At 51.3% G+C, this 70048-nt stretch overlaps 2 protein-coding genes and 1 long non-coding RNA gene across 3 annotated transcripts in view; 1 reads left to right on the forward strand and 2 right to left on the reverse strand.

Annotated features, from left to right (window-relative positions):
* The first annotated feature begins 2382 nt into the window (after window positions 1-2382).
* Window positions 2383-56718, forward strand: Adcy10 (adenylate cyclase 10). Its single transcript, XM_027922876.2, has 32 exons — window positions 2383-2530; window positions 3482-3586; window positions 4539-4577; window positions 4669-4812; window positions 6008-6213; window positions 8098-8191; window positions 9509-9597; window positions 12298-12489; window positions 13814-13932; window positions 14300-14376; window positions 16195-16384; window positions 16659-16714; window positions 18926-19079; window positions 20997-21189; window positions 22006-22092; window positions 22548-22822; window positions 24312-24448; window positions 28581-28709; window positions 29995-30273; window positions 30406-30696; window positions 37208-37277; window positions 38107-38338; window positions 40135-40242; window positions 40664-40839; window positions 45017-45173; window positions 46150-46354; window positions 46434-46530; window positions 47302-47417; window positions 48214-48331; window positions 50356-50551; window positions 55467-55655; window positions 56557-56718. The coding sequence occupies exons 1-32, from the start codon at window positions 2383-2385 to the stop codon at window positions 56716-56718; spliced, it is 4830 nt and encodes a 1609-aa protein (XP_027778677.2).
* A 9989-nt stretch (window positions 56719-66707) lies between these two features.
* Mpzl1 (myelin protein zero like 1) overlaps window positions 66708-70048 on the reverse strand; it is a 48262-nt gene continuing 44921 nt past the window's right edge. Inside the window, exon 7 of the mRNA XM_027922854.2 lies at window positions 66708-69167. Within this exon, the coding sequence (XP_027778655.2) occupies window positions 69066-69167 (102 nt within the window). The 3' untranslated portion in view covers window positions 66708-69065. The remainder of the gene's footprint in view (window positions 69168-70048) is intronic.
* The window catches only part of LOC114081299 (uncharacterized), a 4410-nt gene continuing 3535 nt past the window's right edge, over window positions 69174-70048 (reverse strand). The window contains exon 3 of the long non-coding RNA XR_011704018.1: window positions 69174-70048. This exon is cut by the window's right edge and continues 2969 nt beyond it. This is a non-coding gene — a long non-coding RNA (uncharacterized lncRNA).

Consider the following 70048-nt stretch of genomic DNA (forward strand, 5'->3'; position numbering starts at 1 on the left):
TCACATGCTTTGGTCAATGTCATGAGAGAAACGTGTAACTTCTGGGAGGAGAACAAGTCTACCCACCTGCTTTCCCACTGCCTGTTCTCAAGAGAAGGTCCCCAAGTGAAGGCAGCAACTGAGGAGAGCCCCACGCAACCTACAGCAGGCAGGTAATTTGAGCAAGAAATAAACAAGAAACAAGCCCCTGAGGTTTGGGTTAGCTGTTGGTGGACATGACCTGGGTGAGCTGGCAGACACCGCGGACTTACAGGTCTGCATTTTCTGGAATCCCCTTGTAGCCTGGTCTTGTGAGATTCAGAGAGGCAGGCACGTGTCCTATCTGCACAGGGTCCCCAGTGTGTTCAGGAGGGGGAGCTTGGTGCTCCCCAGCCCTAAGGAGTCATGAGGAGAGAGCTGCTGGGTCCTCTTCCTCCTGCTGGCCCGAGTAAGGCTCAGGCAAGACCGAGCGTTGGCCAGGGAGGTGTGGGGGTCTGCAGAGGTTTTCCCTCTCGGTGGGTATCAGCTGGCCACAGATTCCCATGGTGGAGCTTTCCCTACCACACCCACACACTGATGTATGTTCCAATAAACTCCTTATTGTTTAAACCACCTTTTAAAAAGAAGAAAAAAAGAAGTTCATCAGTACGCCTTATCCTCTCTAATTCCCACGGCGGAGAACGTGAGACAGAAGCATGGAGGTTGAGCTTTGTCCTTACTCCTCGTTGATTTCTTTGCTCTCAATAAAGCCAAAGAATCCCTCTGAAGTTTTCTTAACTTACTAAGTCTGAACTGTGTCTGGACGTTCAGTTTCTCACACCTTTGTTTTTCTTTGTTCATTCTGTGGATCAAACCCAGGGCCTTGTACATGCGGAGCATGCGCTCCGTCACTGAGCTACGTACCTGGCCCCCAAATTTCCCTTTTAAAGTTTACCGAATATCTAACATGTACTACTCATTTTTAGAGGTTTCCATAATTCTAAAGCTTATCTGTTAAAAATACTAACATTTTCCTTAACATTAAAAGAAATTGCTCAACTCAGGAGGCTGAGATAGGAGGATCACAAGTTCAAGGCCAGTCTCTGCAACTTAGTGAGGCCCTAAACAACTCATTGAGACCCCGTCTAAAAAAAAAAAAAAAAAGGGATGGAGATTGTATCTCAGTGGTAAAGCCCCCCTCGGTTAACTGTCTAGTACTCCCATCCCCCCAAAAAAGAAATTGCTTCCCTTAAGTCTAAGGAGCTTATGTGGCGGGCTTACTCTTTCCTTTGAATACTCCTGCATCCCAATATGACCTGATTCTGGTTGAAATTACCAACCGGTTCCTTCCTGCTGGCCAGAACGAAAACAAAAGTGACCACTTTTCTTTCCTTTTCTGTAGTAAATTCTCTTGTTTCAGAAATTGGTTTGCTCTGGAAAACCTGGAGCACTGTTATCGTCTGGCTGGCAGAGTTGGGCCTGAGCATCTGATCTCCCCAGAGTGAAGGAGGCCCCGGGAACCCTGCTCTCCTCCGATCCCACGGGCGGGGGCTGAGACTCCAGCTCTGCCGACCTCCAGGCTGCCTTTCCCAGAGCCTCGCCCGCTCAGGCCTCCCGGGGCCCCCGAGCTCCCACTCTGTAGTGGACACTGACCTTGACTCATGCGACTTCTTGCCTGTGCATTAAATACTCCACATTCATCTACAAAGAAGAAAACTCACCTTCACTGTGGTTGTTTGTGGTGCTGGGGATCGAACCCGGCCTCGCACACGCGAGGCAGGCGCTCTGTCTGCTGAGCCCCTCACACCTGTACTTTTATCTAATTTTTCAAAAAAGGAAAGATATAAGACAGGAAAAAGGGGGAAGGGACGGATGCAGGACGACAGGAGAGGGTCTGGCCAGGGGAACCGTCTCCCAGGCTCGCGAGGGGCTGTCCCGGCGTGGAAGTGACGGCCTTGCTGCCCTGGCAGGCGTGTGTTTGGGCAACGGCTGCTTGGGGTTGGAGGGCCTCAAGGTCTGTGAGGGCTTTCCTGCTGCACTCAAGGGGGTCCTTTTGAGGTGCCACTCACCCACTCTGCCACTGTCACCTCCCAGCCCTCTAGATAAGCAAGGCCAGGTCGGAACAAAGCCGCTGAAGAGCAATGGGCCAGGTGCGGGTCGCATGCCTGAGGCAGGAGGATCCCAAGTCTGAAGCAGCAACTTAGCAAGGCCCTAAGCAACCTAGGGAGTCCCTGGGATGGGGCTCAGTGGGCAAGCACCCCTGGGTCCAGTCCCCAATACCAAAAAAAAAAAAAAAAGGAGAATGAGAAATAGGAAATTGAGCCACGAATGTGTCAGACTCTGCCATCCCCAACTTTTCTTCCTAGAAGGCCTATTTGAGGACCGTCTCCTGTCACCAGGAAGTCCTGAGCACTTGTCCTGAGCATGGGCACGGGGCGAGAAGAACTGCAGGACCGGACCATCGTCAGGATCGCGGCTCACCTCCCCGACCTCATCGTCTACGGAGACTACTCTCAGGAGCGACCCTCTGTGGACTACTTCGATGGAGTCCTGATGTTCGTGGACATTTCAGGCAAGTGCTGAAGGGGCCCTGTCCAGTGGGCCTGAGCCTCTGGGCTGGCTCTCTGGTCCTCACCACCTCAACTGCCAGTCGTGGGCAGAGCTTCAAGAGGCCCACGTCCCACACCAGGGAGGGGACTCCAGGCTCCAGCGTCCCTGCTCCTGTCTCACTGACTCATGCCCCAACCCCACTCCCGCTCCTATCAAAGCAAACTCAGAAATGATGGCCCGCGAACTTGCCACTTCTTCAAAGGAGTTGAAATGTGTGTTTTTATTCTCCTGGAATGAAAGTTCTATTCCCAGTTACAGGAATTGCAGCCATCACTGTACAAGTTGAGAGTCTGGAAAAAAAGAGCCATCTGGAACCTCTCCTTGGCCCCTAAGATAATGAACACAGATAGAGGAGGCTGCATGTGTGACACCTGACCAGCCAAAAGATCATTAAGAAGAAACTCTGAGCCATGTGCAGTGGTGCACCCCTGTAATCCCAGAAAGCCGGGGCCAGGCTGAGGCAGGAGCATGGCAAGTTGGAGGCCAGCCTCAGCAATTTAGTGAATCTCTCTCTCTCTCTCTCTCTCTCTCTCTCTCTCTCTCTCTCTCTCTCTCTCTCTCTCGGTACTGGAGATTGGCATTTACCATTGAGCCACATCCCCAATGCTTTTTTGTATTTTATTTAGAGACAGGGCCTCACTAAGTTGCTGAGTCTGGCTTTGAATTTGCAATCCTCCTGTCTCAGCCTCCAGAGCCACTGGGATTACAGGTGTGTGCCACCGCACCTGGTGTGGCCCTTTCAGGGGATGTAGCTCAGTGGCCGAGTGTTCTGGGTTTAACCCCAGTACCAGAAAAAACAAAAAGGAAAAGAAACAAACAAGTCCCCTGCTCTCGAGCGCAGCCATGGTCCGCATCTTCTAGCTCAGCTCGCGCCTCCGAGTAGCCAAGAAAGCCAGCTGCACATTTGTTGCAGGTTTCACTGCGATGACAGAGAAGTTCAGCACAGCCATGTACATGGACCGCGGGGCCGAGCAGTTGGTGGAGATCCTCAACTACTACATTAGCGCCATCGTGGAGAGTGAGTGTCCCCACGGCCCCGGCTGGAGGAGGTGTTGACGCCTGCTCCTTCCCTACGTGTTGTTTGTGGCCAAGTGCAGTCACCCAGCTGACTTCCTTCCCCAGTGCGTCGGAAGCAGGTCTTTCCCTGCATGGGCTGTGGCACACTGAAGGAGGTGGACAAGCCTCAGGGCACAGACGGCCCGAGGGAAAGGTGCTGTGCACCCAGCATGCTCAGCTCTTCTGAAATCTGGCCTCCATGCAGCCCAGACTAAGGGAGAGTGTGAGCAGATCCCAGTGGCAAATAATGAAGCCAGGGCCAGGGTCTCCCAACCGTGTGTCCTGAAGCCCTCCCAGCGGGGTCAGGTCCCCTTTCCACCTCTGCCGGCCTCTGGTTTGCAATGATAATTTGAACTGTTCATGAAGAGAAGGGTTTGCGGGTGGGGTGATCTCTGTGCCCACAGGGCCATCAGCTCTGAGTTCCCTGGCAGTGCCGTAAGGTCACCCTCTAGGCAGCGCTTCAGGCTCACAGAAGCAGACATGGCCGATTCCTTCTGCACCCTGCTCAGCACGGTAGCTCTCAGCAAGTCCATGCAGATGCGCAGCTCAGAGAAGAAAATGTCTCTTTACAGCGCAGTGGAGACAAACAGCACAAACCCGCAATGACCCCGTGGACTGCGATCTCCCCACTTCCTGCCTCCTGTGCTGGTGGGGTCCTGTCACATGGGCACACACATGTGCACACACACTCACACAAGCCCACCTTGTCCCCGGAGGAGGGCAGCCATCCCCACAGGCACAGAGTGGAGCCCTGAGGCCTGGCCCAGCGTGCTCCTGACAGCCTGGAGGCACCGCTGGGCCTGGTGGGAGGTGTCTTGAGACCAAGCCTGTCCCCCGAGCTGCTGCACCTGTGGCAAGGACCCCTTGGCCAGTGGCGGAGGCAGAGCGAGCTGACCCCCTTTGTCTCTCCTCAGAAGTGCTGATGTTCGGGGGAGACATCCTGAAGTTTGCAGGTATGGAGGACGCACGGGGGGCTGGCTGAGAGTGCACCTCACAAAAGCTGCCCTCCACCCAGGCCCCAAGTCCCGCGTGTCTCTCCCAAAGGTGACGCGCTGCTGGCCCTGTGGAAGGTGGAGCGGAAGCAGCTGAAGAACATCATCACCGTGGTGATCAAGTGCAGCCTGGAGATCCACGGGCTGTTCGAGGCCCAGGAGGTTGAAGAAGGGCTGGACGTCCGCGTGAAGATAGGTGAGCCGGAGAGGGTGGCTCTGGAGACGGGCGGAGCGCCGTGCGCCACCTGAGAGAATCTGGGCCGGCCGTGACGCCTGCCCAGTGGACTACCACAAAAGCAGCGTGGCTTCTTTAGTAGCTGGCACACGGGCACCACCGAGCAGAGGGTCCTTGTTAGAGCCGTGGCTGGCATTACCCTATCTCGCTGTTTCTCGAGATCGTGTGGCATCAGCACAACCGAGGGTAGCTTGCCATTGGGTAGATTCAGCGAGGACATCAGATGGGCCACCTGTCCCCCTTGTAGGAATGATGTGCAACAAAAGCCCGTCCACGGCTCCCGCTGTCTGCAGCACTCCCTAAGGTCAGGCGGAGTGCGGCTCCTGCCACTGTGTTCCCACAGTGCTGCGGACACTACGCAGCCAGCTCTTCCCCTTGACCACTGTCCCAGGGTGCAGGCATCGTGGTGCCCATTTCACAGGTGAGGAATAGGATCCTGCAGTGCAAACCATGAGTCACATAGCAACGTAGCGGATGTTGGTGTCAGTGTCCGCTCGGCTAAACCCTTTACCCCAGGAGCCTCTGTCAGAGCCGATGGGAACGTCAGAGGTCATCCAATTAACTGTTCCTCGCCTCCTTTAACCTCTGCCCCCTTTTGCTGTTATTTTAAATTTTCAAATAAATTACATGTTCTGTTGGGGAAAAAGAAAGCCCTCTTTTTGTTTTCCAAGCAAACACCTAGAGAGACAGACCTATAACCCTTCTTGAGAATGACGGGAGCCCCAACCCTCAAGACTCGTTTCCCCTCCCCTCTGGCCATGTCTAAACGCGGGACTCTAAGGTTTCATTTTAGTCGAAGCCTCAATCTCTTATAAAATGAAAATCCTCCCCAAATCAGGATTATTAGAGTTTTTTCTATTGCCATTATGTACAAATAAACCAAAGACCAGGTAAAATAACTTTGGGCACTGGTAGGGACATCTGGGGACAGAATTGTCACAGAAAGGCTGATACTAGTAGCTGAAATTTCTAGCTTCAACAAATGGGGCATTTCAGAAGACCCGAGCCTGGAAGGGACATTCTCTGATCCTTATGTAAAACGTTGGAAAGGGGATTTGCCTTGAGGTAGAGGAGTCAAGATTCTGACTCCTCCAACAGCTTGTGCTGCTGGGAATCCCCAGGACTTGTGCCCACCTGTGGCTCCCCTGCTTGCCAGGGCTGGCTGCTGGCCACATCTCCATGCTGGTCTTTGGAGATGACACACGCAACTACTTCCTGGTGATTGGACAGGCGGTGGATGATGTGCGCCTTGCACAGAACATGGCCCGAATGAACGATGTCATTCTGTCACCCAACTGCTGGCAGCTCTGCGATCGGAACATGATTGAAATTGAGAGGATTCCGGATCAGAGAGCAGTTAAGGTAGGTGTGACTTGCTGCCTACAGAACGTCCTGCCAGCTTGTGCCAGAGGTTGGTTCCCCAACATTCCTGGGCTGCAGACAGGGTGGAGCCAGTCTGGGCTAGACTAAGTGGGCTTTGGCTTAGGAGCCATGTTGGTGGGCTGAGGAAGAAAGGAGGCTTACTGTGGGTGCCTAAGGATGTGGAATTGAGGTATTGAGGTCCTGGCAGGGGCAGGGGCGGGGACGGTTAGTGACCTTGCTTAAGGAAGGACCTGCTGGCTGTTACCTGGGAGCAGAGTGAGTTGTTTTGGGGGCAGCCATTGGCCCTGATTATCCCTACCCAGCACCCTCCTACCCAGGGCTAATGCTCACTAGCATGAGGACTGGAGGCAAGGGATGACAGCCAGGCCACTGGAGGGAGGTCAGGCCTCTTTCTTGCCTAGAACTGTCCTTGCAAAATGGCTAGTTAGAGAATCAGTGCCTTGAAGACAGATATGGTGGTTCACACCTGTAATCCCAGCAACTCTGGAGGCCGAGGCAGGAGGATTGAAAGTTCAAAGCCAGCCTCAGCAAATTAGCAAGGCCCTTTCTCAAAATAAAATATAAAAGAGGGCTGGGGTGTGTCTCCGTGGTTAAACGCCCCTGGGTTCAGTCCCCGGTACCCTATGCTTTGAGAGTGTGAAAAGGGAGGAGAGCTGAGCGGGCAGGGAGGGGCTGGCACCACGGAGATGAGGCCCAGGTGGGAGGCACTCCTGCCCGGGACATCCTTCCACCACCCTCCCACCACCGACACCCCCCCCCCCACTCCCACTCCTCCTCAGTCCACACCCAAGCCAGGAGCCAGCTGGCTAGGGCAGCCATGTCCCCACCTGCCGTCATTTTCACACCTTTCAAAACGGTTTTAATTTTGAACTGATTTTAGACTTTTGGAAAAGGTATAAAAATACAGTTTGCACATATTCTCACTCTCAAAGAAAGTTTATGTGTTTGGGGGCAGAGAAGGCAGAATACTCCAGAGGCTGGGCATGGGGTGGGGTGCACCCTGCCCTCCCAGCTCAGGAGGCTGAGGCAGGAGGACAAGGCCAGCCTCATCAACCTCAGTAACTTAGTGAGAACTTGTCTCAAAATGTAAAAAGGACTGGGATCTAGCTCAGGGGTAAAGTTTAATCCTCAGTACCAAAAATAAATAAATAAATAAAATCTTTTAAAAAAGAAAGAAGGAAGGAAGATTTCAATGCTCAGTATATATACCCAGATACACAGAGGGCCCTTCCAGAGGACTAACCTTAATATCTTTGGCCAAGTTTCCCTTGATGAAAGAGCATCGTGTGGATCTGTTTGTGTTCGTTCTTGTGCCCCCATTTCTTGACGCACCCACAATGCACCTTGGCTATGGTTCTCCCACTCTTCTTCTTTTTTTAGGGGCGGGGGATACTGGGGATTGAACCCAGGGGTGCTTTACCACTGAACTACATCACCAGTCCTTTTTATTTTTTATTGGGAGACAGGGTCTTGCTCAGCTGCTGAGGCCGGCCTCAAACTCTGATTCTCCTGCCTCAGCCTTCCCAGTTGCTGGGATTACAGGCAAGTGCTATAGTGCCTAGGTGAACATTGAAATCTTAATGAATAGTTGGAGAAACTTTTAAATTTTTCTCGTTGGAGCTGAAGATGGAACTCAGCCTCCCACATGGTAAGCACATGCTCTCTCTGAGCCCTAACCCCAACCTCTAAAATTTTTACTTAAATTTTCAGTTTTATAAATTAAAGATCTTTTGTGTTGAAGAACACCAATCACTGTTTACCTAGACATGCAAGAGCATATTCCCGAATTTCTACTGGAAATTCACACTAAAGGACCAGATAACCCTCAGAACAAGTGAAAACTTCCCTTTTTCTTTTATTTAGGTTAACTTCTTAAAACCACCCCCTTCTTTTAACTTTGAGGAATTTTTCACGAAGTGTATGACCTTCATGGATTATTATCCTGGTGAACACAAAAGTAAGTACCCTCCATGTAGGTGACCCCTTGCTCCTCAACACAACCCCCGGTCCTACCAGCAACCCAGGGACTGCTTCTCGTCCCCTAGAAGAGCAGTTCTCAGTAGCACCCTCTCCCTGGACACTGGTCCCCGTCCTCATCTTCCAAGCTTTGGATGAGTTTCCCTTTGATGAAAGAAAAAGTGAAGCCTCTTTGAATCCGACTCAAGACTCAGAATTCTCTGAAGAGCATCGTGCGGGTCTGTTTGTGCTTGTTCTTGTGCCCCATTTCTTGACGCACCCACAGTGCACCTTGGCTATGGTTCTGCACTCTTCAGTCTTCTATCTCTTCTTTTTCTTAATTGTTTGGAGGCTGGGTTGGGCTGGGGGCCTGGCTCATCACAGCTGGGCTGCAGCCATCCTCCTGCTTCAGCCTCCTGAGCAGCCAGGTCGGGCGTGCCAGGCTGAGCCACTGACACCTTGTCCCTGCTCTCAAGCTTCTGCCCTCTTCCCTGTCTGGGGCTGCTTCTCAGCCACCAGTAAGCCCAGCTCAATGGCTTCCTCTCCAGCCTCGCCCGAGGCAGAGGACAAAATTACGACAATTTAGAGATCACCATTGGCTGTGGTTGGTGAGTCCAGAATCAAGCAACACCTGGGTCCATAACGGAGAGCAAGGGTTCCGAGGAGGGGCGCAGACCGAGTTGGTTTTGTAAAGAGAAAAGGGCTGTGGAAGCAGGATCAAAGCAGAACAAGTGACTGGTCATTTCAAAGTGACTTTCTTGGGAAGCAGGGCCAAGGAGACAGACAGAAAAATACCTGGTAGCATCCATCGGCCTCGAGCCCCTTTTCATGTGTCAGTTGTGCCAGTTGACACTGTTCTGTTGGGAGAGTTTGCTGATCCCTCTTGTCCTGATTCTCCCAGAAGGTCAGAGACGCAGCTGGGTTTCATCTGGGGACCTGGAGCTTCATGACAAGTGGCTCCCTTTTGACCTAACCCGGTCAGGCCCCTGTAGGAGCTTAGTCCAAAACAAAGGCCTCCTGCGGTTTCCTTCAGAAGTCACCACCCTCCTGCTGTCCTTGCCTGTCATTCCTGCCCTTCTGACTGCATCCTCCTCTAGGGTCATGCGCTCTGTCCACTCCCATTCCTTTGGCTGTAGCTTTAGATGAAGCCCAGAGGCATCACCTCCCCAAGTTCCAAAGCACGATGAAAGTGAGATCGAGGTTTAGAGCTACATGCAGCTCAATTTTGGGAAACCCAAGCCTGGAAGACCGTGGATGTCCCTTGGCCAAGGGACCAGAGCCTCCCTTGCTAAGTCCACCCCTCCTCCTGCCCTCCTAGACTTCCTGAGGCTTGCCTGCATCCTGGATTCTGATCCTAAACTGGAGATGTCCCTACAAAAGTATGTGATGGAAAACATTTTGAAGCAGGTATGTTCATAATTGAATTTTTGGCTTTTACTAATGGCTAGTAAAATTGTCTAGTGAAATTAGGACATTCTGTATATGTAGATGACAAACTTGAAATTCGTTATTCAAACCAGGATACTACCTAGGTTGGGATATTGGGCATAGCTCAGTGGCAGACAGCTTGCATAGCATGTGCGAGGCCTTGGGTTCAGTCCCAGCACAAAAAAAGATGAAAGTGGCCTTATTTGTAGATCCACTGTGACAACAAGCATCAACCAGAGGCCAGGCGCCGTGGGGCCCACCTCTAATCCCAGCGGCTTGGAATGCTGAGGCAGGAGGATCTCATGTTCAAAGCCAGCGTCTGCAGGAAGGCCCTAAGCAACACAGTGAGACCCTGTCTCTAAATAAAAAATAAAAAGGGCTGGGGGTGTGGCTCAGTAGTTAAGCCCCTGGATTCAATCCCCAGTACAGTACAAAAAAAAAAAAAAAAGAAAGAAAAAGAAAAGAAGAAGAAGAAGTAGCAGCAGCAGCAGCAGCAGCAAAGCAAAGCAAAGCATCAGTCAGGCTGTGTTGCCTTATGCGACTGGACAGGCAGGAGGAGCTGCAAGCAGGTGATGCAGGAGCACCCGTTCTGGGTGCCACAGGGCACACTGGAATACGTGAGTGTCGGGGCAGCGTCTCTCCAAGGCCCTTGCATTAGTTTTGAGACTTAACAATATAGATAATTAGAACACTTTAAACTACCCTCACCTCCCCAAAGCTTCCCTTTCCATTCCCTTAGATCTGGACTTTCAAATCCACGAAGCTACGGGAATCCCAACTAGCTCTCAGCACTCGCCACACTCCGGTCACTCTGCTATTGCATTTACTTATTTATTTAGGCACCAGGGACCAAACCTAGGAGCACTTTACCTCTGAGCTACATCCTTTTTATTTTTTTATTTTAAGGCAGGGTCTCGCTAAGCTGTAGAGGCTAGCCTCGGACAAGCTGCCCCAGTCCCCCGAGTAGCTGGGATTGCAGGCTGTACTGTCATGCCCAGCATAACCCTGTTTCACATGTGAGAAAACTAGTACTCCTGTGGTATAAGAGGTGCTGCTGGGATTTCGACCCTGGTCTGAATGAATACTATAGTTTGGGCGTGGGCTATCCACTGTTCTGACGTACATCTGTTTTAATCCTATCAAAATGCAGTTGTGTCCTCCAGGACATTTTTGTACGACCAGCTTGACCTGTGATTAGAGGCCTTCATGGTGTGTGGGGATTGAAAAGGTATTAGAACACACCTTCCACGGTCAGCCCAGTGTGGAAACTGCCTGCAGTGTCAGGGGCTGGGGCTGGGGGGCAGAACCACTCAGCAAGCAGGAGACCCACCAAGGCCGAAGAGCCGGTCATTGTCTGCAGCCAGGGCAGGAGCAGGAGCACTGGGACCATCCCATCTCCCCCAGGCAGGGTGCTGGCCAGCAGGGGTTTGGGTTGGGAAAACGCCCACATACTCACATCACACACGGAGGAGGGCACCTTCCTGAGACCAGGTCATGGTCACCTGTCCAAGAACCCAGGCGGGGACACCTGGGGGGAGAATTCATTATTATAGAGTCCTTTCTGGGTCCTGTAGAAGGAGTGAGCCAGCGACCCTGACTCCGTGATCAGGGCTGGTTCCTTGCAAGCTTCTCTGCAGGGCTGCGTCTGCCCCAAACAAAACACCAAACATCTTCAAAGGAGCACAGCTGCTACGCAGGGGTGGTTGCCCCTAAAGTCACCTGCCTAGCGGCAAATGCTGGTGTTGCTATTGTCCTACCCTGGAGAAAATCACTTCCTACACCCGTTCCCACCGCCCCAAGGGACATAACAAATTATGCTTTGGTTGGGGCAACCAGGTGGGAGCAAGGTCTGCAGGAGGGATATGGAATCAGGGTGACTCCCAGGGAAAAGGATCACTCTCGGGTGATAACGAAGGAACACCTGGTAAGAGGTCCAAGTATATGCTCGCTCCTGACTTCCGCGCCACCTGTGGATGACTTGCAGCAGAGAGGGGATCTAGATGAACTACCAGAGAGGCAGGAGCTGGTGCCATGTGCACTGCTGGAGTAGGGTCTGCAGAGTTGGATTCTAGTCTGCGGCTCTCTCCTCACAGGACCTTGGGGGAATTGTGACACTTCTCCATGTATTATCTGATCTGTAAAATGGGAAAAATAAAACTGATTTTATTTTGCCTGAAGAGAGAGTGAATGTAATGTGAAAATCTTCCAGAAGCCACAGGGTTATGAAAAGGCTGAATTACATAGTACACTTTTGTTTGCTTCTGGAGGTGTTGGGAAGGCATCCAGGGCTCTTTGCATGCTAGTCAGGAGTTCTACCAGGGCTGCAACCCCAAGCCCTAGCTTGACAGTCTAATCCTACTGTCAGAAAAAGAGAGGCCATGAGAACAGCAGCTCTTCCCCCTGTCCTGAGGCCTCACAGTGGCATGTGGGAGCTGGTCCTTGGGGAGATGGAGTGGTTGCTGGCTGAACATCCCAAGGGGTAGACCCCACTCCAGGCCACTCCCATCAGCTCAGCTCCGGGAGGCTAGCTCTGCGACGACCTCACACACCCTGACAGCTTCAGCTTCCTGGCCTCTCCAGGCTGCTTTCCTCCCAGGGACAATCTGGGTGTGGGGCAGGGGTGGCGTAGCCAGGAAGGGTCCACCACAAGGGCCGAAAAAGCTGCTTTGTATCCCGCAGATCGACGACAAACAACTTGGGGGTTATTTGTCTGAGCTTCGCCCGGTGACGATTGTGTTCGTGAACCTGATGTTTAAAGAGCAAGACAAAGCAGAGGTCATAGGCACGGCCATCCAGGATGCCTGTGTGCACATCACTTCTGTCCTGAAGGTCTTCCGAGGTCAGATCAATAAAGTCTTCATGTTCGACAAGGTAAACATGAGCTAAGGGGTGGGACCTGCCAGCAGTTGAGGTCAGTGTCCACGGCCAAGCTTGTTGGCCCGTGGAGGGGACTGACAGGTGGAAATCTGACCTAGAGGTGTCAGTCTCTATGCGTGGCACCCACTGGGTGCCAGGCACTGCCCCGGTACTTTGCACACATGCACTCCTTTCCTTCTCACGACTGCTCCAAGCAATAGGTGCTGCTGTCGTTGTCCCCATTCTGGAGGCCTGGATCCTGAGACAAGTGGGGACAGGGCTCAGACCTGGGCGGCCTGCCTTCCTGGTCTGCTCCCCAGGCTCAGCTCCCTCTCTCTGCTCCTACGGCTCCAGCCCACTGTGTAAGGCGATTCCCAGGGATTTAGGGCCGAGCCTAGGAAGTGCATGCCCAGGAGCTGGTTCCTGTGGCGCCTGCCACATCAGGGGCTGCCTGCCACATCAGAGCCCGCCTGCCACATCAGGGGCCCCACCTGCCACATCAGGGGCCCCGCCTGCCACATCAGGGGCCCCACCTGCCACATCAGGGGCCCCGCCTGCCACATCAGGGGCCCCACCTGCCACATCAGGGCCGCCTGCCACATCGGCATTTTCATCTGTGGCTCATCTCTGCCTCTCAAGTGCCTGTTCACTGTTCTCAGTCCGGGTCTTAGTTCTGTTCTGTGAGGGACGAGTGACCTGAGAAGTGGTGGTGAGAACTGACTCCCTGTCTCTTAAGAGCAGGGCACGTGATCTGCTTGCTCCTCCAGCAGGCATTCAGTGGGCATTTCACAGAGGCTGCAGCCACTGAGTGCCCTCTGCCAGCTCAGCTGGGCGGGGCCATGGACTGTGAGAACTGCAGGAATTCCAAGGAGTGCTCACTTCCAGCCTGAGCCCTGGGTGCCCACTTCACCGTCCGTCCCTTCAGGAGGGTCCCAAGAGCACAGGGTCTCAGAGAACAGTCTGTGAAGTCTCTCAGGCAAGGCTCCCAGGGTACTGTGTGACCCCAGCGAGTCACTGAGCATCTCTGAGCCTTGGCTCATTACCTACCGCTCCTCTTTTGTTTGTTTATTGATTGATTGATTGAGAAGGGTCTGGCCGTGCTGCCCAGCAGGATGGTCTCCTCCTGAGACATGCAGAGTGCAGAATTCCTAATTGCCAACCTGGCGCCTTCTGCTCTGTGCTCTCTGACTAACTTAGAACCCGTAAGACATGGGCTACAGGAGAGCAGACAGGAGGGGGTGCCCAAAGGAACGGGCACTAGAGGAAGTCCCACTCAGAGACTGGAAGTGGCTCCAGGGCTGGGAGTCCAGTGCCACTGGCCTCGCTGACTCTCCTGCAGGGCTGCTCCTTCCTCTGCGTCTTTGGCTTCCCGGGGGAGAAGGCCCCTGACGAGTTCTCCCACGCCTTGGAGAGTGCTGTGAATATCTTCGACTTCTGCTCTCAGGTCCACAAGATCCAGTGAGTGTTGACCCTGACCCCACCCGGGGGCCCCTGACCCTTTGAAAATATATGGGGGTGCTGGGAATACAGCCCATTTGGTGGAGTGCTGTCCCGCCTGCACAAGGCCCCGGGTTCAATCCCCAGCACCACACACAAAAAAGATATGGGGGTGGGGCCCAGGACAGAGAAGGAGGAGGAAAAGAATTAAGGGCCCAGTTCTGGGCCTCGTCCCTCCCGCTCCTCTCCAGGCCCCGTGCAGTTGCCCTACGCGGATCCCGCCTGGGAGAACCACCGCTGGGTCCCCCTTCACCATCCCCCCTCCCAGGCCTCTTCGCTCCTGTCATTCTGCAAGTGCTCATTATCTATCCCTCCCCCACCACGCCAGCACCGTGTCCATCGGCGTTGCCAGTGGGATCGTCTTCTGTGGCATCGTGGGGCACACCGTGAGGCACGAGTACACGGGTGAGCCCCAGCAGCCCGAGCACCCGCCCTGGGCGGAGCAGCAGGGAGCCCAGCAGGAGCACTGTCACTGAGAGCTCTGTGCGGGGCAAGGCGCTGGAGGGAGGAGCCGGAGGCCCTACCCATGGAGTGGCGCTTTTGTAATAATGCCCTCGCTCTTGGAATAGGTCAGGACCCCTTCTTAAAATGATGACTATTGGCATTTCTGAAAATAACACGACCTTCACGGAAGAGTAGGGACGAGTAGCTGAGATCCCTACTCCCCTTCCTCCCGCGAGGTTCAGCAATAAGGCATCTAAAATACTGGACACCCCCCGAGCTCCCCAGACACTTACGTCCAAGTGACACCATAAGATTTCCTTCAAAGTAGTCCTCGGTGGGCAGTGGACAGGCGAGGGTGGGGCAGGGTGGGCCGCGGGCATTGTTGATCTGGGCTTGGATGCGAGGTGAAGCTCCCCACAACAGATTTTGTCAAAGGGCAGACTAGTTCAGAGATCATTCAGGACCGGGCAAGGCTTCATTCTGTAAAACAGAGTGGCTTCCTGAAGGGCAGAGCAGGCGGGAGACAGCAGACACAGAACAAAAAGCAGATTGGGCCCTGGGTGGTGTCCTGGGAAGGCAGGACGGGGGACGATGGGGAAGGGCCTGACTGGTCAGCTTCAGGTCAGCTCTGGCCTAAGGGCGAAGGTGGGGAGCTTCAGCGGCCTGCCCCTGGGGCTGGCCCACTGGGGAACCAGCGTTTCCTGCTCCTGATTTTCCCTCAAGTCCAGATCGCAGCTTGGTGGGAGTACACGGAGCTTTAGCATGGGGGAGTCTGTTTTGAGTTTTACTCTGGTTTCTGGGGGCCCAGTGCAAGAGCTTAGTCCAAAACAATGGCGTCCTATAACTTTCATTTAACAAGGTTTATAAAAGGATGACCTGGCTGGGGTGTAACTCGGTAGTACTGAGTTTGCCTGGCATGTGTGAGGCCTGTCTTTGGTCCCCAGCACCAGAGAAAACAAAACAAAAAAAAAAAGAAAAAAGAAAGAAAGGAATGTTTATGTTAAAATGAAATATCTAATGCTCATTTAGTAGTAATATTAAATAAGTGCTTACAAGCAGCCAGGCACCACCCAAAGATGTGAGCATATATTACTCTCTTTTTTTTTTTTTTTTTTTTGGTGCTGGGGATCAAATCCAGGGCCTTGCTTGTGGCAGGCAAGAGCCCTACCACTGGGCTGCGGCCCCGTCCCTGACTCATTAATCTCCACAAACCACCCTCTGAGATAGTAATAGTGGTGGACAGGAAGCTGAAGCCCAAGTACCTGTGCGTGGTAGTTAGACGCACTGCAGGGCGTCCCCGCTCAAGGTGTCCCTCTGCCCGTCCTCCACGCACCCCGCTTCCCGCCCCGTTGACTTCAGCAGCCACCGACTCAGGTCCACACGGTGCACACTTGGTCTGTGCCTGGTTTAGTTCAGTCCCATTGCGTGCTCTTCCCACGGTGGCAGAGGTCAGCTAGAGCCCATGGGGGAGCTGTCAGGCCTGGCCACCCGGCTTGCAGAGCCTCCCCGTGTCCCTGGTCCTCCCACCCCAAGCAGTGACCTCTGGGCCTCCCAAGTGAGGAAGACGCTTCGCTGCTGGCTAAGTGAGTTCCATGTGGGCCATGAGTTTGTAGCTGTTGACTGACTGGATACTAGAAGGCCAAATGCTTGTGTCACTCATGAGTGGCAAGGGAGGTGACAGGTGAATGCCCTTGGGATGACCCTCAAATGACATTCAGTTCAAGGGCTGTTTTTTTTTTTTTTTAACCCTGCTCTTTGACTCTCTCCTTCCTGTTGTAGTCATTGGTCAAAAAGTCAACATAGCCGCCAGGATGATGATGTACTACCCAGGAATCGTGACCTGTGACTCTGTCACCTACAACGGCAGCAACCTACCAGCCTACTTTTTTAAAGAGCTTCCAAAGAAAGCCATGAAAGGTGTTGGCGATTCTGGGCCAGTCTATCAGTGCTTGGGCCTGAATGAGAAAGTGTGAGTGTGGGTGGCCTCTCCCAGGTCCCTGTTGGATGTCTGGCCTGCCCAGGCCCTGCTTCCAGAGCAGACGCAGCAGACATTCATTGAGCATGTGCAGGACTGTGGGACTCCATCACCAAGTGGAGCTCCTCTCCCCTCCTGCGGCCCAGGGTCCCTGGACTCAGGGACAGACTCTTGCTGGAGATGGAAAGGGAGACTCCTGGGGACTAGAGCCAGACGCTCGGGCCCTCATCTTGCCCATCTTAAATCTGCCCTCTTTTCTCTCCTTCAGCATGTTTGGGATGGCATACCTCATCTGCAACAGAAATGAGGGCTACCCTTTGCTGGGTAGGTAGTAAGACTTGACTTGAAAAAAACCTGTTTTTTTTTTTGCAGTGCTGGGGACGAAGCCAAGGCCTTGTGCATGCTAGACAAGCACTCCATCACTGACTGACACCCAGCCCGAAACCACAGGACATCCAGAATAGTGCATCCATCAGAGCCTGCAGCTTATTATCACAAAATGAGAATAGAACCATACTCCAAGCCAAGAAAGAGACAAGTAGCAATACTCCAGGAACACTCACATATGCTCTCCCACTTCCTTCCCCACGGAATTCTAACACCCAGGATTACTTACACCTATTTAAAAATGTTACATAAGCCAGTGTGTTGGCGTGTGCCTGGGCTCCCAGTTTCTTGGGAGGCTGAGGCAAGAGGATGGGAGGATGGCTTGAGTCCAGGTGTGCAGGGCCAGCCTGGACAACACAGCAAGAACCTGTGTCTTTTAAAACATATATAAAAATAAATAAATAAAGCATTATAAATATATAGATAGATAGATATAGATATAGTTATAGATAGATGAGCCAGATGTGGTTTTTATCTATAATCCCAGCAATTAGGGAGGCTGAGGCAGGAGGATTACAAGTTTGAGGCCAGTCTTGGCAAGTTAGTGAGGTCCTTAGCAACTTAAAGAGACCCTGTCTCAAAATAAAAAAGCTAGGAATGATCTCAGTGGTAGAGCACCTCTCGGTTCCATCCTCAGAACCACACACACACACACAGCCATACGGTGTGCAGAGTGGTTCTTGCTAATCTATATCCAGATACTTACATTAACAAGTAAAGCACACAGCTGCTTTTCCTAAAATGTCTACACTTGGATTAATGGTCCTGGTTTTCCACAGACATTAGATAATATCTGAGTCTTTATCCATGAATTACAGATGGGTCCTCCACAATCTTTTGTCCCACAAAGAAGTGATAGTTGGCCCTTAGTCCCCAAGTATTTCTTCTGTCTTGATTGGTGCTGGGGACTGAATCCAGGGGCACTTACCCGCTGAGCCACATCTCCAGGCTGTTTTTTTTTTTAAGAGAGAATTTTAATATTTATTTTTTAGTTTTCGGCAGACACAACATCTCTGTTTGTGTGTGGTGTTGAGGATCGAACCCGGGCCGCACGCATGCCAGGCGAGCGCGCTACCGCTGGAGCCACATCCCCAGCCCCATCTCCAGGCTTTTAAATTTTTTATTTAGAGACAGGGTCTGGCTACGTTGCTTAGGACCTCACGAACATCGTCCTGCGTTAGCCTCCCAAGCTGCTGGGATTACAGGTGCTCCCCGGCACCCATCTTGTCCCCCAGTCTCTTGACAGAAATGCTCCATGTTTTGAAATCATGGTCCTTTTGCCTCTCTCCTATCACCCAAGTTTCAAGGGCTGTGAGCTGAGCTTCTGATTTGAGCTTGTATTTAAAAACACAAGAAAAATAACAGTGACAGGGTTGGAACCCAAGGTGATTTTTATTTTGCTCTTTTTTCCTTCTCCTGAGTTTCCCATATTTTCCACAGTGAGCAAGTGTTAGTTTTATAATCAGGAAAAAAAAATTTACTTTTAAAAATAATTTAGGTTGCCCTTATGGTAATAATAATGTATATGATTTCTGGAGGTGAATTGGATTTTCTTAACCCTAATAACGCTTCTTAGCAGCCCCGAGACGATGTGGTTTGCATTTATGAGGGAAGATTTCCTTCATCACAGAATTGGAAATAAAAATGTTTTCTCTATATTTGTTCAGTATTAGAGCTCTAATCTCAATAAATCTATAGTTTACTACTAGTATGATGTAGAAAGAAAAAGCAAGCTTTAGTATTAATAGACTTGGTTTAATTCCATTTAGTATGAGCAAATTAAATGGAATTATAATGAGTTTAAAATAATACTTTTACTGGGGGGCTGGCTTGTAGCTCAGTTCCAAAGCTCTTGCCTAGCGTGCAAGAGGCTCTGGGGTTCCATCCCCAGCACAGGAAAAAAAAAATCAACTTTCTTTTACAACTGTGGTACTAAAATACAACTGCAAAATCACCTTGTTAACTGGAAAATTCTGGAGAAAGATTTTAAAAAGTTTTCAGGGCCTCAGAAAAGTCTGAACCATGCCATGTAAATTCCTAGGATAGTCTTGGAGCGGGGTGTCCCTCTGTGCTTTTTTAAATATCTGGACTTCTTTGTGTTGCTGATTTTGCTCCTCTTTTTTAAAAAAAAATAAATAAAAACAATAGGGCGTGATAAAGAGATCAGATACTTTATGCGTACCATGAAGGAATTCCTGATGTCTAACTGCAGCCGAATCCTAATGTTCGAAGGATTATTTGGATATGGAAAAAGCCAGATACTTATGGAAATTGAGTACCTGGCTCAAGGTGAGAACCACAGGTGAGTCCTGGGAATTCTCTCTCCTTGCCAGAGGTCCTGCCCCCTTAGAGAGCAGCTCCATTTACTTGGCATTTCAATAGTTTTGGGGAGATATGACCCTGCACCAAATAGATGATGATGAATATTTTGGGGTGATATGACCCTGTGCCAAATTTGATGATGAATTAACAAGATTAATTCTTTTTGTTTTGGTGGTGCTGAGAATTTTACCCAGGGCTTCATGCATGCTAGGGAAGTGCTCTACCACCCAGCCACATCCCCAGCCCTGATAAATATTTTGAACTAAGGAAAAGAGAAACTTTCTGGTCTGGTTGCTGGAAATCCTGATTTGAAGCCAGGTGGGGCTTGGGTATTTTAAACTTCCTAAATAATCCCAACATGCCCACAGGTTGAGAACCACTAGCATAGACATTGTGATCAGGGCTAGATTTCGCCAGCAGAACACACACAAGTTTGTCACCCTGTGAGTGGAACAGTGACCGTCCTGGGGACTTGCTCTGGAAGGCGGAGCTAATATAATATCTTACACTGTTCCTCTATCTTCATGTGTGGGGTGTGGAAGGCCCCTTCTGGGACAGTCTGCCTGGCCCCTTGCAGAAGTGACAGTAATGATGACCACAAGGATGACTATGGTGTCCCTCTAAGGGGTGAAGGGGAAACTACTTGCTGACCCCTGTATTTCTATCACTCCTCAATGTCAAAACCCTGCCCGCTGCCAGGGCTGATCCACAGCAGGGGGGAGGCGTTCCTTCACGTAGGCACTTACCAGGTCCCACAGGGTCCGGGACCATTGAGGGCTGTGCAGGTCACCAGAGAACCACAGACGGGGTGGCTTGACAACAGGGAAGCCGGTCTCACAGTTCTGGGGGCCCAGCCAAGGGTCCAGGCAGAGCTGAGCTGCTCCCTCCCGGGTCGAGGAAGAAGAGCTCTCCCAGGCCTTTCTCCTGGCTTCTGGCAGCTGGCCGGCCCCGTCGGATGCTGTTTGGCTTGTGGAAGCGTCACCCAGACATCTGCCTTGGTTTGCACGTGGCAGCCTCCCCTGTAGTCTCTGGGTCCAAATCTCCCCTTTTCATAAGGACACCAGACAAGGGGGTTCGGGGACCCAGCCATCTCTAATAAGGTCTCATCTTAACTCATCCCTCTCTAACCATCCTGTCCTCAAATGAGAGATCCCTGGGGCCATGACTTCAGCGCAAGGACTTGGGGGGATGGATCAATGATCCCGAGCAATACCTGATCGCTGCCCTCAGGGAGAAGGGAATGTGACCCAGCCTTGGGCAGCAAGGAGGGTCTCCAGGAGCAGCCTGAGAGGCTAACAGATGAACAGCCATGAGGGGCCACGTGGGGCCACCAGCAACTCCAGGGACACTCCAGGATGCACGGATGACCTCAGCAAAGGTGGCGAGGATGCATCCACTTGCTGGCAGTGAAGGAAGGTCACTAGGCAGAGAGCAGGGCTGACGGTGAGACCTCGGGAAGTCTCATGTCACAGAAGGGAGCGTGGACGCAGGCCCTTAGGCAGTGGGAACCATGAACAGCTCCGGGTAGGCGTGATCCGGTGGGGTGGGCCGCCCCTCCCAGGACGGGGCTCAGGCCAGGGCCCTGTGCCGAGGTAAGCTCCTCCACGGAGCAACACCTTCAGCCCAGTGGGCAACCAGCCAGCTCCCTCAGGCTCCTGTGGGGCGCCGCCGTCAGATCCATGGGGCAGGGGCAGGGACAGCCGGGCCAGGTGATGGGAGCTGGGTGCACAGGGTGCACAGGGAAGGGGAACGTCGGCAGCAGAAAGCAGCAGCTGCCACGGAGCTTGGAGAGTCTGTCCTCGCGGCTGAACCAGAGGAGTCAGAGCTCCTCTTCACTTCGGTATTTCTGAAAACTGTAAGCCAAACTCTCTTCTGACTCTTGGTTTCTCATGAACAGAACCATTGCTATCGCGTTGACTAAGATCAGCTTCCATCAGAACTTTTACACCATCCAGATACTCATGGCCAACGTGCTGGGTCTGGACACTTGCAGACACTACAAGGAGCGGCAGAGCAACCTTCAAAGCAGAGTCAGGAGGCTGCTGGACGAGAAGTTCCACTGTCTCCTCAACGACATCTTCCACGTCCAGGTACCCGCTAGGACTGGGCTCTGCAGGGAAGGGCCACAGGGCAAGCACAGCCACTCCTTGAGGCTTCGTGATTGACATCTCCTTGGCTTTATTACCCTTGTCTCACTAGAGCACCAGGTGGTGAGGAAGTAGCTCCCAATCCTTCCTGAAAATCCACCATGTTCTTTTCTTAACAGTACCAAGGTCCTAAGGGTTGAAGCCAGGGCTTTGCACATACTATGTATGCACACCTCTACCTCGAGCCACATCCCAGCCCCTACATCCACATTCAGAAGACTTTCTGGAGGTATCTGGAAATACCACACTCAAGAAGTCCCAAACGGCCCCCGGTTTTGTTGGTTTGTTTGTGTGTGGTACTGGAACTTGAACCCAGGGGTGCTCTGCCACAAAGCTACCTCACTGGCCCCTTTAAAAATTTCTACATTTTATTTTGAGACAGGGTCTCACCAAGTTGCCCAGGTTGGCCTTGAACTTCTGATCCTCCTGCCTCAGCCTCCTGAGTGGCTGGGATCACAGGTGTGTGCCAGCGCGCCTGGCTAATGGCCACCTGTTGGTTTCTCTCCAGTAGAGCTGTACAGTCCCAGCCAGCCTGAGCACAGGGTCACTTTCTCCCACAACTGAATGCCCATGCAAACACTGGGTGTGTTCTCTTCTTCCCTTGGCTCAAGGACAGGCCATCAGGACTGAAAAGACATAAGGACATCCAAGGAGGATCTCCCTCGAGGCCCAGGCAGCTCAGTGGCTCTCCCAGGGTCACACAGCTGGAAGTTCCTTCACTGTTTCCTGCACTCAGTGTTCTCATAATTTTTCATACAGTTCCCTATTTCTCGGGAGATTTCCAGGATGAGCACTTTGAGAAAGCAGAAGCAGTTGGAAGCACTGTTCATGAAGATCTTGGAACAGGTAAGAGCACCTGTGTGTCAGCCACTGGCCACCCGCCCAAGGGGCTCTGGCTCCGGGAAACATTTGGAAGTACGTGAAAGCTGGGCCCAAAGGTGCTCCCCTCTCTTCCAGTCTTCCAGCTTTGAGCTCAGAATCAATTCAGAATTTAAACAGACTCAGAGGAGTCCCTCAAGCCCACTCCTGGGGCTCGCCTCTCCTGCCTGCCTGACTTCCTTCCGTTCCATCATCATTATACCCAGGTTTGCCCAAATAAGAGTCCACTGGTCGTAACTGATATGAATTGTAAGTTGTCGAAATTCAGATTCATGCAGAGTTATTGAAAAGACAAAGATTCGGCTTGGTTCTTTCCCTTCACCGTAACAGACCATCAGACAGCACGGATGCGCCGCCTGCCGCACAGCACAAAGCCCTGAAGTCCTGCAGCATTTTTCTTTCTCTTTTGTCACCTTGTCCAGACAGTGAAGGAGGAAAGAATCATTTTCATCATCGATGAGGCCCAGTTTGTGGACGTGGCCTCCTGGACCTTCATGGAGAAGCTCATCCGGACGGTCCCCATCTTTATCATCATGTCCCTGTCGCCCTTTGTGGGCTTTCCCTGTGCGGCAGCCAGTGCCATCATGAAGAACAGGAACACCACCTACATCACCCTGGGGCCCATGCAGCCCAGCGACATCCGCAACAAGGTCTGCCTTGACCTCAACGTGCGCAGCATCCCCAAAGAGCTGGAGACGTAAGTCACGCTTTCCGCCGCCCCCAGGTCATCAGACGCTCCAGGATGTGCCTGCAAATGCCTGTCCAGTGTTTTTCTGGCCCTGCCTTTAGAGGGGCCGCATGCTGTGCCTGGTGGGGCGGTGCTGCTCACCTCTTCCTGTGGCTCCACGCTGCCCCTTCCCACACCCTGCTCAGCGGGTGTTTCCCCTGCATCAAGCTGGACTTGGGTCTACCTGTTGTGGTCTACCCACGATAACAGTCACTAGGAGCACAGTCACAGAAGGTGGTGGGAAAGGCAGGCTGTGGCCTGCGACCCACCATGTCCCCCGTGGCCGGCAGGTGTGTGGTCTGTCTGTGGCAGCTGTCCAGGCTGACTCTCCGAGCTCCTCAGGGTGCCTCCACTGGGGCCTTGAGATGAGCCCCCTAACAGCATGCACTAGTTCTCTCTCTCAGGATGGAACCCAGGGTCTCGAGTACGCCAGCCAAGCACTCTAACCCTGAGCTGCATCCCGGCCCTTTCTATTTCATTTAGAGACGGTCTCGCTAAGCTGCTTCTCCCTGTCCAGTAGCTGGAATTGCAGGCAGGTGCTGACCCACCCAGACGACAGTGTCTCTCCTGGGCTGGCTGCTGACAACCCTCCTGTTCTCTGCTTTTGTTCTTTCTAACGATGTTGCCTTGCTCCTGGAAGGAAGATGGCTTGGACAAGGGGTCATTTAAAATAACTCCAACCCTATCCTGAAACAACAAGAAAAGGGCTGGGGATGCAGCTCAGGTGATAGAGCACCCCAAGGTTCAGTCCCCAGTGCTCAAAACAGAATAACTGCAGTCAGGCATTGGGCTCTCTCTCTCCCCCTCCCTGCTCTCTCTCTCTACATACCTGCATTTTCCTTTTGATCCAGCAATCCCAGTTCTAGGAGACTATCTCAAAGATGTGTTGACACAAATATGAAGTCACCTATGTGCAAAGTTTCTGTCGAACTCTATTTGTATTAATACGAGACTGGAAGCTATCCAATGTCCATCTCCAAGGGGAGCTAAGTTCAACACCCTAGGATGCATGAATCCCGGAGGACTGTAGGGCAGTAAACAGAAGTGAGGGAGACCTGTGATCGGCAGGGAGGAGCAGGATGCATGGTTGGTGCTATGCCTTTATTCAGAAAAGTGGAATAGGGGTGTGTGTGTGTGTGTATGTGTGTGTGTGTACACCCATGCACACTTTTGTTCATATATTTTAGAAAAAGTATTGGAAGGATAAACCAAAAATGCATCCGGTTGTTACCTGTATCTAAGGAAGAGAAGCAAGACTGAGGATGTACCTTTTATTTAGTTTTAACTTTGGGAAGATAAAAATGTTTCATGTAATTTAAAAAGAGAAAGAAAAAGAACCAGATGAGGGCAACCCCTGAAACTCGAGAGCAAAGTGGAGCACATGGAGAATGGGAAGGGGGTCGCCTCGAGTGGCGGCAGGCGCTCTGCAGTGAGAGCCGCCGCCTTGTCTTGCCGGCAGGTGCCTGGTGGAGGGCAGCTGCGGGGTCCCCTACTACTGCGAGGAGCTGCTGAAGAATCTGGACCGCCACCAGGTGCTCGTTTTCCAGCAAATGGAGCCTGAGGAGAAGACCAAGGTGACCTGGAACAACCTGTTCAGTAAGTCTCTCGCGGACTCTTTCTCTTGTTTCAGTACTGGGTTGAGCCCGGGGTGCTCGGCCACTGAGCTACGTCTCCAGCCCCCTGTGCTTTTTGTTTTGAGGCAGGGTCTCACTAAGTTGCCCAGGCCGCCTCAGCTCACCATCTCCCGCCTCGGGCTCCTGAGTTGCCGGCACGACAGGCGTGCACACAACGCCGGGCACTTAGTCATCTTCTGTCACTGTCCTTACGTGCAGAAAGTGTTGAGAATGGGCCTTCCACAGGCTGCTTCCTGCAGGGTCAGAGGGCTTGAGGGGGGCGAAAACCTTGGGTGTGACACCCAAACTGTAAGAGGACAAAGAGGCCAGACCCCTGAACTAGGCCAGCACACACCTGGGTCAGCCAGGAAAGCCGCCAGGGTCAGACCTGAAGAGCTCGGCGGCGCCCGAGGTGAAGTGCTAGCTCAGGAGGCTGCGCACAGGGCCCACGCTGCGGAGCGTGCCACGAGGGATGGCACGACCCAGGCCAGCTGGAAACTCAGGGAAACAATCTCCCTGCCCAGAGGAGGAGGGGCCAGAGAGCGGGCTGAGTATACAGTTCGGAGAGCAGACGGAAGCTCCTTCGCTTTGAGGCTTTTCTGAGAGGTTGTTTCTGAGCTGCCGGATTCTGCAGCTCCCAGTCTGGTAGGTGTGAGGCAGAAGAAACCCAGGAGCTCTCCGCCACGATGTTCCCTGGGTCCCCAGGTCCCCAGCTGGTCTGCTCCCCCTCTTCCTGGGTGTCTTCTTGTGTTTGAGTTGTATGTGGCAGGAGAAGAGGGAGAGAGCTTGCCTCTCTGTCTCCCTGGAAGGGGATCTTTCATTTTTGTGACTTTCAATGAGCGATGGTGATTTGACGGCTTGAACCACTCGGTCACCACTCAGTCTGCAGGGTCAGATTCTTCCTCTGGGGCTGAATTTAGTGGCACATAACAATAAATGCTGTTGAAGATGCAGGGGAACACAGGAGCTCTTACACACTGCTGATGGGAGTGTAAACTGGTACGGCCACTACGGAAATCAGGATAAACATTTCTCAAAAATCTAAAATTAGGACTTCCATACGATCCCGGGTCGTTACCCAAAGGGATTGAGGTCAGCATACTCCAAAGACACCTGCACCCATGTTTATCATGGCACAAATCACAGTAGCCAAGTCGTGGAATCAGACTAGGTGTCTGTCACCGATGGAGAGAATGTGGCAGATACATACACTGGAGTATCACAGAGGACAATCGTCATTTGCAGGAAAATGGATAGGACTGGAGAGCAGCAATCTCTGAGTAAGTCAGTGAGACTTACCAGATAGAAGAACCCGTGTCCTGTGCTCCCTCTGTGTGGAGTGGGGGAAGGGGAGCGGCGAGAGAGTAAGAGGGAGACATTATAGAGAAGAGGAGGGGATGGGGAGAGAGGACGAGAATGATCAAAGTATGAGATGGGCACGCAGGAACACACCGCAGTGAATCCCGGCATCCTGTATGATTAACAAGCACTAATAAAAGTTTAAAAGATTAAATGAGTCAAGTGTTTCCCCCCTTTAAAACTTCTCAGTGTCTTCTGTGAGACCAGGGAGCTTGTGCTTTGGGAACAGTTGAGGAGTTGACCTTTCATCTCTAACCCAAGGACACCCCAGTGGAGCGTCCAGGGAGCCACGTAAGCCACGAGATTCCATGAGAAGCAGGGATCACCGGCACTCAACTCTGACGCTGGCTCCTGATACGGAGGAGGGAATAAATGCATGCGAATGGATCTGGGGACAGACAGACAGAAGGCCTGTTGCTGGGAGGTTCCAGGAACGAGAAGAGCCAGTGGGGAAAAGAGAGGACGAGCTGGAGAAGTCCACAAGGAGCAGGGATGGCGGGCGCCAGCACATCGTGATTGCGCCAAGTGCCCTGAACTGTACCCTTTGAAGATGGTTAGTTGTAGGTTCCATGAATTTCACTTCAGTTAAAAATCTGAAATGAATACACGATCCGAGACTGGATCTCTTTTTGGAAGAAAAAGAGATGTTAAAAGACACTGTGGGGTAGCTGACAAACTGGCAGGTGGACAGAGGATTGCAGGAGCCGGTCCATGTCACCTTTTCCAAAGGCTGTAAGTGTACTGAGTTCTGTAAAGGTGTCGCTGTTCTCAGGAAACACGGAGTGAGGTGTCTGGGAGCAGAGGGCGCGGGCTGTGCAGCATGTGTTCACACCTTCCCGAAGCACCTCTCTGTGCAGGAACCCAGCGCGGAGCAGGTGGCCCTGAGTACAAGGCGCCCAGCGCTCGCTCTCTCCTCCCGTTTACACGACCGAGTCACACCATGAGGCGTCCTGTTAACTTGTTAGCTATGGTCTGTCCGTCCCCACGTGAGGCAGGAGCTTTGTAAACTCCAGAGTCCCCAATCCTGGAAGGGTGCCTTGTGCCCGGAGGCTCCCTGGGTAACCGTGGATGGAGCGATGCAGAGCGCGGCTGCTTTAGCAGTGGGTCCCCGGGGGAGAGTATGAGCAGCCCAGGGCAGCACGCTCGCTGTCCTCTTCGCCTCTCACACCCTCGCACTGCCTCTTCTCGGGTGCTCCCCTTCCTGGGCTTCCCCATCACACCCTCCTCCTGTGCCCCTTCCCTCTCCTGGGCAAACCCTCCCGTGGGGGTCCCGGGCTTCACCCTCACTCTCTGCTTCCCCCCCCCGCCCCCGACGTTTCCATTTATTCATATTTTGCTGGATTTGATGTGCGTGTGTGTGTGTGTGTGTGTGCGTGTGTGTGTGTGTGCGTGTGTGTGTGCGTGTGTGTGTGCGTGTGTGTGTGTGTGTGTGTGTGCGTGTGTGTGTGTGTGTGTGTGTGTGCGCGTGTGATCTCCAGCCCTAATCTCACTTTTAATCCCAGGTGCTATACATTGCCAGGTGTGCGTCGGCTCTCCCAGGGACCCCCTGGTGTAACACTTGTAAACTTAAGGCACTGTCCTTTCTCCACCCCGGTTCCCAGCTGAGTTAATGGAACCGGGCTCAGCATTTGCTTTCTGGTGACTCTACCCCCACTTACCTATTCCTGTCCACCATCACTCTTCTGCTTGCTTTTTTTTTTTTTTTTTTTGCCTTTTTTTGGGGGAGGGGAGGGCACTGGGGATTGAACCCAGGGATACTTTACCACTGAGCCACATCCTCAGCCTTTTTTTTATTCTTCTGTTTTGAAACGGGGGTCTCATTCAGTTGCTGAGAGTCTAGCTAAATTGCTGAGGCTGGCCTCAAGCCTGTGATCCTCCTGCCTCAGCCTCTCAGGTTGCTGGGAATACAAGTGTGCTCCATAGTACCTGGCTTAGTCTTTGCTCTTCAGTTCTTAGTCACTCTTCCTGGTGTTACCACTTGCCTATGTGTCTCGTAGCTCTTAAGCACCTCAAGGGCTGCGCACATGCAGCATTCATGTTTTAGCCCTTGCTGGAGACAATGCATTTAAAGTCCACATGCACACTGAAGAGTCAGATCGTCTGCCACTTGCTGTTTCTGCCACTCACGGGGCCCTCTTTCACGGACTGATGGTCTTGCTGTTGGCGTAGGACTCACCTCTGCAGGAGATGCGGCCTGGGCCTTGCACTGCTGTCTTCCCCTCCCCACCACAGTGTCTCCAATCTGCCAAGTGGGGGGGAACCACGGGGAGGAGCAGGCGGTGCATGTTGGGGTACCCGGAGACCCAGTTACTCGGCAAGGTCACCTTCCAGACCTCCCTGTTTAAATCTCTGGCTGCAGTCACGCCCCAATCAGAGCTGGGTCTCCCTCGCCTGTGCCTGAGCGTGGGACTGCAAGTGTGCATACTAATGTAGGTCACTGTGTGTGCTGGGAGGGATCCTAAGTCCCCGTGAACTCTATTCTTACCAAACTGTGCATACTAGGGAAGACACCGATATCGGTGCCATTTACTGTTCTGGGGTGGGAGTTGTCGGGGGAGAACAAAACCATTTTGAGTAAATTTCAATTTTCATAAATCAGTTTTTTTAAAACAAGCTATCCCAGAATATCTGGTGAGGCGGTGCTCCTCTCTTCCTGCTCTTTCTCACACAAGATCCACCTCAGAGCTTACGGGAAAGCCAGACTTTAAAGACAGGATATTAACTCTTGGCTTCCTTCCCTTCCGATCTCCCCACAGAGAATTTCGTTAAGCCAACAGAGGAATTAAAAGGGTTTTCTCTTAGAAATGAGGAGGGAAGTGAAGAAGTCTGTAACCTGGTCAGTGGTGTCAGGCTGAAAAACCTGTCGCCCCCCGCGTCACTGAAAGGTAAGGGGCATTCCACCTGGTGCCGGCTCTCTCCGGGTTCCGCCTCCACTTCCCCTGGGATCCCCCCTGCCCCAGGAGGGAGGGGCCAGGGCTCTCGGCCTGTCTGTCCTGCGTTGGTCTTGGCCTGTCTGTCCTGCGTTGCTCTTGGCCTGTCTGTCCTGCGTTGCCCTGGCAGGCTGGTTCTTCTACTTCCGATTAGGAGCCTCCCTCCCGTGATGTGTTGCAAGTCTGATTTGGACAGGTTTGTTCAACTGCACAAGAGAATGAGGAACAGCACATTTTCAGTTAAACAGAAACCAAATATGAGAGGGAAAAGTCTAGCATTGAGACACTTCTGCCGTCTACTCTTGTGAGAAAGGAATGACAAGGCACTGGATGTCACAGGGGTATTATTAATTATGCTTGGAAGAAAAATGGCTTTCGAGAAATGTTCTAGTTTGCACTCAGCCCCAACGCATGCCATCCAGAGTGACTTCAGACCTTGGAACTCTGTCTTCAGTTGGTGCCATTTGTGTGTCCTTCTCTACTGCGTCTCCTGCGGTGGGAAGGAGGACTAGCCCGGCTTCTAGTGTGTTTTGGGAACAGTTGAGGAGTTGACCTTTCATCTCTAACCCAAGGACATCCCGGTGGAGCGTCCAGGGAGCGTCCAGGGAGCCACGTAAGCCACGAGATTCCATGAGAAGCAGGGATCACCGGCACTCAACTCTGACGCTGGCTCCTGATACGGAGGAGGGAATAAATGCATGCGAATGGATCTGGGGACAGACAGACAGAAGGCCTGTTGCTGGGAGGTTCCAGGAACGAGAAGAGCCAGTGGGGAGAAAAGGGGACGAGCTGGAGAAGTCCACAAGGAGCAGGGATGGCGGGTGCCAGCCGCGGCCTGCGTGACCCCTGCTGTCTGTACACATCCCTGTCCCACTTTGACCCAAAGTCAGAGCCCTGGAGGCAGCCTCACTCTGCTCCTGTGTGTCTTTAGAGCTGCAGCTGCGTTTTCTCTTTTAAATTTGTCTTAGTTGTAGGTGGACAGATGCCTTTATTCCGTTTATTTATTTTCACGTGGTGCTGAGGATGGAACCCAGGGCCCCACACGTGCGAGGCGAGCCCTCAGGGCTGAGCCCCAGCCCAGCCCTGCAGTGTGTCTTCCTGCACAGGAGCGAGCTGCGAACCAGACTTAGCTTAGCTGGGTGTCTGCAAGAGGAGCTGTAGAGCAGGACAGGGCCTGTCCAGGATGTGGGTAGTCAGGTGGGTAACTAGTGTCCTTCTGTGTGTGGCTTTCCACCTGCAGAAATCTCTCTGGTCCAGCTGGACAGCATGAGCCTCTCCCACCAGATGTTGGTGAGGTGCGCGGCCATCACTGGCCTGACCTTCACCACGGAGCTGCTGTTTGAGGTTCTCCCTTGCTGGAACATGAAGATGATGATCAAGGCCCTGGCCACCCTCGTGGAGCTGAACGTTTTTTACTGCTTCCGGAATGGCAAGGATCTTCGACTGGCCCTGAAGCAAAATGCCACCTCCTTTGAGGTTCACCATCGCTCCTCGTCTCTGAGACCCAGCGAGGAGATGGGTGAGTCGCACCTGAAGTGACCCATATTTCCCCTTGGCCAAAGGCGCATAGACTCACGGGCTGATCTGTGCTGGGTAGCGGGTTTATCTCTTGCCCACTGCCTGGCTGGCAAGCCCTTCCTGTTCCCTCCAGCTCACAGCGAGGAGGAGGAGCTCCGAGAACTGGAGGGCAAGGTGATTGAGTGCCACATCATTCGGTTCTCCCGGCCTATAATGCAGAAGACAGCTTACGAGCTCTGGCTCAAGGACCAGAAGAAGGCCATGCATTTGAAGTGTGCCCGCTTTTTAGAGGAGAATGCCCACAGGTGCGACCACTGCAGAAGTGGCGACTTCATCCCGTATCACCACTTCATGGTGGACATCCGCCTCAACACCTTGGACATGGACACCATTAAGAAGATGACTAAGCCTCGGGGAATCCAAGGTAAACCCCCTTCATTCCTAATGAACCCCAGCTATTCCTGGGAACTCTGGAGACTAAGATCTAGAAGCAGTGAATCTGGACCCCAGGGACTTGGCTTGGGCACAGGGAGGCTGAGACCTCAGCAGCCTGTGGGGAAGGAGAAGGTGGGGACTGTCCACACAGCTCGGTCTAGCAGAACCCGCCTCACTGTGAGATTGACAGGGCCCAGGTTTGGGGATCCGGGTTCTGGCCTGACCAGAGCCTAAACTAAAATGCCTGTATGAGTTCACAGCAATGGCTGGGATCCAAGGGGGCTGGGATGGTCCAACTTGATGCAGCGGGAGCGCGGTTGTGGCTTTGTTGATCTAGTGTGAAAGAATTCCCAGTGGAAAGGAATAGGAGCAGGAGAGAATCCGGCAGGGAGGAGCAGGCAGCGCTCCAGAGAAGTGTGCTTGGTCTTCAGGCAGGGTTTCCAGAGCACAGCAAAGCAAAGGTAGAGAGGCCACACACTTGCAACAGAGCTGGGGAAACAGCAGAGGGCTCAGGGGCGCGAGGGACCAAGGACTCAGTTCCCACAGGCACGACGCCCAGCAGGGTCACAGTAGCAGCACCAAAGCCAGCCGGGAAAGGCCCAGCTCACGGGCCCTGGCGGGAGGGCCCCGGTGCGTATGGCTGGGTCCAGTGGGAAAGCAGGGCTAGACGAAGAGGGTGCTTTATCATGAGGATATCAAACCCCGGGAAGAACTGCAGCAGGTTCAAAATATTCACTCCCATTCATTCTCTATTTTGCATGTATTCTCACTGGATCGAACTTCAAAGTGGGGGGTTATTTTCCCTTTATGGACAATGAAATTGAGGCTCTGGAAGCTTCAGTAATTTAACACAGAAAAAAGTGAGGGATGTTATTTAGTCTCCTCTTCATCTGATGGCTCCCCCTATCCCAGCTTCCTACAGTGAGGGGTTGGGCTTTTAGGGTCATGCTTTACCAGAGATTGCAAGAGGCTCTGCAGAGTCAGATCCATCACTTTTTAAAAAAGAATTCTTTTGTATATATTTTTCTTTGTTGGTGGACTTTTATTTTATTCATTTATTTATATCTGATGCCGAGAATCGTTAATGTTCTGAGCCCCTGGGGCTGGGACACAGAGCAGACTTCAGCAGGAGGACATCAAGGGAACTCGATTGTGGCTGAGCCCAGAGTCCCTCAGTAGCATTTGTTAAAATTCTCCTCAGATGCTATATTTTTCCAAGGCCATCGATGCCTTTTTAATTATTGTTATAAAGGTTGTATTATGTGACGTGATATTGACGTTGACATTTGAACCAAGATACAAAGACACGATGAATGCTGAGGTCCAAGTTGGGGTCAGAGGTGGATCTGCAGAAACTGCCGAGGAAATAGCAGAGTCTGTCGTGGATAAGGAAGAGCGTCTCTGGGGAGAGGTGGGGGTCCTCTGCACCTCAGGCTGGCTGTCTCTCCACCCACCGCCCAGCACAGAATTTGGGCCGCCCGCCCGCCCAGGAAGGCTAAAGCAAGGGACCTGGGCTGCACTGGGATCAAGCTGCCCTCCCAGAGCGTGGAAAACATGTGTAGGGTTTCCCAAAGGTCAGATATAACCCGGCTTGGCGAAGAAGGCAGTCTGGGGAGTCTTGGACACGTGAGAAGACCCCCACAGAGGCCTGGGGCAGGGGGCAGGCAGTGGAGAAGGAGGAGGAAGCATTGCCTGAAGGAAGGAGGACCTCGGGCAGCCCCTGGGGAGATGGGGGAGAGGGCGTGAACCCAGTGACCCCTCCCAAGGTCTTAGTAGAGTGCCGTTTTATTTGGGGGAATAAGATAGGCTGGCAGCTAGCAGATGGGTTCTGAACAGCTGGCCTCCAACAGGTTGGCTCAGAGAAGAGGATTCCAGTTATTTTTGGATCCTGCAATAGACCTTGGCCAGCTAGCCTGTGTCACATGAGGCCACTCTGGGAAGTGCTGCTGGTGATGTTACACTGGAGTGAGGCCAGGGCCTTACCACTATGGTCAGGACCTCCTGCCTGTACAAAAGTCTGTCACCTACACAGACTTCACATAGAGCCTGTGTGAGACTCCCTGCAAGTCTGATCGCAGACGCGGGAGTCCATGACCGTCCTCTGTGCTTTCAGTGGTTCTTCTCAGGGTCTTATATTTTCTACATATTGCTGCCTCGTACTGCTTTTCAAAAAGTCAAATTGTGAAATTTATCTGTCCCCCCCGCCACCTCCTCGCCACCATGGTAGATGAAGGTTTAACTCTTATACAACTTTCCACCATCTCTTTCCCTTTCCTGTGTGTGTGTGGGGGGGGGGGGGGCAGGGGGGTCTGGCTGTGTGGCCCAGGCTGGCCGTGAGCTCCTGGGCCCTAGTGCTCCTCACGCCTCCCCATTAGCTGGGACACAGGTGTGTGCCACAGCCCCGCTGCCCCTCCTAGTATCTCGTCACTAGCACCCCAGATGAATCAGTGAGTGCTTCCATGTCGACTGTAGAGATTTCTTAGTGAATGTGTATTTGTCCTAGAGTTTCTAGGAAAATCTCTGAGGCAGTGTCTTCCTCTAGGACATCCTGCTTTGGCCTGGGGAGTACCGCAGTCCCTAAACTTCCCACAGGTGGAGTCGGTCCACTGGACCTGCTGGCCAAGGCCTTACCTGGGAGAGACTTAGGAGGCTGATGTGAGTCAGAGTGAGGAGTGGCTCCTTCTCCAAGTCTCCTTTGAGCCTCACATCCTTAAAAATGGTGTTTTCTGTGACTCGATCCATTTCAAGGGTCCACAGCTCCTCCTTCATCCCTCCCCTGGCTCAGCAGAGTCTGCCTCCCCCTTCAGCTTCCAGAAACTCAAGGGCCTTGTTGGACATTTCATTTACTCAACAGATACCACTGCGTCAGGTACATTAGTGAGCAAAGCAGCATTCTTTTGGGAAAAGTGGATGTGAAGAAGAAGTAACCATGATGATAACAAATCTAGGGCTGGGGTTGTGACTCAGAGGTAGAACGCTTGCCCAGCATGCATGAGGTACTGGGTTCGATCCTCAGCACCACATAAATGTAAAATAAACATACTGTGTCCATCTAAAACTAAAAAAAAAATAAATATTAAAAAATAACAATAATAACAAATCCCACAGACGGCAATGGAACTTTGGGCAAGGGGATTAGGAAGAGAAGGTCATTAGGGTAGCCCTCAGGAGACTCATGTAGAGACAGAGCAGGGTTTTGTCGTGTGGATGGCTAGGATATAGTGTGCCAGGCAGAGGGGACAGCCAGCACAAGGTCCTTGTCAGGAATGTGGCCCCTCCCGTTCTCCACCTGAAGAGTGTACACCTTTAAAAAACATTTTATTCTCATTTAATGGGGTAGATGTCCTGGGGCTCGGGCTGGGGAGGACCCAGAGGCAGAGTGCTTAGCCTGCTCAGTCCTTCATTCACTCTGAGCACTAGAAACAGTGTCTTGGCCTGGAGGAGCAGGAGGTACAAGGAGGAGACAGTCTGACCCTTCAACCTGAAGTCTTATTCCAGGCCTTTGAAACTATGGGGTGAGCAGGTGGTGTCTTTGGTTTCTTCTTCTCTTCTATGAGCATTTAGTATCTTTTTTCTTTTGATTTTTATAAATAGTCCTTGGAGTAGGAAGCTCAATATAATAACCTTTATAAATGAAGAAAATAGAAAACTATAAGTAATATGATCCACTCAGTGGGTAATAAAGGCAGAGAGGATATCTCGCATACCCTGTTTTCTCTAGCCAATATTCTTTTCTCTGCATCTAATTCTCGCACCATTATGTGTGCATGTGTGTGTGTATATATATATATATATATACACCCCCACCCCTTGCAAAGCATTAAACTGAGGGCCTTGCACATGCTAGACAAGAGCACTACCACTGAGCTCATCCTCAACCCCTACCATTACAATTTGAAACATTTAAAAACAATACATATAATAATATAGGACACTGAAGGAGGAGGAATAGCTTTTCATTTCTATTCATCAGTTTTTTTCAACAAACATTTATTTATGTATCAAATATTTATTGAGCCCCGATTCATGCCAGGTAGTGGTGTCCATATTGGGACCGTAATGGTAAAAATGATGGGATGGTCACATGTCCATTCACAAGTTTGAATTTCAGTGGAGGCCAGAGGACAATAAAAAGATGAATTAATAAAACCGTCCAGGGACCTTGTGGGACCAAGTGAGTTGGGACAAGTTGGAGAGGATTGCTCAGAATTACTGCTGGCTGTGTATTACAGGAGTTCGGCTAGAGGGACTTAAACTTATTATTAAGTTCATTTTGCTCTTATGTAAAATGTTCTTCTCACAAGACACTAGCACATCAGGAACCAAAATAGCTGCTGGAACTGCAGCCATCATGTTCCCATTTAGTGCCAGGAGAAAGAAGGAAGGAGGGAGAGAAGGGGAAGAAGAAAGGGATCCGCCCCCTTTGAGGAATTCTCTAGAAGTGTCCTACCCAATATTTCCTCTATATCCCATCACAGAGTTTGAACCCATGACTGTATTCAGCTGCAAGGGAGGCTGGAAAATGTAACTATTCTGAATAAAATTGAGTTTTGTTAGTAAGGAGGGACGGAGGGAAGGAGATGGAGCTAGAGATCCAGGTCAGGTTGTTAAAGACCCACTCCATCTTCTCTATAGAAACAGCCCGAACAGGACGGGCTCCGCTCCTGTCCAGAGAAAGCCTTGGCAATGCAGGAGGGCAGTGCCAAGGGAAGGAGGGCAGACAGGAAGGATTCAGGTGTGTTCCTGGGTGGGGTCCAGCGGACGTGCTGCTGGGCTGAATGAGGAAGGGTGGGGAGAGCAGGGAATCTAGCCTCTGCCTGGGTTCTTGCCTTGAGGCAATGAACCATGGCAACCAGCAATACTAAATTAGGAAAGATGTGTGTGGGTCTAGGTGTGTGGAGGAGAGAGATTCAAGAGCTCTGTGTGAACATGGTAACTTTGCAATGCCTGTTAGGCATCCAAGTGGCTCTGACCAAGGAGGATTTTGGATGTGTAGGCATGTAGCTAGAGTAGATGGTCAGGGCTTAGGCATATGAATTTGAAAGTCACTGGCACACAGATGGGATTTAAAGTCATGGGCAGATGAAATAAGGGGGAAATCAGGATGGGAAAGGAAGCCCCGTGCCCAGCTGAGCCTTAGCAGCATTTAGATGATGGCTCAGCAGGCTGTGAAGGAGGGTGGGGACCGAGGCAATCTGTGTTGTCAAAACTGGTGAAAAGAGAGAGCAGTAGCTTGTCCTGAATCCTGCTGAAAGGTGTGATCAAATGTGGGCAAATGCACAGCCCTTCCATTCGGCAATGCAGGAGCCACTGGGAACCTCGACCAGAGCAGTTTTATTTCTTCTGTATTTTTTATTGTTGCTCTATAATTATACATAATAGTGGGATTCGTTGTTACATACTCATGCAGATGACAAGATAATGTAATCTGGTCAGTATCACTCCCAGTATCTCCCCTTTCCTTCCCCTCTCCCTCCCTGGTCCCTTTCCTTCCTTCTACTGGCCTCCAAGAGAAGCTTTCCAGGACCAGGGGAGAGAAAGCCCAACGCATTCAGCCTCTACTTCCGAGGACAAGTGGGAGAAGTCCGCAAGGAGAGGGGTCTGCAGGAGGCCTAATGGCACGTGCAGGGCGGGGCGCTTGCTCCGTGGTGGAAGGGAATAAAAAAAAGACAACTCCTGAGATGCTCACAAGGCATTTCTAGAACCGCGGCCTTGGAGCTAGCCGACCCTGTAGTAGCCCTGCCTCTGCCACCAGCAAATCCGGACAGGAGACAGTTCCTCCCTGGCTCTAGGGTTTTTTCCGCTTCCTGAATGGAGTCGGCTGGATTAGACAGTCCTCCTTTGTTTTCTATTATAAGATCATCTCTGCTGACATCTGGTTCAGCAAAAGGCTTTCACTTCAAGATTCTCCAACCTTGACTCAGCATTTTGGGGCATTTCATTTAAATTTTATCTGTATTTTCCCACTTGAAACTGAGTCACTTTGTTCAGGATGGTTAAATTGCTATTTCAATTAGCGCAGGGTAGAGGAGTTAGGGTACCGTTGTCAACTATGACCAATAGGACATCTCAGAGGCTTCCTGAAACGGAGGGATGGTTTACGTCCTGCTCCTGTGATACCCTGGTAAAGCTTAACAAGTGGCCTGGCTGCAGTTAGTCTGGCACTCAGACCGCTCCTGGGTTGCTGTCCCTTAGGTCCTCAGAGTTGGTTGCTTTCCTGTGGAAGGAGAGAGTAGAGCATACACATAACCCCTCTCAGCCCAGAGGTGACATCTTCTGTGTAAGAAGTATTCTCAAGGCTTCTCATGGTGCAGCAGGGCTGGGGGATGTGGCTCCTGGCTGGGCAGCAGCCCTCTGTGGCCAGAAGGGAACCGGAGTCTTTGAGCACCACATAAAAATAAATAAAATAAAGATATTGTGTCTCATCTAGAGACCAGACCCCTCTGCTACAGGGAGCATTACAATTATCCCCACAACTCCTTTGTTTGTTTATTTTCCAGCTAAAGAAGAGATCAACTTAGCTAAATCAGAGGTTCCTAAGAGATCTGAGTTTCTTCCTGAAAATCTCAGGTACAGCTATATATAACCATTTAGGAGATAAGAATATAAATCATTATCAGTAAATTCACTGTTAGACTCTTTCATCTGGTCAGTCCTTTTGGCCTCTGAGATACAATGGGAAAATGTCCAGGCTTTGTGTGATGACTTCAACAGTTCTTGTTAGTTTTTAAAGATATTTTCATATCAAAGGAGTACACTAGCCAGGAGAGGTTGTGCATGCCTGACATCCCAGCGTTTTGGGAGTCTGAGACAGAAAGATTGTGAATCAAAGCCAGTCTCAGCAAAAGCAAGCCACTAAGCAACTCAGTGAGACCTGTCTCTAAATAAAATACAAAATAGGGCTGGGGATGTGGCTCAGTGGTTGAGCACCCCTGGATTCAATCCCCAGTTACCCCCGCCCCCCGCAAAAAAAAAAAAAAAGAGTATGCTAAGCTAGATGTGGTGGGTGCATGGCTGTAATTACAGAGAACTGAGAGGCTGAGGCAGGAAGATATCAAATTTGAGGCCAGCCTCAGCAACTCAGCCAGACCTTGACTCCAAATCAAAATCAAAGGGCTGGGGTGCTGGGGTTGTAGCTCAGTGATAGAGTGCTCTCCTCGCATGCGTGAGGCACTGGGCTCGATCTTCAGCACCACATTAAAATAAATTAAGATATTGTGTCACATCTACAACTAAAAAATATTTTTTAAAAAGGGGGTGGGGGTGGGGTGTGGCTCAGTGGTGGAGTACTTACCCAGCATCAGCAAGGCCTGGGTGCAATCCCCAGTACCCCCCCAAAAAAAAAAGCCTGCTCTGTGTATTACCTGTTTATCTCCTATTTATTTTTGCATTTAAACAGTCCTGAAGAAATAAAAGATACGATCTTGGGGTTCTTTGACCTCATTATAACCAGGCTGAGGACAGTCGAGGAAGACATCATCCCCCTGGAGTCCTGCCAGTGTGAGGAGGTCCTGGAGATCGTCATCCTGCCTCTGGCCCAGCATTTTGTGGCTCTGGGAGAAAACAACAAAGCCTTATATTACTTCCTAGAAATTGCTGCCGCTTATCTCATCCTGGGCGATAACTACATGGTAAGCTGCCGGGGAAGCTTATCGCACCATGTTCCTGATTCCTGCCATCGTCCTTTCCTCTGAAAACCACCTTGCTCAGAGGCAGTGTTCAATTGAGAAAAGAGAGTTGGAACAAACTGCAACCAGGATCAAACATCGATCAGTACACTGCTCCCTTAGAGTCTGGCATGGCCTGTCTCCCTGTGTGGGAGGTAAGTGGCCCTATTCCCAGCTCGATACAGCGAGGACTCTGGGTATCAGAGCTGTGGTCCAGCACAGCCTTCTTCAGTAATGTCCCCGGTGACGCTCACCCTCTGGTACCAGAATGCCTTCGAGCATGAAATACCTAGAGGTCTTCTGACAGGTGCAAATCTGGTTTTAATCTCATCTCCAAAAAGGCCTCCTCGGGCTGGGGTTGTGGCTCAGTGGTAGAGCGCTTGCCCGGCATGTGTGAGGCCCTGAGTCCGATTCTCAGGACCACATAAATAAATAAAATAAACATCCTTTGACCACTAAACAACATGTTAAAAAACTATTTTTAAAAGAAGGCCTCCTCCACTTTTTCTTGATGCAATTTGTGCTAAAATCATCACATATAGCTTTAGGCCCCAAAGCACAAAGGAATGTGTCTCCAGGATAATTATAAATAAGGCTCCAGGGCAATGTGACCCATAGAATGCCATTGAAATGATCCACTGCTAAGCAACTTGGGTTGAGCTGGGCTGGGCTGAGGAGGTTTTTTTACTGCAGACATTCCAGGTGCTCTGATATGCTGAGACACCTGTAGGTCTCAGGGGGATGGGCAGGGCAGGCAGGCTGGGCTGAGGAACCCAGTGTCTCTCCACCTGTCTGACCTTAGGGCCTCCTGGAGCTGCTGGCCGACTAACCCTCCCTGAAGGAATTTGAGGAAAGGTCTCTCTGGGCCTTGCTTCGTCTGCCTCCAGCAGCTGCAGAAGCTCCACACACCTGAGCGGCTGTGTCCCCAGTCCTTGGCCACAGTGCTGGTCTAGGCTGTTTTAAAGTTGCTGTCCATCACAGCAGTCCAATCAACACTCATACCTTGGATTCATATACAGTTTTAAAAACTAAACCATTAAGAATGTCTGTCAGCCCCTCAAGTGTTTAAACATGGAAGTCTCGTATGTATTTCAGGCATGTAGCTGGGGCGGCAGCGAGGAGGTGGCCAGTGGGTTCCAGGAGGCAGAGGTTTAGGTAGCCTCAGAGACCAATTCGCTGAAGCCCACACGGAGTGGTGACTGAGGAGGAAGACAGTGACTGACAGCAGGGGCCGGGTGCAAGGTCCCAGTGCGCCCTGCCAAGGAGAACCTGGCTGGCTGGCTGGACGGCAGCTGCCTCCTCACGACCCTCCTGGCCTCCCTTGGCTGCAGGAGGCTGGCTGTGCCGCCTCCCCGTGCTCCTCTCCGGGTCTGATCTTGTCTTGGTGTTTGCTCACGCCCTGGAGGCTGGCGATCAGTGAGGAGAGCTGCCTGGGGCTCACCTTCCTCTGCTGCCTCCCAGGGATGGCCTCGGCAGAGGCAGTGGGGCGGTCAAAACTTGCAGCAGCAGGAGGAAAGGCGGGATTGCTAGTGGGTCCTCTTGGCCGAGGGATCCTGCACCCAGGAGCATGCGACAGGGAGCTCTGCGCAGCAGCTGCTGCCTGGACCTCGTTGTTCTCAGTGGGGCTGGGGACAGGGGAGGCCCACAGTGGTGCCTGCCTCCTCTCCTCCGCCACGTACGGCGGGGGTTGTGGGGGGCCTTGTGTCCCTTCAGGGGTCTGTCCCGCTGGCTCAGGGCCGCTCTCCCTGTGCTGGTTGCAGGCATACGTGTACTTGAACGAGGGAGAGAAGCTGCTGAAAATCTGCAGGCAGAAAAAGTCCTGGAGAAGGACTTTTGAGTCTGCCACATTTTACAGTCTCAAAGGCCAGGTAAGAAGCCACTGGAGGCATGACTCAGTGGTCGTTGGCAGAAGTCACCCTTGAGCTTCCCAAGTCCTCCTGCCACCCACACCAGAGTCCCGCCTGAGCCCCGAGCCCCCAGCCCTCACTGCCGCTTACCGCACAAGCTCGCTGTCCCAGGCGACAGCTCTGTGAACCGTTTCAACAACCTCTAGGAATGGACGTGAGCTCATGATACACGAGCAAGACGCCAAATGCTGACCCTAGCTGAGCTTCCTTCACGCAGTTATCCAGCCAGCAGTCACAGTTACACCCCCCACGCACCCCACCCCACAGGAGGGTCGTTTCCGGGCCACAGAGGAGCTGTGTTTAAGCGTCCCGCCGTCTGTGGCTGGAACCTTCAGGCCCACCCAGACTCCGGGCTTCTCCTCTTCCCTCCGGCTGCCTCCAGGTCTGTTTTAACATGGGCCAGATGGTGCTTGCCAAGAAGATGCTGAGGAAGGCGCTGAAGCTCTTCAACCGCGTGTTCCCCTACAACATGATCTCCCTGTTCCTCCAAACCCACGTGGAGAAGAACAGACACTTCCACTACCTGAACCAGCAAGGCTCGGAGAGCTCCCCTCCAGGGTAAGGGGCAGCTGGGGGAGCGCAAGGCAGACCCCACACCACCCAGGTCAGCCCCCAAGCCCCGGCCTCTAGGGGGCGCCAGGACCCCTGTTTAGCTCTGACCAGTGGGAGGAAGAGCGTCTAGGAGGGGCTCCTAGGCCAGGTCCCGGTCCCCACAGCACCTCACAGGCAGCTTTTGTCAGAGGGAGTTCAGATGACAAAAGTATGAGGGTCCCTCTGCAGAGCGAGCTCCAGTGGCCTCCTGTGCTGTAACCTGCTCACCACCAGGCCACACTGTTGTAACCAGCACCAGCCAGCCCAGAACCTCAGTCTCAAGCCCACTTCCATTCAGTGCTGAGACACTGGGCATTGTCCCAACCCAGGGACATTGGCCAAAGAGCAAACTACTGCCCGTCCAGGTAGCCCGATGAGGACGCGGGGTGCCATGGTCAAACTGTACTGGTAAGATTTGTGCGTTTGCTCCCTCTAAAACTGGAACAAGACAGGGCTGCCCTCCTTCACCACTTCTACTCAACAGAGTCCTGGAAACTCTAGCCAGAGCAATTAGGCAGGAGAGAGAAATTAAAGGGATGGGAATAGGAAAATAACTAAAACTATCCCTGTTTGCTGAAGACATGATTCTTCGTGTCTATATTTAGAAGACCCAAAAAAACTCCACTAGAAAACTTCTAGAACTCATAAATGAATTCAGCAAAGTAGCAGGATACAAAACTAACACCCATAAATCAATGACATTCCTATACATCAGTAATGAATAAACGGAAAGAGAAATAACCCCATTCAAAATAGCCTCAAAAATACATTTGGGAATCAATCTAATAAAAGAAACATAAGACCTCCACAATGAAAACTACAGAACTCTAAAGAAAGAAACTGAAGAAGATCTTAGAAGATGGAAAGATCTCGATGTTCTTGGATAGGCAGAGGTAATATTGTCAAAATGACCACACCACCAAAATACAGACTTAATGTAATTCCTATTAAGGTTCTGATGACATTCTTCACAGAAATAGAAAAGGCACTCGAGAAATTCATTTGGAAAAATAAGAGGCCCAGAATAGCCAAAACAATCCTCAGCAAGAAAAGTGAAGCAGAGGAGGCATCACAATACCAGACCTTAAATTATACTATAGAGCTATAGTAACAAAAACAGCATGGCACTCAAACAGACATGAAGACCCACGGAACAGAATAGAAGACACAGAGACACACCCACATAAACACAGTTATTATACTAGGCAAAGGCACCATAAACATGCATTGGAGAAAAGATAGCCTCTTCAACAAATGATGCTGGGAAAACTAGAAATTCATACATAATAAATGAAGTTTGTTAGAGTCTGTAAACAAATCAGGATGGCGCCTGGCAAATGTTAGGGTCTGTAAACAAGTCTGGATGACACCTGGCATTTTGCCAGAGGGAGTGGTTTGTGAAGTAACGCCAGCGAGCCATTAAGTGTGGAGATTCCTTATTGGTTGACTGCTGTATCTAGTTTATGTTAATTAAGATAAGCTGTGTGGAATGTATATATACCCCTCCTGTCCTACAATAAACGGCTCCCACTCCTGCTGTATCAATGTACACAAGTTGCTCGTCACCCCCCGGTTATTTTGCTGCAGCCGGCCTGCGGCAGAAGTTAGACCCCTCTCACCCTGCACAAAACTCAAAGTGGATCAAGGGCCTAGGAACTAGAACAGAGACCCTGTGCCTACTAGAAGAAAACGCAGGCCCAACTTTCCATCATGTCAGCTTAGGAACCAAATTCCTCAATAAGACTCCTAAAGCACAAGAAGTAAAATCAAGAATCAATAAATGGGATGGTATCAAACTAAAAAGCTTCTTCACAACAAAGGAAGCAATCAAAAACATAAAGAGAGAGCCTTCAGAATGGGAGAAAAATCTTTGCCACCTACACCTCAACTAGAGCATTAATCTCTAGGATATATGAAGAACTCAAAAAACTTAACACCAAAAAACAAAAATAACACAATCAATTATTGGGCTAAGGAACTGAACAGACACTTCACAGAAGAAGAAGTAGGATTAGTCAACAAATATATGAAAAAATGTTCAAAATCACCAGCAATTAGAGAAATGCAAATTAAAACTACTCTGAGATTTCATCTGACTCATGTCAGAATGGCAGTTATCAAGAATAACAATAAATATCATGAGTAACAATAAATATCGGTGAGAATGTGGGGAAAAAGGTTAATTCATATATTGGTGGTGGGACTGCAAATTGGTGCAACCACTCTGGAAACTAGTTTGGCAATTCCTCAGAAAACTTGGAATGGAACCACCATTTGACCCAGATATCCCACTCCTTGGCATATACTGAAAGGACTTAAAATTAGCATACTATAGTGACATGGCCATATCAAAGGCTCAATTCACAATAGCCAAGCTATAGAGCCAACCTAGGTGTCCTTCAGCAGATGAATGGATAAAGAAAATGTGGTGTATATACACAATTTTAGCCACAAAGAATGAAATTATGGCATTTGATGGTAAATGGATGAAACTAGAGACTATTATGCTAAGTGAAATAAGCCAATCCCAAACAACCAAAAGCCAAAAAGTGTTCTCTCTGATATGCAGATGGAGACTTGCAATGGGGGTGTGGGGGGGTGGAGAACCCAATTGGACAGGGAGGAGAAGGGGACGGGAGGGGGAATGGGAATGAGAAAGACAGTGGAATGAATGGGACATCACTTCCCCATGTTCAAACATGAACACAGAACATGTTCAACCACAAGAATGGGAAGTTATGCTCCATGTATATATGATATGTGAAAATACACTCCACGGTCATAACTAAAAAGAACAAATTAAAAAAAGAAAACTGTAAGTAATTTTGAACACAGTCCACAGAAAGCAAAATGCACTATAATTTTAAACTCTTCTTTAAAAATAAAAGATTTTTGCATTTCCGTGGGTGGAAATTTTGCATTATAAAACATGATAATGGGGGAGAGAGAGAGAGTGGGTGGAAAGGTGGGTGAGGCAGGAAGGTCGACCATGGCGGAAGCTGGGTATTGAGTGCACGTAGCTCATTAGACTCTTGTCGCCAAGTACAGGCCTGACAACTTCCATAATAATAAGAGTGTCCAGCGTCTTCCACCTGTTGGCAGTTCATACAAGGAGGCTGTGCCTGGGTGGTGGCCTGGAGAGCCTACAGAGGACTTCTCTTCCATTTTGAGAGAGACCCTAGCGCTATTCTTGTACCTTCTGCCTAAGATGCAGCATGGCCGGTTGCTCCAGCTCTTTTAATTTCACCAAGAGCTGCCTTCCCAGCTTCCAGAGTGGCCCTTAGATGTGGGGTTCCCTGGGTGGCAATGAGATGAGCCAGCTCCTTTACACTGGTGGAGGTGGGCTCCTGGAGGCAGAGGGGAGGGCAGGAGCTTAACAGGGATCTCTGAGAGGCCTCAGGGCCGAGGTGGGCAGCTGCTCTTGAGTCTCTGATGACAGTGTGTGTGACATGAGCTACTCAGAGCATAGGCATTCTAACAAAACTCAAAGTACTGGGACCCTGTATTTTCCTTGGCTAAACTTAATGACCCTAGTTGGCAACCGTGTTATAAAAGGAATAAGAAATACCTGCACAAGGAGAAAAAGTAGAGAAGCGTTGGGAAGAAGGAGCTGGGGTCGCTGTTGCCTTGCCACACCCACCAGGCGACAGGGCAGGCAGGACCCTGGGTCCCCGCCTCCGCTCCTCATTACTGATGAGTGCCCCGCGTTAGCGGTAGAGGGATCGTGCCCTGTCGTCCGTCCCTGTCTAAAGGAAAGGACCCAGATTCTCCCGTCTCTACCCCTCCCCCCCCCCCCCCCCGTTCTCGTGGACGGTGAGACCCAGGGGTGCTGCAGCCCTGGCCGTCTGCGTCCCACTGCTGGACCGAGGGTGTCCCGAGCGTCCTTGGCTCCGTGGAGCAGAGCCCTGGCTCCCGGCCGCGGGGTGCGGTGGAGGCAATAGCCGGGGAGCCTGCGTGGCTGGTCCAGGGCTGGGGTCCGTCGTTCCTTCCTCTGCTAGAAGGGTGGTCATTCCAGACCCAAACGTGATGAACCCTTAACCGGCGAGCGCCCACCCAGACCCGGCTGCCCACGGGGCCCCGCGGGAGCCTGCTCGGCGCCGCGGCCTCACCCCCTTGCGCTCGCCCTGCGCCCTCCGCTGCACAGGAAGAAGAGGCTGGCCCAGCTTTACCGGCAGACCGCCTGCTTCTCCCTGCTGTGGCGGATCTACAGCTCCAACTACTTTTTCCACTACAAGTTCTACGGCCACCTGGCGGCGGTGATGCAGGTGAACTCCGCGCTGGAGACGCAGAACGACTTCCAGGTAGGGCGCCTTCCCAGCGGCTCTCAGTCAGGCGGGGGTTGGAGAAGCTCTGGCCCGGGGTGCCCCGCCCTTCTCCAACTTCACACTCTTAGAAATGATCAAGGATCCCAAGTGGCTTTTCTCTATGAGTTGTATCTGTTGACAAAAACTGCGACAATTCAAAAATACTTTAAAATAAAAGTAATAAACACATATTAACATTCTTCTTATTTCTTTCTTTTGGTACCAGGGATTAAACCCAGGGACACTCTACCACTGAGCCACAAACCAGCCCATTTTATTTTTTATTTTGAGAGGGATCTCACTAAGTTGTTTACAGTCTCCTAAGTTGCTAAGGCTGGCTTTGAACTTGGGGTCCTTCTGCCTCAGCCTCCTGAGCTGCTGGGATTTCAGGTGCGCCACTGCACCTGGCAACATTTTTTTTTTTTTTTAAAAGAACTCTGTTTCCCCAAACAAACAAACAAAATACAACGACATTGTATTAAAATTTGGCAAATAGCTTAATGTCTGGTTTCACAGAAAATACTAGATTCTGACACCTGCTTCAGGCTTTACTCTGGCGCAGCTTCACACAGGTTACCTCTGGAAACGTGCACAATACACCCAGAGAATGAGGGCAAAAGGGAGAAGCTTAACGGATGATTCTCTTGTAAAAGACATTTTCAGGCTTTCTGTTGTGCAATCATTTACTTATATTTATAAGCTATTGCTTTTATGTTTCACAAAAATTAAACATTTTACCTTTTGTTTAAGGGACGTAGGCAAGAGGGGCCATGGGGCTTGCCTCGGATGCCCCAGCAAATAGGTGTAGAAACTCAGTTTGATTTCTGGAAACCCATGGCTTTGGCCGGTGACCAGCTTTATTCCCAGGCTTGATAACCCGCGGTTCACTGGCAGGTGCCAGGTGATGTGCCTGGGCTTGGATCTGGGGACCACCTCAGGCTTTCCCCTCTCCCCTGCCCTGCTGCCATTTCAGATCATTAATGCTTACCTGGACTATTCACTCTACCACCAGCTGGCTGGCTGCCAGGGCATGTGGTTCAAGTATGAGTTGATGGCCGTGGAGCAGATCGTGAACCTCCCGCTGAAGGGCGAGGGCATTGAGATCGTGGCCCTTGTGGCTGGTCGACTGGCCCACATCAAATACATAATGGGCCACCTGGACCTGGCCATCGAGTTAGGTAAGGGCTGGTGGGTGAGAGGGAAACGAAGACACAAATAATGCCCCCCACACACACACCGGGATTGTTTTCTTCCCAGGCTCTCGAGCCCATAAGTTGTGGTCACTGCTTCGGAATCCCAACAAACACTATCTGGTCCTCTGCAGACTTTGTAAATCGCTCTTCCTGAAAAGCAGGTATTTATCTTGAAGCCTACTTATTTTCCAAAGTCAGTCATATTGCTGAATGTTCAGGGCTCATTTTTATCCTGGTCCATAGGGCAGGACGGGGAGTCCGGTTCCCAGTAAGATGGGACAGCTGGTGGCCTTCTTTTGCCTTTGGATACCTCTGTTTAACAGAATTCATTCATAAGCATCATGGTTGCTCTCATGAGACTGACCATCCCTATTTTGGAAACAGGACTTCAAGCCCGACAGGTGGTGGGAAAGGGAAATGTCTCATAGGAAGGAAAATGCCCAGACAATAGCAACCAGGACTGAAGGCCAGTTTGGCCTGACTATGGTCACCCTGGTCTCAAGATCTATGAAAAACAGGCTGGGGCTGAGGCTCAGTGGTAGAGCACTCGCCTAGCGTGTGTGAGGCCTGGGTTCGATCGTCAGCACCACAGAAAGATAAATAAATAGGGCTAGGCATAGAGCTCAGTTGGTAGAGTGCTTGCCTTGCATGCACAAGGCCCTGGGTTGGATCCCCAGCACCCCCAAACAAATAAATAAATAAATAAATAAAATAAAGAAGGAAAGTTATTGTGTCCACCTATAAATAAAAAAATGCATATATGAAAAAGAAGAATCTATGAAAAAAACAGATTGGAAAACAAAACAAAACAGATGGCAGTTTGGGTTTAAGGTTTGTTTGGTTTTGTTTTACTGGGCAGGACCAGGATTAGACCAGGGCTCACTTCTCCCCATCCACCACTTGGTGATCCTACTGCCTTCTCTGTTCCACAGATACAAGCAGCTGATCCAGGTGCTGGGGTGGCTGTGGGACCTTTCTGTGGCGGAAGAGCACATCTTCAGCAAGGCATTTTTCTATTTTGTCTGCTTGGACATCATGCTCTATGCTGGTAAGTGCAGCTCTGGAATTGAAGAGAAGGTGGGTGTGGCCCCTGTGCTGTGTGGTGAGGCAGCCACCAGGGCTGAGGCCTTGAGACTGCAAGTTTTCAGGCTGCATGGATATGACGGGGAGGGAGAGGTTGGTGGCTGTGCTGACGAGCGGTCTGACAGGTGCCAAGATTGTGGAGGAACAGCAAGAAGGAGAATCCCGTCTGGAGTCAGTTACACTCTCAGCTCAGTTTACCCTGGAGCTGACAGGCCTGTCTGGCCATGCACCGTGTGCTGGGAGGGCTTCATGTTTACTAGGGTATTCTTAGAGACTGTGCTTTAGATTAAAGGACTGGGTTGCTAATGATGAGAGTGGCAGGCACCAACAGCTGCTAGTGAACCTGACGACCTTGAATTGACTGCAAGTGGGCAGCCCTCGGTGCACAGTTCACCGGTAGGATCAGCGGGGGGCTGTTGCATTTCAGAAAGGGCTGCACATGTTGCTGCCGGTACGGAAGCCTGGCTGGGAAGGTTGGGGAGAGGCCACACTAAGGTCCTCTTTGTGCTCAGGCCAGGAAAGTTGGTTTAGACTCTGCTCTTGCCTGCTCTGGGCTGTGGAATTGCGTTGTGAACCTATAGCATTCCGTGAGAGCAGGGACTCGGCAACACAGGGGTGTAGGACTGTCGTTCTTGAAGTCCACGGGACCCTCTGGCTCATAGCAATCAGAAAGGACTGTCTCCACAGTGGGCTCTGAGGCCCGCAGGACGAGCACCCCCACCCGCCCGCCCGCCACGCTCTGCTGCTGCTTTCTCTTTTAGGCTTTATCTATAGAACGTTTGAAGAATGTGTGGAGTTCATATGCCAAAATGAAGACGACAGAATTCTCAAGTTCCAGAGTGGAATCCTCCTGGGACTTTACTCCTGTGTTGCTATCTGGTAAGTGTCTTGGATGTCACTAAGTTTCTAAGGGGAAGCGTCTCCTGGAAGAGCTCCAGGGAGTATTTCCAGAAGAAAGCAAAAGCCTGTGTAGCTTCCACCCGAGTTGGCTGGAGGGCGTCACAGAGTATCCACCCGGAGACAGGAGGGAGGGGTTGTCTAGTTCATCACCTCAACCAAGGACAGGGACGTGGCAGTCTCAGGTGTCCTGCAGTGAGCAGTTGCTTCACACACTTCGCCGGAGAAACTGGAAAGGGCGTGGCCCGACGGCCTCTGTGTCCCTGGTTCTTGTCTGTGGATTGAACTGAACCCAGACAGAGTCCTGGATTGGGGGGTAGTGGCGGGATTGCATCTGTACTGAAAATGTACATTTTCTTATCATTTTCCCCTAAACAATACAGTAAAACCATATTTACATGCATCACACTGGGTGAGGTCTCCTAAGTCCTCTGGAGGTGACTTTAAGTCTTCGGGACAGGGTGCATACGTTATGTGCAAATCCTGGCCATTTGCTGTAAGGTACTTGAGCATCCACAGGTCCTGTGTGTGGGGAGAGGGGTCTTGGAACCAGGCCCCCAAGGGGAAGGAGGGGCGGCCACACTGCTTCTGAGGAGGGTGGAGCCTCCAAACCAGTCATGAGTGGTGCTTGCCCACCTGAACCCACCCACATCAGAGCAGACAGAAACCACGTTAAGAAGCCGGGACTGCAGGATATGGCACCCTCAGCAGCAGGCAGTCCTGGGACCTGCAGGCCTCTTCCCCCTGTGCAGAGAAGATGCACACCATGCCCAGGCCTGCTGCCCTGGCTCTCAAGACGAAGGACAGAGACAGGGAACCCCGTGCACTTGCCTCGTTCTCTCCCCAGACCACCAGCCAACTGCAGCACTCCTCGCTAGAGGAGTGAGGAAGCAGGCGTAACCTGGGGCTTCACCTGTGGAGGCCCTCACGTGGAAGGAGACGGGAGGAAACAAGACTCTCTGGTAGCCCACTCCCCAGGACCCTAGGCTCAGTCCCATCAGCTTGCTAAGCCTTTGACCAAGCAAGCCTCCAGCGATGGCCACACCTGTGCCTGATGGACAGCAAGCCTCCAAGATGGGTCACAGCCAAACGTTCCTTAAATTCCACAGCCACCCCTCAGCTCAAAGTCCTTCCAGTCTATTTCCCACCCACCTTCAACTACATGCAGCCACATTGTCCACTAGAGGTCTTGAGATGAGAGTCAGTGACAATATGGAGACATTCTTATATAAAACGTCACAAATCAGAGCAGCTTCAAATTTGAATCGAAATGCCTTCTTATTATAAAATTACTTGGGAGAACTCAAAAATCTCCAAATTAATTACCCTTGCCAATTAATGTTCAAAGTCAAATTCACTTGCCATGTGGGTTGAAGTTCAATAATAGTCCAAATGTCATTCTAATTTTTTCTGTTTTGACTGGAGAGTTTTTCAACAGTTGTGTCCTAGGCCAATGCGTCTCACATTTAGTGGGCATAAGAGTCACCTGGAAAAGGTGAGCATGGTGGTACACACCTATGCCAACCTCAGCAACATGTCAAAATGCTGCCTCAAAAAAAAAAAATCACCTGGCCCCACCTGTCTATTTAGTAGAATCTGGGGACCTGAGAATTCACATTTAAAAGGGGAGCCCAGGTGGAACTGAGGACACCAGTCTGCTTACACCACTCAGGAGTGCTGGCCCCTGCATCTCTCTTTGGAAAAACTGGAGCAGTTTCTTCAAGCCCAGAATTTATAACTCCAAGTGTCTGATATGTCTCATTTTTTTAGACTCTAAAGAAAGATGGTGGCTAACATTACCTGGGTGCTCCTAAGGATCTGATTCATTTCAAACCATCAGTGAATTCCGAGTTCTCGGGGCTTCGTGGCCCACAGCCTCCTGTGTTTTCAGGCAGGAGGCCCCCAGAGCCCCAGGGCTGGAAACTGCACCCAGAAGCAGTGGACAAGATGCGAGCTCCCTGTCCCCAGGGGTGGCTCTGATTGTCTTACTTCCCTGTGGTGTGCAGGTATGCCAGGCTTCAGGATTGGGATGAATTCCACACGTTTTCCAGCAGAGCCAAACCCCTGGTGTCAAGGAGAACCCCCACAGTTCTTTACTATGAAGGAATTGCCAGGTACCTGGAGGGGCAAGTTCTCTATCTGCAGAACCAAATTGAACAACAGCTGGAGAATGCCCAGGACCGTGGGGTGGAGCTGCTCAAGGTGAGGCCTGGGGCCCTGTCCCTCCTCCACTGCATGGCCGCCTACTTACTGGGCCAGCCAATTTCTGACTGCAGAATTTACATTAGACGTTTATTTATGATAGACATTTTTGAAGGCAATCTTCCTAAACACCAGAAAGAAGAAAGTATGAGCTGCTTGTATCCCTACTACTCAGCGATGATTGCTTTTATGCACTGAGATATCACCTTTCAAGTTCTTTGATGTGTGTGCGTACATGTTTCCATTTGTTGTGATTTGCTATTAAACATATTATGAATAATTTCCTGTCATTAAAAGCATAGTGTTTATCTAATATTATTATTATATTATATAGCCCAAATTTTCTTGGATGAACTTTTCTACAATATTTTATTGCTATTGTTCTGATAAGCAACCTGGTAGATAAGTCTCTGAACATGACAATTTCAAATATTCAACTGATATGTATTAAGAACTAAACTAAGTACCAGATTAAAAGAATGCGCAAATTAAGCTGGGTGTGGAGGCATACGCATGTAATCCCAGCAATTTAGGAGGCTGAGGCAGGAGAATTGCAAGTTTGAGGCCAGCCTTAGCAACTTAGCAAGACACTGTCTTAAAAAAATAAAAACAAAAATTTCAAAGGACTGGGCATATACTTCGGTGGTAGAGCACTTGCCTAGCGTGTTCAAGGTCCTGAGTTTAACTCCCCAGTATGGGGGTGGGAAGCAAAGTAGATCTGGGACCGCCCAGGGGGGTACAAGCCCCTCAGGGAATGAAGGGTCAAACTGCCGGTGTTAGCATTTACCTTGTTCTCATAAAAACTGAGCACTGATGTGTTTTTATTGTTGTGTGACAAATTTAATAGCCAGAACCAGCACCCAGGGCTGAGGCTTTATTTAGCTCAGTGGTCGAGCAGGGAGCATGGGCTTGGCGTGTGCGCGCCTCGATTCAATCCCCAGCACCCTAAACAAAACAAACCAACAGCACCCGCTTCCTGTTTCAGTTAGGCAGGCTGGAGGTCTGGGAGGGCCTGGCTGGGATCTCTGCTGAGGGTCTTATGCGGCTAGAACTGAGGTAGGGGCCCAGCTGCGTTCTCATCTGTAGAAACCAAGAGTCTGTTTCCAAGTCTTTCAGGCCATGAAGACACAGGCCCACTTTAGACAAGCTGAATGATAAAACCTGAACAAGGCAGCTGGGCCCACGGAACAGGGCAGCTCACTGAGCTCTGAACGTTGTCACTCCTGCTTTATGAGAAGAGAGCTTGGGGCTGGGGACGTAGCTCAGTTGGTGGAGTGCTTGGCTTGTGTGCAAAAGGCCCTGGGTTCAAAAAAAAGAGAGTAGAGAGTGATACATGGCCCGGGGGAGGGCTCATTACCGTTCCCCCCACAAACACCTCAGGGTCTCTTCCCAGCTTACCAAGTCACTGCCTCCGAACAGGTGGGTGTTCAGACTTTGCCCACTTGAAGGTGACATGACACGGAACAGGGGTCTGCAGCTCAGATCTGTGCAACATGCGCTGGCTCTCGGGATAGGGAAATCGCTTGGTTATATAAAATGTCACTGGAGAGAGTGAATGTCTCTTACTTAAGAAGATACTCAGGAGGAATCTGAGATGTACTTAACTCCAGGTCATTCAGAAAAAAATATTCTTGGCCATCTTACACTGGATTTAATTTATTCCAAGTTTCTCTTTTCCCCAAATGTCAGGTGCATGAGTCAACTGTCATTGTCACTTTTAGAGATGAATTGAGTACTGATGAAAGTGCCCCTCACTTGTGGTCAACCTGATCAATATGTGAGAACCCAGACAGAAAAATGAGCAGGTGATTAAATGAAGGTCCATCAATAGTAAAGTGATAAAACCCATTCTTAAAAAAGACAGGCAAGGCCCAAAACAAGCAGACGGTGCTGGGATCACCACAAAGGCCTAAAACACTAAGAAGACGGTGGCTTTTGGATTCAGGGAGGGAGTGGGGATGGAAGCCCGGGGCCAGGAGGGGGCCCAGTGCTGGGTGGAGGCTCAGACCCTGGGGGGCAGAGTCTGGATCCTGGAGGGCAGACCTTTATTCAGAGGTGGTGGCAGCCCCAGACTTACTGAGTCCCAGCCAATTCCATTTAGCCAACTCCCTGGGCCATTTCCATAGGCTATTATTTTTGGTGCAGGCCAGACAAAGAAGGCCACTGTCCACAGGTTGCGTAAGTGGGCCTACCTCACAAGCCCTGTGTATGACCTTGAGTGCCTCTGCTGAATCAAGGTGTTCATGACCTTGGCAGCATATTACAAGCAGCCTGCTGGAGGCTTTGACGGAGGAGCCTACCTACAGCCATTTGGGGTCTGCCCTACAAGACACATTCTGCTCTCCCACAGTCCTGGACATTCTGCTCTGTGTTCCTCAGTCCTTATTCTCTGTTCTGTTTTGGAGGTTTCTATTGGAATTCCTGCAAACTCAGAGATTCTCTCCTCCGTTGTTCCTAGTCTACTAATGAACCCATCAAAGGCATTCTGCATTTATTTTCTTTTTTATTAATCTCTAGCACTTGTTTTGGGTTCTTTCTCAGGATTTCCATCTCTATTTTTCTTGCCATCTATTTTACCCATCAGAGTTCATATTAATCATAGTTGTTTCAAATTCCTAGACTGACAATTCTAATATCCCTGCCATGTCTGGTTCTGTTGTTAGCTCTGTCTCTTCAAATTGGTTTCCTTTTCCGTATAATGTTTTCTTGATAGCTGGACATGATGTACAAGGTACTAGAGCACTGGTATATTTCAAAATGATCCCTTTTTGCCTTTCCCTGCTGGAAGCATAAGGGAATCCCCCCCCTCGCCCCCATATTTGCTACAAGAACCTGGTCAATCTCCTGGAGGTGAAACTCTCAAAATGTAAGTTTTTCAAATTTATTTATTGTCCCTTTTTTTTTTTTTTGATGGTGGTCAAATGCACACAGCACAAAGCTGCCCACTCCAAGTGTGCGATCCAGCAATGCTATCGAGCACCATCTCCTCCACCTGTCTCCATAACTCTACATCTTGCAGAGCTGGAACTCTGCCTGCTAAGTGCACAGTGGTTGAGCCTTTCCGGTTTCTTACGTCCTCTATTTCCTCACTGATCTCCTCTGGCTCTTCTCCCTTCTGTCCAGAGTGGAGTCCTACAGTCTCCCACTCTTCCTCCAGGTTGTCTCCACCTCGGTTCTGCCAGTTCTTGCTTTGTGATTTTGATGGTTTGCATAAACCTCCTCTTGCTGTGTGGAACCTCTTTTATCTATCTATCTAGATATTTATTTATTTTTGGAACATCTTTTTAATGACCAAACTCCTCTTTTCTCTCTTTTTTTTTTTTTTAGAAAGAGAGAGAGAGAATTTTAATATTTATATTTTAGTATTTGGCGGACACAACATCTTTGTTTGTATGTGGTGCTGAGGATCGAACCCGGGCCGCACGCATGCCAGGCGAGCGCGCTACCGCTTGAGCCACATCCCCAGCCCCCTCTTTTGTCTCTTATAACTGTTTTTGATTTAAACTCTATGTGTCTGATATTACAGATTTTCATATAACAGTTTGGTAGCTCTGATGGATTTTAGATTCTTTCTCCTCCCCAGCATTTGCTTTTTTTTTTTTTTTTTTGCTATTTTTTGTTTTTATTTTTCATTGTTCTGGGCTGTCTTTGTGCCCTGGATCAGCAGGAAGCCCACGGAAGCTCTTCTCTGGTCTTTCTGAGCCTGTGCCTTTCCTTGGGTGTGCACAGTCACTTTCTAATTCTCTGCATACAGGCAGCTGCTTTGGAATGCTCAGGCGGGGGAGAGAGAAGAATGGAGAGGGGAGGTTCACCAGCCCTTCAGTGCCCTGGGTGTCCCTGCAGCCAGAGGAGGGCTTTAACGATGGCAGGAGGTGCACTGCCTGCCAGCTGCTTGCCTCTGGGACTGTCACTCTGTGTCAAAAGCAGCAATCAGCGGTCAGAGTGCAGATCCCAGGTATCTGGGGCAGGGTCCTTTTTGTCCATCTTGGACTCAGCAAGTTGTATGTAGGTCACTCAGGAACAGGTCACAGCTGCTTGCTGCGGGGCTGGCGCAGGAGACAGGCAGCTGCTACTGTGCTAAGTGCTGAAGTTGGCCAAAATTTGCTTCAACTCACCATCCAACCCAGACTCGTGCAAAGCTTCCAAGGACCCCGGAGTTCTGAAAGAGTTGAGTCCTGCAGACTGCCAGGCGGCTGCTGTCTGAGTGGGAGACAGACCCTGGTGCTTCCTGCTCCACCTCTTCTGCCTGGAGTTTTAACCCCCAGATGCCCCTGATGAGTCTCTGAACTCCTCCGGTGCAGTGCAGGTCCCTTACCCTGGCACTGTTTCCACAGCAGCTTGCCCTGGAGGCCCTGTGTGCGCCTGTCGGTCTGCAGTCTTGGGGGTGGCTGTCTGTCTTGTGTCTCGCCCCTCCTACAGATCTGAGAAGAGCTGGGCAGGTTTTGGTCTGTTCAGATCTCGACTCGTTTACCACGTGGTGATTTCCAAGCTCCTTACGTGCAGAACTAGCCATCTTTCCTCCTAAATTTTCAATCATTCACTTGTACTGCTTTGAAAATGAGAGTAAGATGTTTTGTTTTCAAAGTAGTCGCAGACTGGGGATGTGGCTCAAGGGTAGAGCACTTGCCTAGCACGAGTGAGGCCATAGGTTCAATCTCTAGTACTACCAAAAGAAAAAAAACTAGTTGCAGAAAACTATTGGCAGGCCACCGTGGTCTGGGGTGGGCCCTGGCGGCCCCTCTCCCTCATGTTACCATTCTATCTACCATACTTAGTAGGTACGTCTCTGTAACACACTTTTCCCCTTGATTGCTCATATATTTAAAATGTTCCCAAACCATCTGTGGAGGAAATGACTGTGTGGTCAGTGAGCTGTTTCGGACTCTGGTTGTACCATTCTGTTGTTTTCCTTTAGAACCTGGAGAGTCTTGTGGCTCAGAACACTACTGGCCCAGTCTTCTACCCGCGACTCTACCACCTGATGGCCTACGTCTGCATTCTGATGGGAGATGGGCAGAACTGCGACCTGTTCCTGAACACAGCCTTGAGGCTCTCGGAAACACAGGGGAACATGCTGGAGAAATGCTGGCTGAACATGAGCAAGGTGTGGACCCCCGCTCACAGGCTGCAGGGGGCTGCTCTCAGGAAGCCCCACAGGACAGCTTCCCAGTCAGGCTCTCCCCGGCATGGGAGGCCCCCGTCTTGGTCCACTCGGGCTGCTGAGACAACACTGCAGCCTGCGCGGCTTAAGACAATAGGAATTTACTGCTCATGGTCTGGGAGCTGCAGGTCCAAGATCAAGGTGCCGGATGTGGTGTCTGCCAGGCCTGTTCTTCACCGACGGTGCCGTTGGCTGCATCCTCACATGGTAGCTGTGCAGGGGGGAAGCTTGGTTCCCTCCTGCCCTGTCTAAGGGCTCTAATTCCATCCAGGAGGGCAGGGCCTTCATGGGCCTCATCCCTCCCAAGAACCCTGCTCCCCAACGCCATCACCTGGGGTGAAGTTCCAACATAGGGATTGGGCCCTACTGCCCTTCCACCCCTGTGGCCATCGCAGCCTGTCTGGGATCCCACACAAAGGGGCTGCATGTCCATGGATCAGGCTTGTGACCTCCTTTCCCCCTTATGTCCCTGTGGACTCTCCCTCACGCAAATCCTGCTAGCATGGCTCCACCCTGTCTTCCTTCCCTCTTCCACTCTGCCTTACATTTGTTTCCCGACTTGTGAATGTTGCATGTTGCTTTGTTCCAAAGCAAAAACCTAGTTAGTACCTCGCCTTAAATTTGGTATTGTTGGGTAGGGGAATGAATTGTGTGTGTGTGTGTGTGTGTGTGTATGTGTGTAGAGAGAGAGAGAGAGAGAGAAGGCCATGTCCCAGGGCTGCTGTGGGCCACAGGTCGGCTTGTCGAGCGACTTGGAAAGTTGGAGGGCCTTAGCATCCTGGGATCGGATGCGCCACGCTCACACGGGTCAAGAACACCAACCCACCATTCTCTGTGCCCTCAGGAGTGGTGGTACTCCACCTTGGAGAGCTTGGAGGACCAGTGGCTTCAAACAGTGCTGAGCCTCCCCTCCTGGGAGAAGATCCTATCGGGCAAGGTAAACATCCATGATGTTCAAAAGAACAAATTCCTGATGAGAGTCAATATCCTGGACAACCCTTTCTGACACTCCAGGAGGAGGCAGGCGGTGGCAAGAACCGCCCCCGACTCCTCGCCCGCCCCTCTTCCTCTGCAGCCCGCCTCCTGCACGCTCCCGCTCCCATGTTGGTTTCTTCTTTCCAGAGGGTCGAGAGGGGCTGCAGGGTCCTGCTCACTCTCCTAACTCCACCCACCCACGCACCTCCACCTCCCCTGAGCTTTGCAGCCTGTGTTTTCCAGCCCGGGCTGGTCGTATCATATGGGAAAACGTCAGCACCAAAGCGGTGGCATCCCGAGTTGTGACAGACATGTTTTTAATTAATGTATTAAACTCAAAATGTTTATTTTAAAATGTCCAGTTGTTAAATCTTTTTAAGGTAACACGAAATTGTAAATGACAAACTTTCATCGTGGTCTCTAAGGACAAGATTGGAAAAGACACACTTTTGCATCACCTGACTACAGCTTCCAAAGCCAGGCGGGTGTGCCAGCCCCTCTAGCCATGTGCGTCAACAAGTCGGAAATTAGCTTTTAAAAATTGCAGTAGTAGCAGCTGGGGATGTGGCTCAAGGGGTAGCGCACTCGCCTGGCATGTGTGCGGCCCGGGTTCGATCCTCAGCACCACATACAAACAAAGATGTTGTGTCTGCCAAAAACTAAAAAATAAGTATTAAAATTCTCTCAAAAAAAAAAAACTTAAAAAATTGCAATAGTAATAATTTTGATTATTAATAATTTGGAGCATTTTTATATGCTCAAAGTTGTGTGTGCGGGTGTTGTGTTGGGTGTTTTAATTGAGAAACAGTAGCATTCATCTCTATTTCCCAGATGCGGAGGCACGGCTGTGTGCTTGTCCTCTGGGCAGCATAGCTGAGTCCCCTGGAGCCCTAAGGTCAGCCACAGAGGCCGCAGGCCTGGCTGCTGGGGAGCGAGGGCTGGGCAATCAGAGCTCGGGGCTGGGAAGGGAGCCCTGCCACCAGCACACCCTGATCCCACACACTCCTCACACTTCCCCCTCCCCATGCCTGGCTGTGAGTGTCAGCAAGGCAGGGGGCGAAAAGCACCGAGGAGCGTGATGAGTAGACGCGATCAGTGTCAGACACACTCGCTCACCGAGCTGTGGTCCTGAAGCTGCATGCTGTCCCCAACGCCAGTCAAGGCATCTCCTTTGTCAGTGCCTCCAGCAGTTTATAGGCTGTTCCTCCCCTGCTTTCTCTCATTCGCTCAGCCAAGTAAGCACCACACGCCGAGCACCGAGTAGTGTTGGAGGTCGAGATACAAAGGCAACAGAGACGATTCCTGACCTCTGCCAACTCTGAGGGCCACAGGGAAGACCGACAGATGTCGCTCAGCCCGTTCCATGCTGTTCCAACGTTCTGTCTACCCGGACCACGGGGGAAACGGGGCACACACAGACCCAGGTGTTTAGGACGCTGCTGCAGTGCTTGAAGCCAGGCCACCTCTGTGACATGGTCATAAAAAGCCAAGGCCAGGACACTGAATAAACAGTCAAAGACCCAAGGACTTCCCGTGGCGTGGGAGACCCACACCGTCGGCCCAGCCCACTCTCCAGTCTGTTCACATAGCACCCTCCCTGGCCTCAAGATGTGCACTCCTCCACCTTCCGGGCATCCTTGGAAGCAAGGAAAGGTCTTTCTTTGGTCCCTGCCCGCTTTCTGGGTCCACTACTTACCTATGTTTTTTAGAGGCTGGGCTTGGTTAAGGTCTCCACTGACCACTTGTAGGAGGTGATCTGTGGGATAAATGAGAGGAAGACTTCCTTTTGCTTACTCCCTGTGGGCTAGGGTAGCCTGGCCCAACTGGGGTGGACCATGTCATCTGAGGATGTCCATTTGTCCCTTGAGTCTCCTATTTGCCATTTGTTCCTGGGCAAAGCGAAGGCATTCTTCCTATAGTGCCCTCTGCCGCTGGGGGTGGGTGGAGGCACGATGCTGGGAGCCATTAGCCAAGTAGGTATGACAATTTCCTTGCCAGCGTACCCCATGTTGCTTAGTGGAAGGACTCGTGGAAATAGGACATTTTGCAGTGACATTGCAGTTAGGTGACCTTGCTCAAGGACCAGGGCGGATCCGGGATTAGGGTGTTCCCGGTTTAAGATAATCGGGTTTAGGGCGTTCCAGGTTTAAGATTATTCCTGCTGGGAATAGGGCGTATCCTGCTGCCTGAGTTCCCCTTGAGTTCTCACGGGATTCAGACAGTATTTTTTGGGAGATAGAAGCCCAGTGGAGGGGGATTTGGGCAGAGAACGTGGATTTCCCCAGAACGTGATTGTAGACGGCTGGTGTGAGTTCGGGAATAAAGAGTTGCTGTTTGAATCTACAAGCTGTGTGGTGGCTCGTGATTGTGTGCCCAGCCAGACTGCGGCATTTGTGCCCAGCCAGACTGTGGCAGCACGAGAGGGGACATCAAGCTCTTGACAGCGCTTGCCCAGAGGAGAGCAGGCTCGACGTGGCTTCCCTTGTGCCCTGGGAGACAGAGGCAAGTCCATCGTGCATGGCTGCTCTGCCCTGGAAGTGCGCCCTCCTCCCACCCCAGCACTGGCCCTGCTGCTGGAGGAAGAGCACGTGTCAGGCACCCACCAGAGTGACCAGCTTCCCAGGAGACCGAGTCTTCCAGGAGCACACCCCGTGCTGGGGGTGCCTGTCCAGCCGACACTTGCCCTTGGGACTTCAAACGCTTCCTTCACATTCTATTTGCTTCTGACCAAGACAAAGCCAAGATGGGCAAGCCTGGAGAAGACAGACAGGGACAGGCAGTCCTCGTTGGAGGCACAGTGGTGACTGACCACAAATGTGACAGCCAAGACATGGAGTCAACCAAGGTCTCCACAGACGCATGGAAGGATAAAGAAAATGAAGTGTGAACACCCAATGGCTCATCATTCAGCCACAAAGCAGAAGGAAGTTCTGCCATTTGAAGCAACACAGACTGAACTGGAGGACACTGAGTGAAAAACTTAGGCACCGAAAGGCAAATACTGCATGTTCTCACATGTGGGAGCTAAGAAAATTCATCTCCTAGAGGTAGAGAGTGGTACAGTGGTGACCAGAGCCTGGGGAGGGCGGGGTGGGGGGGGTGAGAGAGAGGATGATTGACAGGTACAGGGACCCAGGTGTAAGCCAGCTGCCAACAATTAATTGAATAGTTCAAAATGACCAGTGGAGAGGACTTTGTTATCTACACAAAGAAATGACAAATGTCTGAGGGGAGAGACCTGTCACTTGCCGTGATCATTACACATTGTACACATGAATTGGAATATCACAAGGAGCCCATAAAGATCTACAGTTCCATTGTGTCAGTTAACATTCCTTTTTTAAGGAAGGCAAGTGAGACAGGCGGAGGTGGGAAGAAACTGGATGGTAGTCTGGAGCCTGCACCTTCCACATGTCCGAGTCCACGTGCCTCCATTTTCTCAGGAACCCAAACTTGGTTTCTGGTCCTGACGGGCCCTGCTCAGGGCTCATCTCTGAAGGAAGCCAACGGCCTGCCCCGGGGATGGGCGTGGCGCATCTTCTGTGTGGACAGCAGATGGCAGCACTGGCTCTGGGATGGCTGCAGCCCCGGGACCTCTCCGGTTCCTGGGCAAGTGCCTTCTTAGCTCCTGGCACGCTGCAGCACCCCAGGGTGCGCCTCAGGAGCACCAGGCAGCTACTTTTAGGAGAAGGAAGATACAGATAATCCACGAGGGCTTCGGGCCCAGGGCAATCAGAGAAGCGATGCTCTGGGTTTTGTTTTGTGTCGTTTTTTAGGAGCCTCTGAACACTTGTCACACCTGTGGGCTCCTGGAGGGCAGAGACAGAGGTCCAATCCCCATTCTGTCTCCAGCCCTGAGCCCAGTGCCTGGACATATTGCCAGAGCTCAGAAAGCACATGTCAATCAATGAGTGTAGCCACATTTCCATGTGATCGTTTCAAGCTAACTCTTCAGGCAGCCTCAGGAGAATGAACTTAGTACTTACTGAGCAAGTAGACCATCTGGTCCCTCACAGGGACCCACAGTTACTTGCCCTCAGGTGAACTAGCCAGGCTTTGCCCAGGTCACAAGGACAAGTGGAAAAGAGGCTGCATGGTAGGCAGGTGGGTTTTGGACCCCAGCTCGATGGGTTGGATCCAGTTGCAAGCTGTGTGTCCTTGGACAAAGCCCCTTCCCATCTGCTCCCTGGTTTGTAAAATGGGGACAAAAACAGCACATTGGCAGGGACACTCACAGGTGGCTGTGGGGTGATTCAGGGAAGTTCTGAGGGTGTGCCCACTGGGTCTGGGTGTGGAGAAGCCCGCTGAGCACGAGGGTGTGTGACGCCGTGGGACGGGCAACTCCAGCCTTGTCTTGGGGGTTGGGGGCTCAGGGCACAGCCCGCCCGCGGGAGCAGTCACCGAATGACTCTCCTGAGGAGGTGCATGCACACATTAGCTTTGGAAAGACCACCACTCCTTTGTGTGGTGCCATGCTGCTAAAGGGACAGTGTGTCTGCCCTTCCCCCCCCCCCACCAGGCCTTGTCAGCACCCAGGTCTGCACTCCTGACCCCCTGGCCTGGGTCTGCTCAGGTACCCACCCTGCTCCTGACTCTTCCGCCCCCGGCTGCTCCTTACCTTCTGCCACTGCTCTTGAACATGGTGCTCACCTCCCTCACACCCTCCCATCATCCCTGTCCCTCCTGCCCTCCTGCTGGTCAATGTCCAGTTCCTTGTGTCGGGCTAAACTGCAAGGCCACGTAAGCATTCACTCTGAACTTCGGACGCCGCCGTCTGCCTACGGTTGGCAAGATGAGCTTGCTAAAAGACAAAGACCCTTCCTTATACTACTAAAAGTCCCACCTGCCCTCAAGATGGAATCCCATTTTTGTGCCTGGAATGTAAGGCTTTGAGGGCACAGCTCGCCTCAGGTCCGATGCCTGAGGAGCCTGGGCACCCTCCACCAGGAGCAGTGCTTTCAAATGCCTCTGCCTCACAGCTCCTCCTGGGTTGCTGACTGACCCTGCTGTGGCTTAGGACGAGCTCCGAGCTCACCAGGGCAGGGGGGTGCTCATGCTTGTCTCCCTGGCAAGGGGTGCAGCTCCGAAGGCCTGTGGCAAGCGCAGGCAGCCTTGGGCCACGCCTGGGACCTGAGGCCGCGAGCACTTGGAGTGAGCAGGAGTGAGTAAGGAGACCTGGCAGAAAGTGGCAGCCCCCAGGCACCACCCTGCCCACCAGGTGTCCATTCCAACAGGAAGAGAGGGTGTGGGTGTCACAGAGCTGGGGCCTTCCGAGAAAATGAGGCAATGCAAAGACCCCTCTTCAAACCCGATTCAGGAGACAGAATTAAAGACAGGTAGTCAGGACAGACAGACAGGGTCCATGGAGACAATGGAGGCCAATTTGGGTCTGGGAAGTTGGAGGGATTGAAATGTCGATTTCTTCAGAGCCCTTCCTCCACCCTGCTCCTACCTGTGGCTACGGTGACCTGTCCCAGAGATTGTCCCTCCCTCCAGGGAGTTATAAAAGTTAGTGCACCCTGGGCCCCTTCCGGCCCAGGTCACTCCACCAGGCCCCTCCAGCCCCTCTCTTCTCACCTTGGGGCCCTCCCTCCGAGCACCTCCTGGCCCAGTCACTAGCAGGAAGGAGAGAGACCGGGGAAGACCAGGGGAACAAAGGAAGCCTGTGGCACATAGAGAGGCGGACGCTCTCACTTCCTGGGAGATCATCGGGATAGCTATGGCCCCTGCTCCCTCCCGGAGAAGTCCACGTTACCCCTTTTTAAATAAGCCCTGCTTTATACGCTTGCACTTGAACACATGGGGAAGCAGGATAACTGGAGCTATCAACTCTTGTAACCAAGTCGGAAAGATTCCAGACGTTGCTCAGAGTAACAGGCTTAGTTCAGTAGTTCATGGAAGGGAGAGGGAAAGGGAAAGGGGACACTCTCAAGGGAGAGGTGAGGGACAATGCACCTGTCCTGCACTCCTGTTTTGTTGGGGATCCAAGAGAGGTTTCCAGAGAGTCCCACTCAGGCTCACCTCTTTACTTTTGATTGACAGCAAGATGACATCAGATTTTCAAGTCCCCACTGCCTTGACAATTTTAGGTCACTTTGTTTGGCTCATGCTGACTGGTTCTAATTGGTTTCTTACCCATAAATTCTTACTGATTTTGAAGCCAGATTTAAAGTTAGGTAGTCAGTGTAGTTAGGTAAATCGGGTCTAATACCGAGTGAAATCTAAAATGGAGGCCGTGCTGGCAATGATTCCGGGAAATGCAGGACAACTCATGGAATGTTAATGAAGTCCTGAAAAGGCCCTAGGCCAAAGTCCACCTCAAAGAAATGTCAATGAACAGCCCCCAGCAAAAAGGTGCTGACTCAGAAGTCCTTCCTGACCAGATTACTTCTTTGGCCCACCTGTGTCCCACCCCTCGGGCCTTCCCACCTACATTCCATCACTGAAAGAACTATAAAAAGGGGAGACAACATCCCTTCCACGGATTCCACCTCTTGGGTCCCCTTCTTCCTCCGGGAGAAGTCTTTTCTGCTGTCCTTTAATAAATTTCTAATTTCTACTCTGACCTTGCCTGGGCGTGCTTCTTTGGTGTTATTCTTCAACATTGGGGAAGCAAGGACTCGTCACCGGTTAACAGCGGTAACAATTTTATGGTTAGGAGGAACTATCCTTATCTCCCAGAGATTCAGGATCGGGTCACAAAAGTCTCTTGGGTTCCTCCCATTGACATTATCTCTGGCCTGCATTTCTCCTGCAGATAACAGGTGGTTGGCTGAGGAATGTGACACGTCCTGTCCACTCAGGCCAGGCAGGGCTGCAGGTAAATTGCTTCTTGGAAAAGAAAGCATGTGGGGGTTACACAGTGGGCCCAGTTTACAGAATTATCCCCTCACACTCACGTTCTCACCATCCTCACCTGACCTGGCACACTGACACACATCTGAAGGTCACTGGTTCCTGTGTGGTTGGTAGCAGTGCGTTCAACAGAACTTCACGGGAAGGAAACGTTCTATTTCTGAACAACGTGACAGCCCCCATAACATGGAACCACCAAGCTCCATGGTCAGAGTGACGGAGGACCTGAATTTTAAATTTAATCTAAACTTAAATGGCACCTGACCTGGGCCACCACATAGGACGGTGTGGGTCTGTACATATCTGCATTGAGCTTAAGATGCCAGACACAACCCCGACGTTTCAGCCAGGACTTCTCTACAGCAGGACAAGGCCGGCGTGGCCCAGGAGAGAATGGCCTCCAGAGAACACAGTCAGGCTGCCCAGGCCGCGCCTCTCACCAACACGGCGAGTCCAGCACACCAGCCAGCGCACAGTGGCTGGCCGGCCATCAGTCCATTACACACCAGCCCTGGCGCTCTGCTGCGCCAGCAAGGAGGGCAGGTCCTGAAGGGCTCTGCATTCCTCCGGGCTTACTGTACGTTCTAAGAGAGGCCCTGAAATTTAAGTGCAAATTTTGCTTCTTTTATTTGGTTAAAAAAAAAAAACCTTCGCCATAAAAAATTTCTATTCAAAGGCAGAGAGAGAACGGGTAACATGGTCTAGATTTGAACTTCAGTCTCTTGGAGTCTGATGGGTTGACCCCAGCACCTTTGCCCACCTCACACTCCCGCTGTGGTTCAGGTGGGCACCTGAAATTACTAATGTCCCCCCCCCCCCCAGGCGAAGCAACCACAGATGTGTCCGTCACACAGCAGGATGTCTCTGGGGCCAGACTCAAAAGCAAACATGAGAATGTTAAACGTGCCAGATTTCCTCTTCCCAGAGGTAGGGAGACCAGCCACAGGAAACAGCCCTTCCCTGTGGTCGGGAAGACTCAAGGCCAGAGAAATGGAGACTGAAACTCCCAGCCTGGGCTGAGGACGTCCTGAGGACTGCGGCCACAAACAGCCCCCATCCTCCTGCGGGAGGAAGTGCGGAAGCAGCGCTCCCCGGGGACTCCTTTGAGCCCAGAGGCCGCGGTTTCCTCCCCTGTAAACAGCCAGGCCTCCCACAGGAGGGCAGGCCCGGGCTGCAGGGCTGCAGAGTGCTTAGGTCTGGCTTTCATTTTTATAGTACATCAGGACCAACGGCCATCATGACACCGCAGCAACAACTGACACAGGTCCAAGGCTCAGAAACGGCTTCTAAGGAAAGACATGCAGGTGTGAACAACACGGGGCCCTGTCCTTTCCAGAAACTTCCGGCCCAAGGCTGGGAAAGGCAGCCTGCACCGCACGTGGGGTTTTCTCTTGTTATTAGAACACTGGGGTGCGGGGTCAACCTGGCCTTGTGTGTGCTCCTTTTGGTTTTAAAACAAAAAGAAATCTTCATTAGAATATGTTGGGTCCTGACTCAAAGAAACCATTTCTGAGACAAAGGGAATCTACAAACTGAGCAATAGAAGAAACCAAAGATTTGTTTTTTTAAATGTGTTTTTTTTTTTTAAATTTTTTTATAGTTATAGATGGACAGAATGCCTTTATTTTATTTATTTGTTTTTATGTGGTGCTAAGGATCGAACCCAGTGCCTCATACATGCTGGGCAAGTGCTCTGCGCTGAGCCCCAGCCCCAGCCCTTAAATGTGTTTTTAAAAAAATGCTTTTGTTCTTGTAATCCCAAGCCACTGAGGGGGGGTGGGGGTGATGAGTGAGGCAGGAGAATTTCAAGTTGGAGGCCAGCCTCAGCAATCTAGGGAGACCATCTGTATCAAAAAAAGAGGGTTAGCTCCAGGCAGAGCCGCTTGGGTTTAATCTCTGCACCACCCCAAATGCTTTGTTAAGAATGGCAAGATCTTAGTTGTTAGAAAACGTCCGTGTGGTTGAAGACACACAATAAAGGGTGTAGGGGTGAAATGGCTGCTGAGCACCGGTGTCCTTGGCCAGCATGTCTGTGTCTCTGTGCAGTCTGGAAACCAGAGCTGGCAGGAGGAGTCCCGTTACTGGTGGCCTCCCGTGCCCAGGGAAGCACAGCATCCCTCTCGTTCTACTCCTGGGCCTGTGAGGGTCACCTTGGGATGTTCCTGCCAATACTCTCTCCCACTCAAGAGTGTAAAGCTATGCGGCCGGGGCTCCTCACGGACCCTTGGCAATCTATGGAATTAACAGAGCACCAGAAAACTTGAGTGCTTTAATAGTGACTTGTACTTGGGATCCCTGGCCTAGAAGACCACTTTTTTTTGGGATTGAACCAGGGGCACTTAACCACATCCCAGCCCTTTTCATCTATTAATTTAGACAGGGTCTTGCTAAGTTGCTGGGGCCGGTCTTGAACTTGCTATCCTCCTGCCTCAGCTTCCTGTGTTGCCGAGATTACAGGAGGGCACCACCACGTCTGGTGTAACATGTTATTTGTGACACAGCTCTCAATAGATGAAGACCCCCAGCGACCTGCATCTCTACCACGCATGCTACCATCTCCCTCACGTCACCTGCACCCAGCTCCCGAGGACCTCATCAGGCACCCAGCCCCATTGTTTAAATACCGAAGTTAAGGGCTCTACTTTAGACAGAAGGGCCTGCCCCACCCTTCCTAACACTGGCTGAGTGACCGTGGCTGGGCAAGTCATATACTCTAAGCCCGACACTGTCTTTCTGAAAATGGGTATAAGATTAGTGCAACTATTATTAGCTCATAAAGCTGTAACAGAGTAAGAAATGCCAAGTGCCTGGCACATTGTACCAAGCACCAAGTAACTATTTCTAAGGTGTCTGTTACTCCTACTTATGTTTGTGGACCCCACGCCAAAGCAGGTTCTGGGAGGAGCTTTATCTTGACTCGTCTCCTTGTGCTCAGCACAGTGCCTGGCTCAGAAGAGCTCTCAGTATAGATTGTTGAATGGATAAATGCATCCACCCATCCGTCTGCCCACCCAGTCAACAAGCATGAACAGCTGAGGGAGCGACTGTGCAAAGGCCCCGAGGCTCATGTGTTTGAAGAATAAAGAGGCAGGTGTGGCTGCGGTGGAAGAAATGAAAAGGTTTTATATTTTTTTCTGTTTGATTAAAAATCACCACACAATAACATTCAGAAATTAAAAATGATGTATTAAAATATTCACAGAAGTACAAATGAAAAAGATCAAAAATAATAATGTATTGACATTTTTTTTCCCTAGTTGGATACATTTCCATTGAGCAACTAGACGGTTAGGAGTTTTAATTTCCTAGGTGATCCCTTTTAGGTGGCCCTTCACAAGACTCATGAAAAATTTGGCCTCTTTCTGCTCGTTGCAAGTCTGGCCCTGGTCACAAGGGCCAGACAACCAGGGGGAAGTGGTGGACCAGTGGACGGAGGCTCTGCTCCTGGGTACCAGCCTCTGGTAAGAGGCTTTTCCAAGCGGCTTCCAGGGCAGGCAGGCTGGCCAGGACGCTCGCTGCCCTGGGGGAAGGGTCAGGAGGGATCTTCTGCCACGAGGCAGAGGCAGACAGTGTGAGGTGTCCACTGGGCAGGGAGGCCAGGAGTCGGGGAGGGGAGGAAAGAGAAGTGTGTGGAGCCCACAGGGCACCGGCCTCCCACTCCCACTCTTCTCCTACAGGAAGGAGAGAAGGCAGGCTCACACCTGGGCTCTGGCACTGGGCCTCCCCACCACACCCCGGCCAGCCACCCACGCAGGAGCCTGCTGAGGGCTCCCGGGGTCTTGAAAACAGGCAAAGGTCTCGGGTCGAAGGCCAGAGTGCTGGGTGGAAATGGCAGCCAGCTGAAGGGCAGCTACGGCCAGCAGGTGTCCACCAAGCCCGTCTGTGGCTGGCGAGTGCACGCAGTGTGGCTGCAGCCGGGGGAGCAGCAGAGCTCAGGGGTGGACGGCGGGCTCCGCAGCAGCCCTTTCTCCACTCACCACCTTGGAGCACCTCTAACCCGAGTCGTGCCTTTTCCCTTTAAAATGCTCTTAGGACGCAGCTTCCCACACTTCCCACAGGGGACCGAGGTGGGAGGGGGAGCAGCTCTCGGGACCCCAGGGGAAGGGCCCACGCCCCTGCCCCCACCTTCTAGATGACACTCTTCGCATAGCCAGGGCTCCGGGCAGTTCTAAAGGGGAAAATGTTTCTTTTAAAACAAAGCACTCTGGAAGACGGGAGAATGCAACCTGCAGGGCCGTCTCAGGAGCTCTGCCAGCCCAGGAAAACCTGAAAACGCAGAAAGGTGGCAGGGCGGCCGTGGAGGAAAATGAGAAAACAGATCCCTCTCCTTCCTACACCACTGTTCACTGTTTCAAGTAACGGGGGGCGAAGGGGGGGGACAAACCAACCACAACACCAGAACAGAAAGAGAAGAGAGCGCACGGGGCCACTCTACTCCCGCTGATTCCTAAAAGTCTTGACCCCTTGAACCCCAATCGTCTTGGGGGTGGGAAGCTTTGGGGAGACCAGGCCGACTGCCCGGGGCTGCTTTGCTGGAGGCCTGAGGCTTCTGGAGGAAGGTCATCCTGTGCAGTGCGAGGCCAGAGCCCTCTGACCACCAGGGCCCTCTGACCACCAGGTGATCCAGCCAGCCCAGATCCCTTCCCATATCCCCTGTGGGGACGGAGCCAAGGCCTCTCTGGCTTCCTGTGTTATGTCCACTCTGGCCCAAGGAGGAAGGACCAGGGTCAAGAATGTGATTGATACCTTTCTCCTCCACAGGTGCCACACTCCCGAGCTCAGCCTGGCCTTTCCATCAAATCAGCCCCCTGTGTTGATCTAAGGCACCTGGAGGGGAGCGGTACCAGTGGCACCTAGTGGCACACTTATCCTTGCTAACCTGCTGTCATGAACCCACACACTGACAGGACATAAAGGGTGTGACATTTAAGGAAGTCGACATAACACATAAAATTTGCCCCATGTTTTAGAAAAGCACCAACACAAATTTCTCGAACCTTCTGTAAGTGGCATAGTTAACAGATGCTGTCTAAAAGCTACAACCAAATGAACGGTTCTGGCGCGTGTGATAGGGCCCCTGGCTGCGTGTCCGCCACGGGATCTCCTTCCTCCAATGACAATAAATGCTAAGACTGGTTGAGCCCTTGGATTAAAAGGCCACGTCCACTGGAAACAGAAGACTGCTACTGTCTCTGAAAGGCAACCACATCTAAATGGTGGTGACAGGAATGTTACTGAAATGTCCCAACTGTTAATGACCCCCAAAGCATGTACAAAAACGGCAAGACGTTTATACGTAGGCAGATTCACAGCCTCACACCATCTTCTCGACATGCAACGCTGGCCCCACAGCAGGAAGATTAAATAGAATACACATGTCCTTCACCCACATCCTTCCCTCCCTCTGGGTCTACACATGTGTGTGTCCTTGCCTGGGTCCCCAAGGCCACACGTGGTTATGGGCTACATTTTCTGCACAAGAGTCCAGTTTGGGTTTGTTTCTTGTCCAGGATGCTCTGGGTCTTAATTTTTCCGGATGTCCGCATACACCACGGATTCCGACTTGTTGATCTTGTCACTGTGATGGCCGCCGGAGTGGTCTAACTGCGCATATATGACTGGGCCCTGGAAGAGAAGCAGAATTAGAGGTCTTGGGCAACCGCGTGCCTACGGGACAGGTGTCCCAACCACGGACGGGATGTGGCTCTGGTTCTAAAGCACAGACCTCCCTCGTCTGTGTGTCTACAAGAAGATTTCCCCTGCAGGACCTCCTGGACCCCTGTCCACCAAGGCTAGGCACAGGTGGTGACTCTAAAGCCAGCATGGGCGCTTTGTTCCATTTCTCTCGTACGTTTGGAAGCTTATGTGACAACACAACACTCCTCCTCAGGAATATCCCTTGCTTTAGCCCCACAGAACTCTGCAACCTTAGCAACAGTGGTCAGTCTCCAGGACCAGATGGGCACGTCTGTCAACCTGAGACCCGTGGAAACTATGGAAAACACACTGGGTGCCACTCAAAGACACCATCAATTTGAACTGGTCATTTTAGACAAACAGGTACTTTTATTATTTATTTTGTGTGTGTGTGTATGTTACTAGGGATTGAACCCAAGGGTGCTTTACCCCTGAGCTATATCCCCCATTTTTTTCTTTTTATTCTTTCTTTTGAGACAGGTTGCTAGGTTGCTCAGGGCCTTGTTAGATAGACTGCTTGAGGCTGGCCTCAAATTTGGGATCCTCTTGCCTCAGCCTCCCAAGTTGCTGGGATCACAGTGTGCACCACTGTGCCCACTATCTTCAGTGTAACTACTGATGGCACCGTGATCCTCAGGACTCCAGATACTGTTTCTTTTATTTCCTTTTTCAATCTTTTGGTGCTGGGGGTCAAACCCAGGGTATTCTGTAAGAAAAGCAAGTGCTCTACTACTGGTCAACACCCCCAGCCCCTTCTTTGACTTCTAATATCAGAAAACTCTTCTTCCTGGTTTAAAATATGAAAAGAA

Source organism: Marmota flaviventris, chromosome 12, assembly GCF_047511675.1.
Source record: "Marmota flaviventris isolate mMarFla1 chromosome 12, mMarFla1.hap1, whole genome shotgun sequence".
In the NCBI taxonomy this organism is placed as follows: Eukaryota; Metazoa; Chordata; class Mammalia; order Rodentia; family Sciuridae; genus Marmota; species Marmota flaviventris.

Coding starts and splice junctions, on each gene's coding strand:
- Adcy10 (XM_027922876.2), top strand. CDS start 2,383: ATGGGCACGGGGCGAGAAGAACTGCAGGACCGGACCATCGTCAGGATC. Junction 3,587..4,538: donor CATTAGCGCCATCGTGGAGA/GTGAGTGTCCCC, acceptor GTCTCTCCTCAG/AAGTGCTGATGTTCGGGGGA. Junction 6,214..8,097: donor CGGATCAGAGAGCAGTTAAG/GTAGGTGTGACT, acceptor TCTTTTATTTAG/GTTAACTTCTTAAAACCACC.